The 71582-nt window shown below is 48.2% G+C and overlaps 2 protein-coding genes and 2 pseudogenes across 2 annotated transcripts; 3 read left to right on the forward strand and 1 right to left on the reverse strand.

Annotated features, from left to right (window-relative positions):
* Positions 16438-17323, forward strand: ORNANAV1R-PS4049 (vomeronasal 1 receptor ornAnaV1R-ps4049 pseudogene; annotated as a pseudogene).
* Positions 26951-27877, forward strand: ORNANAV1R3257 (vomeronasal 1 receptor ornAnaV1R3257). The gene has a single exon (NM_001253649.2). The coding sequence runs from the start codon at positions 26951-26953 to the stop codon at positions 27875-27877; it is 927 nt and encodes a 308-aa protein (NP_001240578.2).
* On the reverse strand, positions 40707-41653 carry ORNANAV1R-PS4047 (vomeronasal 1 receptor ornAnaV1R-ps4047 pseudogene; annotated as a pseudogene).
* LOC114808907 (vomeronasal type-2 receptor 26) lies at positions 48589-54596 on the forward strand. Its single transcript, XM_029057173.2, has 4 exons — positions 48589-48806; positions 51178-51347; positions 53517-53814; positions 54223-54596. The coding sequence occupies exons 1-4, from the start codon at positions 48771-48773 to the stop codon at positions 54532-54534; spliced, it is 816 nt and encodes a 271-aa protein (XP_028913006.1). The 5' UTR covers positions 48589-48770; the 3' UTR covers positions 54535-54596.
* Positions 54597-71582: the final 16986 nt, after the last annotated feature.

Below are 71582 nucleotides of genomic sequence, written 5' to 3' on the forward strand. Positions count from 1 at the left end.
GACCACTTTAAATGTGTCTCCATACACAATTTCCCTAACATAGTTTTCAATTCCTGGTTAGCCCGCTCAATTTTTCCTGAGCTCTGGGGATGGTAGGGAGTGTGCAGTCTCCTCTCGATACCTAAACAGCAATGGACGTTGGCCAAAATGGACTTGGTAAAATGGGAATCCTGATCTGAATCAATGATGGTAGGAGGCTCAAAACGCGGAATAACCTCCGGTAACAACACCTTAGCCCCAAATGCAGCAGTTGCGTGCCGGCCTGGGAAGGCCTCTAACCAACCTGTAAGGTGTTGGACGATGGTCAGAACATAACAATACCCTTTAGCCCTAAGAAGGGTAATGAAATCGATCTGGAGCCCCTCAAAGGGGGTGGTAGACCCAGGCTCGGCCACCCCGGGGAAAGGCCCGAGGTCGGTTGGCATTAAAGCTCTGGCAGATTGGACAGGGCATCGTTACTCACTTGGCTACTGGATGGATACCAGGAGCAAACCAGTGACGTAAAACTGTGGCAGCCAGGGCACTGGCTCCAAAGTGGGTAATCTGGTGAGTGTATAGACAAACGACTCTATCCAGAACCCAGAAAAACCCATTACACGCGAAGGCCTCGTGTTTAGTGGGCTATTCCTTTCGTTCTTTATCCGTAATCCGTGAGCTACTCGCTCACCATTCGCTACTGGCTTTCCTCCGGAGGTCAAGAAAACTAGGCGCTGCCACTAGGCAGCGCTCACATGACAAATGCCAAAGCCGTACTTGGAATCCTTGTAAATGTTAGCATGCATTCCCTTAGCCAGGTGAAAGGCCAGAATCAAAATCTCGGGCTCAGCTGCCTGAGCACTACACGAGGAAGGGAGAGATCCAGTCCATAAAATAGAATCGTGAGTGACCACCACAGCCCCAGGGTAACGTTTACACTGGTCCATAGAAGACGAGCCATCAGTGAACAAATCCAAATCTGACATCTCCCAAGGAGTATCCCGGAGATCAGATCGGCCCACCACCATGGTTTGAACAACCTCCTCGCAACTGTGTTCCTCCGCAACCCTAGCTGGGAGATGTGGGCCCATGAATGTGGCAGGTTCAAACCTCTGCACCTTTCCACTTGAGCCTAGGGATTTTCCATCAGGGCCAGCTCATACCGGGTTAAACGAGAAACTGACAGTGCCTGTGTGGTAGCACCCCGTAGCAAAAGGACTACATCATGAAGAGCTCGCAGAATAACCTTGTGCCCCAGAAGAATGTCCTGCGCTTTTTCTAAATGCAGGACCGCTGCAGCAATTCAGCATATACAGGGGATCTTTCTCAACATCACTGAGTCGAGTTGGACTGAATAATGTACAACTGGCCGCAGTGCAGTCACAGTGTTTGCCAGAGGACGTCGGAGGCCACCCACATTTTCTCATGCACATACTGTAAGAAGGGTCTTTCGTACTCCAGCAGTTTTATAGCAGGAGCTGAACATAAATTGACTTTAAGGTTGTGAAAGGCGGACTCCACCTCTGGGAACCAATCAAGAGGGTCAAGGGACTCCTTCTTCAGGAGCTGAAAGAGCGAATGACTTATCAGTCCGAATTCAAGGATCTAAACCCGGCAAACTCCTGCTGCGCCGAGGAAACCCTGAAGCTCACAATTGGTGGTGGGCCGGAGCAAGGCCTGGAAGAAGTTGGCACGACTAAGGCAATAGCTCTCTCCCCTGCCGAGAGAATGAGCCCCAGATATTTTACCTGCCTCTGACACCACTGCAATTTCTTATGGCTAATCTTAAGGCCAATAGCAAACAAATGCTAAGGAAGCATCAGAGAGTCCTGCCTGCACAATTCCTCAGATTCCCCAGTAATCAAAATGTCATCTACATATTGAAACATTCCCACTCCACTGGAAAACCAGACCGGTAAAAGAGCCTTGTAAAGAGCTCTGGAAAAGATTGTAGTGGAATGCACGAACCACTGGGACAATCGTGTCCAGGTCAGCTGACGGTTACCCCAAGTAAAGACAAAAAGGTACTGGCTTTCAGGAGATACTGGGATAGTGAAGACAAATCAGTAAAGGTAAATGCTCGAGCCCGTGAGCTAATTCCACTAATTACAGAGGTCAGGCAGGTACCACTGCATGAATAGGGGTGATATAAGCATTAACGGCTCGCAGGTCCTGTACGAAACGGTAAGTCGTGTGTGTGTGTGTGGGGGGGGGGGGGGGTGTTTCCCTGGCTTACGTACTGGCAACGCTGGAGTATTGCAGGGATGACTGCACTCAACGAGGATTTTCTTTTCCAAGACGTCAGAGATAATTGGATCCAACCCTGCATGCCTCTTAGAGGACATAGGATATTGCCGGACACATGGAGGAGATTTATGGAACAGGGTATTGATTTTAACAGCTTCAGTGTCCTGGAGGAAACCCACGTCTGTCGAGCCAGGGCTCCAAAGGCCTGGCGGCAAAGTAGGTAAAATGCAGTCATCAGTTTCCACGGGAACTTCAGCAACTACCATCAGGGAGCCTTGGCTTTTTGGGCTCAACCGCGGTCCGGTTTCCCAAGGAGACTCCCCATATTTACCGTGATTCCCCCTCCTCACATGTAAGCGTGGCCTGAAGTTTGCCCTAGAGCTAGAAGGGTGGCATCTGCCAGGAGGGTGGAAGGGGCACCGTAAACTGGCAGTAGCGGGGGAGGGTAGACTGGCAGAGGTGGATATAAAGGAAGGTCCGAGGACTGGGCAGTCCGGGGTTTTATCGGGACTGTCGAGGCTTACCAAAACTTAAGTTTATCAAAGCACACTCAGCACCTGCCTTCTCTGGCATGTTCGAATTAATTTTAGAAAGGGGATCTCTATCTTGGGTTTTCATGGGACATGGCAATAATAATAATGATAATGTTGGTATTTGTTAAGCACTTACTATGTGCAGAGGACTGTTCTAAGCTCTAGGGTAAATACAGGGTGATCAGGTTGTCCCACTTGAGGCTCACAGTTAATCCCCATTTTACAGATGAGGTAACTGAGGCACAGAGAAGTTAAGTGACTTGCCTACAGTCACACAGTTGCCAAATGGCAGAGCCGGGATTCGAACCCTTAACTCCCATTCTCTCCTGGACCCCCTCCAATCTGGCTTCCGTCCCCTTCACTCTACCGAGACTGCTTTCTCTAAGGTCACCCATGACCTCCTTCTTGCCAAATCCAATGACTCCTACTCCATTCTAATCCTCCTTGACCTCTCTGCTGCCTTTGACACTGTCGACCATCCCCTCCTCCTCCATACCTTATCTCACCTTGGCTTCACGGACTCTGTCCTCTCCTGGTTATCCTCTTACCTCTCTGGCCGGTCATTCTCGGTCTCCTTCGCTGGGGTCTCCTCCCCCTCCCATACTTTAACTGTTGGAGCTCCTCAAGGGTCAGTTCTTGACCCTCTTCTGTTCTCCATTTACACTCACTCCCTTGGTGAATTCATTCGCTCTCACGGCTTTGACTACCATCTCTACGCAGATGACACGCAGATCTACATCTCTGCCCCTGTTCTCTCCCCATCCCTTCAGGCTCGCATCTCCTCCTGCCTCCAGAATGTCTCCACCTGGATATCGGCCCGCCACTTAAAAGTCAACATGAGCAAGACTGAGCTCCTCATCTTCCCTCCCAAACCCGGTCCTCTCCCAGACTTCCCTATCACCGTGCATGGCACGACCATCCTTCCCGTCTCTCAGGCCCGCAATCTCGGTGTCATTCTTGACTCGTCTCTCTCGTTCACCCCACACATCCTATCCGCTACCAAGACCTGCCTGTTTCACCTTTACAATATCGCCAAGATCCGCCCTTTCCTCTCCATCCAAACGGCTACCTTACTGTTACGGGCTCTCGTTATATCCCGGCTAGACTACTGTGTCAGCCTTCTCTCTGACCTCCCTTCCTCCTCTCTCGCCCCGCTCCAGTCTATTCTTCACTCCGCTGCCCGGCTCATCTTCCTGCAGAAACGTTCTGGGCATGTCACTCCCCTTCTTAAGCACCTCCAGTGGTTGCCTATCAACCTCCGCTCCAAACAAAAACTCCTCACTCTAGGCTTCAAGGCTCTCCATCACCTTGCCCCTTCACACCTCTCCTCCCTTCTCTCTTTCCACTGCTCACCCCGCACACTCCGCTCCTCTGCCGCCCACCTCCTCACCGTCCCTCGGTCTCGCCTATCCCGCCGTCGACCCCTGGGCCACGTCCTCCCGCGGTCCTGGAACGCCCTCCCTCCTCAACTCGGCCAAACTAATTCTCTTACCCTCTTCAAAACCCTACTTAAAGCTCACCTCCTCCAAGAGACCTTCCCAGACTGAGCTCCCCTTTTCCCCCTGCTCCCTCTACCCCCCCCTTCACCTCTCCGCAGCTAAACCCTCTTCTCCCCCTTTCCCTCTCCTCCTCCCTCTCTCCCATCCCATTCCCTCAGCACTGTACTCGTCCGCTCAGCTGTATATATCTTCATCACCCTATTTATTTTGTTTAATGAGATGTACATCACCCTAATTCTATTTATTTGCTATTGTTTTAATGAGATGTTCTTCCCCTTGATTCCATTTATTGCCGTTGTTCTTGTCTGTCCGTCTCCCCCGATTAGACTGTAAGCCCGTCAAAGGGCAGGGACTGTCTCTATCTGTTGCCGACTTGTACATTCCAAGCGCTTAGTCCAGTGCTCTGCACATAGTAAGCGCTCAATAAATACTATTGAATACCCATGTCCTCTGACTCTCAAGCCCGGGCTCTTTCCACTGAGCCACGCTGGCAATCCCTCTGGCCATTTTGCCCAACATTTTGCCCTTTTTGCCTAACGTATCGCATCGGGTCTTAAATAGATCAGAATTTCACATAAAGTCTGCAGATCCTTAGAATCAAAAGTATCCCCTTCTGGCCCAAAATAGAGACCCTGCCAATCAGTTAAATTTGTCCAAGAGTCATAGAACCATCTCAATTGCTTTTTTTGTCATTCCCTTTTCCTTTTTCCTTTTTTTTAATGGAAGGTGACCTTGATCCCAGGATTGGAGAACTTTTGAAATACAGGAGCCGTCTCTACATTGACGAGAACCCATCCTTCCCTACACTGGGAAGTCCCTTTCCTTAAACCAGGAAAGACCCTCTAGAACGTCTCCCAGAGCGCCTTAGGACGTCTCCTAGGGTGATCCCCTTGTCCAAACCCGGAGAAGTCCCCTCTCTGCGGAAACCGTGCAGAGAGATCCCTCTCTGTGAAACACAGAGAGAATCCTACCCGCTTACCCCCCACCCCAACCTGCAGGTGCTCCAAATTAAACTCTAGAGGTCTCAAGGATGAGGTGTCCAGACCCTAAAAGTTGGCTTACGTACAATTTTCCTTTGAACTCGCTTGGGCACCTGGTTGCCGGATATTCTCGAGCTAGTCTGTCCAATCCTGAACACACGGGTCCCTTTGTGGTCTCCAAAAAACGGCTAGGGAATTTATCAGAGAAACTACTCTGATCTCGCAGTCACATGAGAGGGTTTCATGACCTTGGTGCAAAAATGAACAGACTCAAGAGAGTGAGCCGAGAAAGCAGGAAAGGGCGGTAAGTGGCCGCTTGCCCGTTCACCCTAGGCGGGTAGGAGTGACGAACAGCACCGAGCCGTCCCAACCTGGTTCCTGTATTTGAGAGCATTTCCCCGTTGTACTCGACCACAATTCTTCCAGCGCGCGCAAAAACCTACCCAATCCCCTTGCGTTGCCCGCAATCCAGTCTCCGACCAGAACCCAGTTATTAGGAGTGGTCCATATAAAGTAACGTAAATGACACGTCGCTGCCCAAACTTAAAATGATTCATCTCTCATAGGAAGGAGATAAAACGGACACAGCGTGTCTAGGACAATATTGGAAGGAGATAAAACGGAGACAGGATGGTCACTCGTCTAGTAAACTGTGCAGAGTGCTGAACTCTGAACTCCAGCTGGAGGCCAAAGGTGACGCCCGGAACGATGATCAAAAATTCTGCCAAACAGCGGCAGAGGACGAGCAGAGTGCAGACTCTGGAGTTCAAGATGGTCGTGTGGCTTAGGGTACTGCAGATGGTCGCGTAATGGTTGAAAGACATACAGGCCAGAAGGAATAACTCCGACGCCCCCAAGAGGATGTAGAAGATCTGGGTCATACAGCCACTGTAGTAGGTGGTTTTGTCCCCCGTGGAAATGTTCACCAGGAAGTTGGGAATGCAGACGGAAGTGAATGAGGCTTCCAGGAGAGAGAAATGACGCAGGAAGAAACACATAGGGGTGTGAAGGTGGGGGACCAGGAGGGTCAGGGCGATGATGGTCAGATTGCCAATGAAGCTCAGCAGGTAGGCAAGGAGTAAAAAGGAGACAAGGCAAACCTTCAAGGGGGGGGTCATCGGTTAGACCCAGGAGGATAAATTCTGTCGCAGTGGCTCGATTCCTCTTTGCCAACCTGACGCCATCTTGAACTGCTAGGGAAGACAATGGGGGCACCGCAAGTGAGGAAAAATTGGATCCAGTAGATGGGATCTAAAAGTTCGGGCAGAAGGACATCAAGAGCTCCCAAACCTCAGTCAGCCACTCCATCGTATTTATTGAGTGCTTACTGTGTGCAGAGCACCCTACTAAGAGCTTGGGAGAGTACAATACAACAATATAGCAGACACCTCTGTGCCCGTAACGAGCTTGGAGGGAGAGACAGACATTACTAGCAGTGTTCAAAGCGCTTGAGAGAGAGCAACACAACAGAGTTGGTAGAGAACAGTGCTTGGCACATAGTGAGAGCTTAACAAATACCATCATCGTCACACATTCCTAATACACCACGAGTTTTCAGTCTAAAGGAATCAAAGGGTCATGCCATTGACTGAACATCACAAAAAAAGCCTGAGATAATGCCAACGTGAGCTAGGGAGGTATAATAAAACACAGAGAGGTGTATAAGTCATCATTCTTTCAGAGACTGTTTTCAAGACTGTAGGAGGTGCTCAATAGGTCCACTATCTTTGGATTTGTGATAATTGGGAAAATCCCCTGATACCTGATGTGCCCTGTGATTTGGTCTTCCAACAATAATGAGACTATTAATTATGGTCTTAATTAAGCCAAGCACTGTGCGAAGCTCTAATCGACACTCATCAGTGGAGCATCCTCAACAGAAAACATCTCCCCTCCCTTCGAGAATGGGGTCAACAATAAGGAACAGCTACAATGAGCGGGTCCTCCCCCATCTTTCCTCTTCTTAATAGACTCGCTTGTGCTTAAGTGTGAGCCCCATGTGGGACAAGGACCGTGCTCAACCTCATACCTACCCCAGTCCTCAGTACAGTGCTTGGCACATAGTAAGCACTTAACAAACACCTTTTAAAAATACTGTAAGGTATTTTTCATCGAATCTGTGGAATCCCAACTGTTGGCTCACCGTGCTCTCCTGCACATTAGAGAGAAAGAAGAAAATTTTCTTTCGAGGGCAGCACATTCTTGGAGCTTTCTATCTCCCGAAGAGAGCAGAGGGGTTTCTTTATCGGTTTCACAGCCACGAGAATTTTGCGGGTGTCATCTCTTTTGTCTACTGCAGGTGTACGAGAAACTGGAGACAGCACAAATATGGGCTCCCCATAGAGAGAGTCAGAAGACACTCATGATCCAAAACCCAAAACCCCTTCGACAATTAGCCTTAAATTGGAAAGCAGAGAGATGGTGTCCGTACGGATCGTGAGGCGAAGGAAGCCACGTCACTTTTGATCCCAGTCTCGCTCTTGGTAAGCGTTAGAGTAAAAAAAATGATTAAGAGATGACTAGACAAAGATTAGCTTAGTATAGCTTGATCCACTCATAGGAACTCCCATTTCATGAATTCCTCCCCTTCTTCTATCCAGCAGGAAATATCAATTAGGGTTTAGGGCTTAGGATGTGTTAAAACTCTCTCTTCAGGCACCTAAGAGGGCTGATATGTAGATTAACTCTTCTACTTTATGGACCCAAAGATTTAAATTCCATCTTTAATCACTCCCCCAGGGTCTCGTTTGTAGCGTTTTGTAGGTCGTTTCTCATGAGAGAAGTCATTTCCTCTTTGGATTAAGTTGAAATGACACTTTAATGATTATCTGACTATGGTCGGGATATCTGATCTCATAGGAACTGCTTCAGCTTTGTGGCATTACTCAGAAGAAAGTCTGAAATCAGAAAGAAAAAAAACCCAAAAAGATCCCCTTTCCATTCAGTCTCTCTGAATTGTGCCAGCCATTTAGTTGAAAACGATTGGCTTAAATTCAGCGGTGCTGATCTTCCTTGTGGGATGGGTCACTGTGGAAACTGACGTTGTCTGGTCATTTCTCCATCGATTAATCTATAGTATTTATGGAGCGCTTACTGTGTGTCAAGCAACTGTACCAAGTCCCTGGGAAAGTGCAATATAACAGAGCCGGGAGCCACATTCCCTACCCACAATAAGCTACAGTGTAGACGGGGAGACTGACACTAATCAATCACTTGTATTTATTGAGCGCTTACCGTGTGTAAAACACTGTGCTAAGAACTTGGGAGAGTACAATACAACAGAGTTGGGAGACACATTCCCTGCCCACAATAAGCTAATAGTCTAAAGGGGAAAACAGACATTAATCAATCATTCAATGGTACTTATGGAGCACTTACTATGAGCAGTACACTGTACTATGCTCTAGGGACAGTACAGTACAACAGAATTAGCAGACATGTTCCTTGTCCATAACAGGCTTACAACCTAGGGGGGAGACAGACTTTAATCAATAAATCAATAATATTTGTTGGGTGCTTATTGTGTGCAGAACACTGTACTAAGCACTTGGGAGAGTGGAATGCAACAGAGATACTTTCCCTGTCCACATCGAACGTATAACCTAGAGGGAATGTACAAAATTGCTATGGGATGAGGATCAAACTGGAAGCAACATAGCCTAGACTAGATAGACTAGATTGTGAGCCTCACGTGGGGCCTGATTGCTTTAATATCCACCCCACTGCTTAGTACAGTGCTTGACACATAGTAAGCACTTAATGAATACCACAGTTATTATTAACAGAGCCTTGCAGTACATTTTTGGTAAGGTAGAGGAAGAGCCAATGAGAGGGAGGAGGAGAATTGAGTGGTTTTTTGATGGTAAATTACACACTTACTAGGACACTGGGTAGATATAAATCGATCAGGTTAGACCCCATTCAAGAATTCAATAAATGAAGGTTCCTATGGGTGGATCAAGCTATACTAAGCTAATCTTTGTCTAGTCATCTGTAAATCTTTTTTTTTCCTCTAATGCTTACCAATCCCTGTCCCATATTAAGCTCACAGTCTAAATCCCCATTTAACAGATGAGGGAATCAAGGCATAGAGAAGTGAGTGACTTGTCCAAGGTCATCCGGTAGAAAAGTGGTAGAGCCGGGATTAGCCAAGGAAGGTTGCTAACTTCCCTGAGCCTCTGGACACAGGGATTGCGTCCAACCTCACTCTGTTGTATCTACCCCAGCGTTTTAGTACAGTGCCTGGCATGTAGTAAGTGCTTAATAAAAACCATATTTTTTAAAAAAAGAAAAAGAAAATCGTTTCATAACCGGTCTCTAAAATGTTCAGTTTTAGGAAATCAATCTCCATCCAGAAAGTCATTCGGTTTCGTGCTTCCGATTTCCTCCTCGTAGGAATCCTGTCTCTAACTCTGTCATACACTCCTAAGAGCTTAGTATAGTGTTCTGTGCACAAGAAGTCCGCAAACAATACCAGTGACTGACTGAATGTTTGATGAATGGGGAAGAAAAGAGGGAAACGGACTTCTGTTATACTGTCTTTTCTCTGGAGACGGTCGTTAGGCCTGAAACCTCCACCAAAGCAGCAACCAGGGAGAGTCAGAGAATGTTGGTGGTGGACAAGGTTGGGAATTCGGGGTAGGGAAATTGTCTCCAAAAATCCAGTTTTCTCCTTGTGGTGGGCAAGGCTGAGAATTTGGAGTAGGGAAATTTTCTCCAAAATCCAATTTTCTCCCTCTCCACAGAGCACAACATCCATCTGAAACCCTACGAGTAATCAGTCAATCAATCAATCGATGGTATTTTATTTATTTATTACTTACTTTGTGCAGAGCACTGGACCAAGCACTTGGGAGAGTACAGTGCAATAGAGTAGCTGGACATGATTCCTGCACTAAGGAGTTTTCACTCTATAGGGTAGTGGTAGTCATTCTTCACCAGCAGTGTTAAGTCAGTCAGTCAACCAATCAATCGATGAAATTTTCTGAGCACCTACTGTGTGCAAAGCATTGAACGCAGGGCTTGGGAGAGTAGAATACAAGAGAGTTGGTATACACATTTCCGGCCCACAACGATCTTACAGTCTAGAGGGAGAAGAAGAATACGGAAAAGCAGCATAGCTTAATGGAAAGATCCCAGGTCTGGGAGTTAGAGGACCTGGTTTCTCATCCCGACTCCGCCACGTGCCTGCTGCGTGTACTTGGACAAGTCATTTCACTTGTCTGTACTTCAGTTACCTCATCAGCAAAATGGAATTCAGTACCTGTTCTCCCTCCTACTTAGACTGTAAATCTGGTGAGAAACCTGATTAACTTGTATGTACCCCAGGGCTTAGTGCAGTGCCTTTTTCGGTGGAATTGAAGTTCTTACTATGTAACGGGCAAGCAGCGTGGCTTAGTGGAAAGAGCCCAGGCATGGGAAGACGACGACGTGGGTTCTAATTCCCCCTCTGCCACTTGTCTGCTGTGTGTCCTTGGGCAATTCACTTCACTTCTCGGGGCTTCAGTTACCTCATCTGTAAACTGGGCATTAAGGCTGTGAGCTCCACATGGGACAACTTGATTATCCTGTATCTACCCCAGCGCTTAGAATAGTGTTTGGCACACAGTAAGCATTTAACAAAAACCATCATCATCGTTAATACAAAATAATCAGATTGGACACAGTCCCTATCCCACATGGGCTCACAGTCTCAATCCCCATTTTACAGATGAGGTAAGCGAGGCACTTCTTGAGAATACCATGAACAGCCTGAAAAACAAACAAATGGATTTTGGAGCAAATTAAGCCAAAGTGGTCTTTGGAAAGCCAAATGACTCGATTTAGATTAGCATCTTTTGGACACCTCATGAGGAGGATTAATTCTCTGGAGAAGACACTTATTCTAGGAAAAGTGAAGGGAAAACGTGGAAGAGGCAGACCGGCAGCTAGATGGATAGAAACCATAACAACGGTAATGGAAGAACTGTTAGCGAGGCTACAGATTAAGGCAGAAGACATGAAGTTCTGGAGAAATTACATCTGTGGAGTCGCTATGAATCGAAAATGACTCGATGACACTTAATAATAATAATAATAATTTTGAGGAAGCAGCATGGCGTAGTGGATGGAGCATGGGCCTGGAATTCAGAGCGTCATAGCTTCTAATCCCAACTTTACCACTTTGCTGCATGACCTTGGGCAAATAGCTTCACTTCTCTGGGCCTCAATTTCCTCATCTGTAAAATGGGGATCGAGATTGTGAGACCCTTGTGGGAAAGGGACTGTGTCCAACCCCATTTGCCTGCATGCACCCCAGCGTTTAGTGCAATGACTGGCACATAGGAAACACCTAACAAATAAATCAATTATTATTATAAATAAAGGCACACATAAATGAAGTACAAACAGACAGGGAGTGGGCTCCTAGAGACTTTGTTATTGGAGCAACTGTGACCCTGTCAGGTACCCTGTTAGTTACCTCATCTGTAAAACGGGGATTAAGACTGTGAGCCCCACGTGGGACAACCTGATTCCCCTGTGTCTACCCCAGCGCTTAGAACAGTGCTCGGCACATAGTAAGCGCTTAACAAATACCAACATACTTGCAATTGGAGTGACGCTTTCTTTCTCTTTCCATCTCTCTCTCTCTCTCTCTCACACACACACACACACACACACACACACACACACACTCATTTCTATCACGCAGGCTGGGGTCACGTCAGAGCCGGTGGGAGAAGGACCTGGGAGGCATCGTGGATCAGCCAGACACAGCACTGAGGCTGATCGGCCATCTCGGATGGTGATTTAGCAGTGGATCATCACGGGGAGAACTCAGGGCTCAACTTGTCCGATTTTCAGGACAACAGGGATGGGAAAACGGGCGTTTCCAGAGCCATCCCAGTTGGACCGTCAGAAGAAATCAAAGCTCGGTCACTCACACACACAACCACAAACAATCACACACTTGTAGATTAATCACCCTCTGGGGGAGGGGGGGAGATGAGAAAAAGGGCTGATAAGGGGTGGCCTCAGCCTTAGACTCGAACTGCCATGCAAGAGAAGGAGATGAGTGAGTAAGGACAGAGTCGCGTCTCGGGAAAATGGGGCTTTGGGGGGCAGTGTTTCTCCCGCCGTTTTAACTGGGACTCTTGGTTGCCTCACGGAAAGAGCACGGAGCTGGGAGTCAGAGGATCTGGGTTCTAATCCATGCTCCTCCACTAGCCTGTTTATATAATCCTGGGCAGGACACTCCCAGTTTCACCTCAGTTTCCTGAGGCACCCGGTGATGGAGATAAGTCCAACCCGGCCGAAGCCAGCTCCTCTCCAGCTTCTCACTCCCCCTCCTACTCCTCCTCAATAGCTGGCTTTTGTTGTTGTCGTTTTAATGTAAACTTTTACGATGTGTCAAGCAATATTCTAAGTGCTGTGGCAGATACAAGATAATCAGGTTGGGCACATTCCTTGTCCCACGTAGGGATCACAGTCTAGGTTGGAAAGAAGCGTGGTTCAGTGGAAAGAGCCCGGGCTTGGGAGTCAGAGGTCATGGGTTCGAATTCCGGCTCTGCCACTTGTCAGCCGTGTGACTGTGGGCAAGTCACTTAACTTGTCTGTGCCTCACTTACCTGATCTGTAAAATGGGGAAGAAGACTGTGAGCCTCGCGTGGGACACCCTGATTACCCTGTATCTACCTCAGCGTTTAGAACAGTGCTCTGCACATAGTAAGTGCTTAACAAATGCCAACATTATTATTATAATCATTATTATTATTAAGGAGGAAGATTTAATCCCCTTTATGCCACTTTGCTGCGTGACCGTGGTCAAATAGCTTCACTTCCTGGGCCTCAGTTTCCTCATCTGTAAAATGGGGATTGAGATTGTGAGCCCCGTGTGGGAAAGGGACTGTGTCCAACCCGATTTGCTTGCATGCACCCCAGCGTTTAGTGCAGTAACTGGCATATAGTAAACATCTAACAAATAAAATAATTATTATTATTAATAAAGTCACAGATAAATGAAATATAAAAGGACAGGGAGTGGGCTTATAGAGACTCTTTTATTGGAGCGTCTGTGACACTGCGTGACCCTTGCAATAGGAGTGACGATCTCTCTCTCTCTCTCTCTCTCACACACACACACACACACACTCACATCTGTCACACAGGCCGGAGTCACAGCAGAGCCAGTGGGAGAAGGACCTGGGAGGCATCGTGGATCGGCCATACACGGCACTGATGCTGATAGGCCGTCTCGGATGGTGATTTAGCAGTGGATCATCGGGGGAGAACTCAGGGCTCAACTTGTCCGATTATAAGAACAGGAATGGGAAAATAGGCCTTTCCAGAGCCATCCCACTTGGAGCGTCAGAAGAAATCAAAGCTCGGTCACTCACACACAACCACAAACAACCACACACTCGTACATTAATCCCCCTCTGGGGGGAGGGAGAGAGATGAGAAAAAGGGCTGATAAGGGATGGTCTCAGGCTTAGACTCGAACTGTAGTATGAGTGAAGGAGATGGGTGAGTAAGGATGGAGTCACGTCTCGGAAAGTGGGCCATTAGGGGGGCAGTGTTTCTCCCGCCGTTTTAACTGGGACTCTGAGGTGCCTCGAGGATAGAGCATGGAGCTGGAAGTCAGAAGATCTGGGTTCTAATCCATGCTCCGCCACTTGCTTGTTAAAATAATCCTGGGCAGGACACTTAATGTTATCTCAGTTTCCTGAGGCACACGGTGATGAAGATAAATCCAACCTGGCCGAAGCCAGCTCCTCTCCTGCCTCTCACTCCCACTCCTTCTCCTCCTCCTCAATAGCTGGCTTTTGTTGTTGTCGTTTTATTGTAACTGTTTACCATGTCAAGCATTATTCTAAACGCTGTGACAGATACAAGATAATCAGGTTGGGCAGTCCCTGTCCCACATAGGGCTCACAGTCTAAGTTGGAGAGAAGAAGATTGAATCCCCTTTTTATGGAAGAGGTACCTGAGGCACAGAGAAGTCCATAGACTTGCCCAGGGTCACGCAGCAGACTAGGGGCGGAACCAGGATTAGAACCCAGGTCTTCTAACTCTCAGCTTGTGGTCTTTCCACGAGCCTATTCTAGTTCCCTGTTCTTCCTATATGGGACCTGATGATTTTGTATCTACCCCAACACTGGATACAGTGCTTGGCACATAGTAGGCACTGAACAAGCACCATAATAATAATGATAGTAACAATTAAACTATAATTAATAATTAAATTATGTTTTAATTATTATCAGTCACGTTATATTAAGTTAATTTAACAGGTAAATTATTATTATTATCATTAAGGTAAATTATTATTATATCACAAGAATGGGGAGCTGGCCCCCTTACTTAAGTCTCAGATAATAATAATGATGGCGTGTGTTAAGCACTTACTATGTGTCAAGCACTCTCCTAAGCGCTGGGGTAGATCCAAGCTAATCAGGTTGGACACAGTCCCTGTGCCACAGTGGGCTCACAGCCTTAATCCCCTTTTCACATATGAGGTAAATGAGGCCAAGAGAAGTTCCATGACTTGCCCACGGTCCCACAGCAGACAAGTGGAAGAACCGGGATTAGAACCAAGGTCTTCCGGGCTCTCAGGCCCGTGCTCTTTCGGTTAGGCCATGCTGCGTATCCTTGATCCCCTAGGGTGATAAAGGCAAAGCTTTGGATCACTGGAGTTTGAGATGGGTGACAAAGGGATAAATAAAAAATGCATCTCTCTTCTTCCATGTGTCTGGAACGATTTTCATGGGTAGACTATATAGAGGGAAAACTTCGCAGACTCTGCGTTGTGATTCAGAGGGTCAGTTAGAGATAAATTTATTATCATAAGCGCTTCTTCTAAAACTGGTTGGAGGGTGGTGGTTGACGGGTAGAGAGTCCCCTGCTAGTCAAGGCCAGCTCGGCTCTGAGTAATACCGAGTTTCTTTTATGCAATACAGCATCTAATTTAATCCAAGAGTACAATACAGGGTAAATACATCAAGATAGGCAGCAGTAACTCCTTGGGATGGAGATTTCCATCCAGCCCCTCACCTTGTTCTCAAGGTGATTGAACTCCACCCAACCCCACTAAAGGAGTAGCTTCATCTTGTTTTCCGCTACTCCTTTCAGAAGACCCAAAGAACAAAGCTAAAATGTGTTGTGGAGTCCATTGCCTTGGCAACCACACCCGGAGACGATCAAGCAGGCCTAGAGCTGAAATGGTTCGGAGAGAATCTCTAGAGTCAGAGGACCTGGGTTCTAATCCTTCCCCATACCCTTGTCTGCCGAGTGACCATGGACAGATCTATGCACTTCTCTGTGTCTCAGGTACCTCATCAGTAAAAAGGGGATGAAATCTCCCTCTCTCCACAAATACTGGGCTGGATAGACTATTGGTCTGAGCTGGAGTGGAATTTCAGATGTCTTCATGTACCTCGGTCTTAGGTAGTGGACAGAGCAGAGGAGAGGGGGTCAGAGGATCTGGGTTCTAATCCTGGCTGCCAATAGCATGCAGGATGTGGATCGTTGGGCAAGTCACTTCACTTCTCTGTGCCTCAGTTACCTTGTCTGTCAAATGGGGATATAGACTGTGATCCCTATGTGGGACAGGGGCTGTGTCCACCAGATTAGTTTATATGTACCCCAGTGCTGAATACAATGCCTGGGAAATAGCAAGTGCTTAACAGTTACAATAATAATACAAATTATTATTATCATTAATACTATAGTGCGCACTATAGTAAGCAGCGTGGTTCAGTGGAAAGAGCACGGGCTTGGGAGTTAGAGATAGTGAGTACTAATGCCGGCTCCATCACTTGTCAGCTGTGTGATTTTGGGCAAGTCACTTCACTTCTCCGTGCCTCAGCTCCTCATCTGTGAAATGGGGACTAAGACTTTGAGTCCCACGTGGGACAACCCGATTAACTTGTATCTCCCCCAGGGTTTAGAACAGTGTTCGGCACATATAGTAAGCACTTAACAAATGCCATCATCATTACTATTATTATTTCTTAACAAATACCATAAAGAGTGGTTTAGAGATTTGTTAGTGAAAAGTAAAAAATGATCTCTCTGTTCCTATCCCTGTTGCTTTCTGGTCTCTCTATCTCTGCCTCTTGTCTGTCTCTCACTTCTCCCCTCCCAGGTAGTTTGGCAAGTGCCCTTCTCTTCTTCCAGTTGGAAATGTCTGACAATGGACGCCACTGAACTTTCTTTGGTTTCCTGCTGCTATTCCAGATCTGCGTGGGAGTCTCAGGAAATATTTTCCTCCTCCTGTTCTATACCCACAGAGTCTCTGCCAGCCTGAAGCTCAGCTCCTCCGACTTGATCCTCTCCCACCTAGCCCTGTCCAACGCCATAGTACTTCTTACCAGGGGATTGTCCGAGATCTTGTCGGCCTGGGGACTGAGGAATTTTCTGAACAATGTTGGCTGTAAAATCCTCATGTACATGTACCGCGTGGCCCGGGGCCTGGCCATCTGTAGCACTTGTCTCCTGAGCGTCTTCCAGTCCGTTACCATCAGCCCCAGGAACCCCCGCGTGGTCCCGGATCCAGCCCAGGTTACCCCAATATATCATCCCCTCCTGTCTCCTGTCCTGGGTCCTCAATCTGCTGATAGACACGAGTTCAGCAATCTACTTGACAGACCCTCAGAACATCAGTGTGCAAAGTCCTTTGGATCTCAAGTATTGCTCCATTATCAATCCCGTTGCGGACGTCACGCTAATAGTTGGGGTGATTTTTTTCGCTACGAGACCTCGTCTTCTTGGGGCTCATGAGCGTGGCCAGCAGCTACATGGTGTTTGTCCTGTATAGGCACTATCGGCAGGTCCAGCACCTCCACGGGCCTGGCACTCGCCTGAGGTCATGGCGGCCAATAGAGTGGTCGCCCTGGTCACCTTCTACGTCTTCCTCTAGGGGCAACATTCGATCATGCTGAGTGTCTTACTGAACATGAGAGAGAAGTCCTCTCTGCTAGTGAATATCAACATGGTGTTGGCATTCACCTTCTTAGCGATCAGTCCCTTCCTGATTATTCACACCGATCGCAGGATGAAGACCTTCTGGAAAAGGGAATCTCCTACTTCTGATGGAAATCTCTCCTAGGGTCAATAGATCGGTGGTACTTGTTGAGCTCTTAGGGTCCGCACGGCTCTGTACTGAGTGCTTGGGAGAGTATGGTTCCACAGAGTTGGTGTTAATTAATCAATCAGTGGTATTTGTAGAGTGCTTACGGTGTGCAAAGCACTGTACCGAACGTTTGGGAGAGTAGAGGTCAACAGAGTAGGTCTCCAACGATCAATCGCTAGTATTTGCTGAGCTCTCACTGTGTAGAGCATTGTACTGAGTATCTGAGTGCGTAGAAGGCACCGGAGTTGGTAGATTCATTCATTCATTCAATAGCATTTATTGAGCACTTACTATGTGCAGACAGTGCACTAAGTGCTTGGAATGTACAATTCGGCAACAGAGACAATCCCTGCCCAATAACGGGCTCACAATCTAAACGGGGGAGACAGGCGGCAAAGAAAAACAAAACTAAACAAAACAGCATCATAAAGATAAATAGAATCATAGAGACATACACGTCATTAACAAAATAAATAGGTAGGTACATTTCCTGCCCACAGCGAGCTTACGGTTTCAAGGGGGCAATCCCAGAAAGAAGTCCAGTGTACTGATAACAATAATAATAATAATAAATGACATTTGTTAAGCTCTTACTTTGTGCCGAGCACTGTTCTAAGTGCTTGGGTAGATACAAGGTTATTAGGTTGCCCACGTGGGACTCACAGTCTTCATCCCCATTTTACAGATGAGGTAACCGAGGCACGGAGAAGTGAAGTGACTTGTCCAAAGTCACACAGCTGACAAGTGGTGGAGCTGGGATTAGAATCCACAGCCTCTGACTCCCAAACCCGGGGTTTTTCCACTCATTCATTCATTCAATCCTATTTGTTGCGCGCTTAGTGTATGTAGAGAACTGTACTAAGCGCTTGGAAAGTACAATTCGGCAAGAAATAATCTATTAAGCCATGCTACTTCTCTGATGTGGTGCGTTGTGTTGTACAATTTGACAAGCCAAAGATAGGCCCATCTGAGGATGACAGAGTGACAGAGTACAAACTCATTGTGGGTAGGAAACATGTCTACCAATTCTGTTATATTGTCTTGTCCCAAGCGCTTAGTACAGTGCTCTGCACAGTAAGCGCTCAATAAGTATAAATGATGGATTGATTGATTGATTGTCTGATTGATTAATGCCTATCTCCCTCTCTAGACTGTAAGATCACTGTGGACAGTGAACGCCTCTACCAACCCTATTGTACTGTACTCTCCCAAGTATTTAGCAAAGTGCTCTTCACATAGTTAGTGCTCAATAAATATCACTGATTGATTGATTCATGTCTATCTCTTCTAGACAGCAAGCTCATTGTGGACAGGGAACATGGCTACCAGTTCTGTTGTACCGTTCTCTCCCAAACGCTTAGTACAGTGCTCTGCACACAGTAAGCACTCAGTAAATATGAGCGATTGATTGATTGATGCCTGTCTCCCTGTTTTGATGTGTATAGATCTATAATTCTACTGATTTCTACTGAAGCCTTTATTTGTTTTGATGTCTGTCTCCACCCTTCTAGACTGTAAACCTGGTGTGGGCAGGGATTGTCTCTATTGCTGAATTGTACTCTCCCAAGCGCTTAGGACAGTGTTCTGCACAAAGTGAGCGCTCAGTAAATACGACTGAAAGAATAAATGAATGAAGATCACTTTGGGCAGGGGAACGTTTCTACTAACTCTATTCGGTATCCCCTTCCATGTACATAGGAAAGTGCTCTGCACACAGTTTGTGCTCAGTAAATATTACTGATTGACTGATTAATGTCTGTCTCCCCCACTAGACTGTAAGCTTCATGTGGGCAGGGAACACAACAATAATAATAATAATAGTGGTATTTGTTAAGCTCTTATTATGTGCCAAGCATTGCTCTAAGCGCTGAGGTAGATACAGGGTAATCAGGTTGTCCCACGAGGGGCTCACACTTTTCATCCCCATGTAACAGATGAGGTAACTGAGGCACCGAGAAGTGAAGTGACTGCCCAAGGTCACACAGCTGACAAGCGGCAGAGCCGGGTTTAGAACCTCTGATTCCCAAGCCCGAGGTCTTTCCGCTAAGCCACGCTGCTTCTCTGAGCCCTTACTGTGTGCAGAGCACTGTACTAAGCGCTTGGGAGAGGACAATATAACACAGCCGATAGACACGTTCCTTGCCTACAAGGAGCTTGCATTCTAGAAGGGGAGGCAGACATTAATAGAAATCAAATCCGGGTACGGAAATAAGTGCCGTGGGGCTGAGGGAGGGGGGAATAAAGGGGACACATCTAAGGGCAAGGGCGACACAGAAGGGAGCGAGAGAAGAGGAGAAGAGGAACAGGTACTCAAACATCGACTCATTCATTCAATTCCTATTTATTGAGCGCTTACTGTGGGCAGAGCACTGAACTAGGCTCATCTCCAGACTCTAAGCTTAATGTGCCTAGTATCGTACTCTCCCACGCGCTGGTACAGTGCTCTGGACACAGTAAGAGCTCAAGAAAAACCATCGATAATGATAATGGATAGTGCACGGGCTGGGGAGTCAGGGGGTCCTGGGTTCTAATCTCGGATCTACCACTTGCGTGGTCTGTGGACTTGGGCAAATCATTTTACTTCTGTGCCTCAGTTACCTCACCTGTAGCATAACTCAGTGGAAAGAGTCCGGGGTTGGGAGTCAGAGGTCATGGGTACCAGTCCCGGCCCCTCCACTTGTCAGCTGTGTGACTTTGGGCAAGTCACTTCACTTCTCTGGGCCTGAGTTACCTCATCTGTAAAATGGAGATTGACTGTGAGTCCCATGTGGGACAACCTGATTACCTTGTATCCGCCCCCCAGAACTTAGAACAGTGCTTGGCACATATTAAGTGCTTAACAAATGCCATCATTATTATTAATTGCACCCTATGTGAGATATGAATTGCCTCCAACCTGCTTCGCTCTGCGTATGGATTGTCTCTATCTGTTCCCGAATTGTACTTTCCAAGCGCTTAGTATAGTGCTCTGCACATAGTAAGCGCTCAATAAATACCATTGAATGAATGAATGAATCTACCCCTATCGTTTAGGACCGTCCCTGGCACCTAGAAGGATATTAACAAATACCATTTAGCGCTTAGAACAGTGCTTCAGCACTTTGAACAGTGCTTGACACATAGTAAGAGCTTACCAAATGCCACGATGATTATTATTATTATAAAAAGAAAATAAAAAGATGATGATGATGATTTCCAATGTCATCTGTAGCCTCGGGAAAATCCTTGGGTGGCCAGAAGGTAGAGGTATCAATTAAAGAATTGGTTCCCATCGGGTTCTCTGCTTCACCAGCCTCAGGTACAGTGTGGAGATTTCTCCACTCAATCAATCAGTGGTATTTATTGACCGTTTACTTTGCGCAGAGCACTGTACTAAGCTCTTGGGAGAGAACAATTTAACCGAGTTGGTAGACATGTTCCCTGCTCCACCACTTGTCTGCTGTGTGAGCTTGGGCAAGCCACTCCACTTCTCTGGACCTCAGGTACCTATCTGTAGAATGGGGATTTAGACGGTGAGCCCCACGTGGGACAACCGGCTTACCTTGTTGCTTAGAACAGTGCTTAGCACAAAGTAAGTGTTTAACAAATAGCATCATTATTAACAAGCTTATAGACTAGAGAGGGACATTAATATATATTATGGATATGGGCATAAGGCATAAATTGGGCAAATATGAAAGGCTTAAAAGGGTCCAGATCCACGTTCACAGGTGATGCAGAAGGGAGAGAGAGTAACTGGGGACTAATCCCAGCTCTACCACTTGACCGCTGGGTGACCTTGGGCAAGTCACTTTGTTCATTCAATCGTATTTATTGAGCGCTTACTGGGTGCAAAGCACTGTGTGCCAAGCGCTTGGAAAATACAATTTGGCAGCAGATAGAGACAATCCCTGCCCAAGCACGGGCTCACAGTCTAGAAGGGGAAAGAGAGACAACAGAACAAAACAAGTAGAAGGACATCGATAAGCATCAAAACAGGATACAGTGCTCAAAACAGGATACAGTGCTAAGCGCTTAATACACAATAAGCTTTTAATAAATGTGTTCGGATAAACGACTAGGATAATATAAGTGATTGGATGAGCGTGGCAGCAGTTAGGATGGAGAGCTGACCTCCCTGTCCCCTGTCCAGTCCCTGTTTCCCTCAGCTGCCTGGATCATTTTTCTCCAAAAAAATTCAGTCCGCGTGTCCCCACTCCTCGAGGACCTCCAGTTGGTTGCCCATTTAGCTCTGCATCTAACAGAAACTTCTTAACATCGGCTTTAATGTCCTCAATCACTTCGTCCCCCTCGTCCCTCCACCTTACATTCCGGCTCTGCCACTTGTCTTCTGCATGACCTTGGGCAAGTCATTTCACTTGTCTGTGCCTCAGGTACCTCATCCGTACCTTGATTGAAACTGTGAGCCCCACAGCTTCACAGTGGTACAGGGGTCAGTGGGAAAGTGGGATAGGGTCTATGTCCACCTGATGAGCTTGACTCTACTCCAGCCCTTAGTACAGTGCCTGGCACAGAGAAAGCGCTTAACAAATACCAAAACTATCATTATTATTATTACTATCACAATTACCCCAACTAATTCTTGAACCTTAACTCTATGACACCAGCGAGTTTAGGATGGCAGGTCCCATCTGTCAGGGGTCGTGGGTTGTAATCCCAGCTCTGTCACTTATTAGCTTTGTGACTTTGGGCAAGTCACTTAACCTCTCTGTGCCTCAGTTACCTCATCTGTAAAGTGGTAATTAAGTCTATGAGCCCCACGTGGAACGCCTGATTACACTGTATCTACACCAGCGTCTAGAGCAGTGCTTTGCACATAGTAAGCACCTAACAAATATCGTCATCATTATCATTATCTGTCCCTCCATGAGGAGCGGACTCTGACAGGGGCAATCAATGATTGCTTGTTTTGATGTGTCTCCCCTCCTCTAGATTGTAAACCTGTTTGGGCAGGGATTTTCTCTATTTATTGCTAAACTGTAATAATAATAATAATAATGGTATTTGTTAAGCGCTTATTTTGTGCCAGGCACTGTAACAAGCTTTCCCAATGCTCAAGAATAATGATATAATGATAATAATAATGATAGGCACCATACAATATCACAGCACCGTACTAAGTGCTGGGATAGATATAAGCTAATCAGGTTGGATACAGTCCATGTCCAACGTGGATCTCACAGTCTTAATTCTCATTTTACAGATGAGGTAACGAGGGCCCTGAGAAGTTCCTTGACTTGCCCAGGGTCACACAGCAAACATAGCAGCAGTGTCTCTTACATTTTAAAGGTCCAGCTGCAGTGCCTTTGACTCCTTCCCTTTGCATCTTATAAAAACACTTGCATCGACTCTTCTGCTCTCCCTGACCCTCATCTTCAACTCTTTTAGATTCCTCATCTGTCAAATTGGTTCTAAATCGATCAATCAACCAGTGGTATTTATTGAGTGCTTACTGTCGTGCAGAGAACTGTACTAGGCATTTGAGATTATACACTTGCTTTCCCTCCTATTTAGACTATAAGGCCTCCGTGAGTCAAGTACTACGTTTGATCTGATCGTATTGTAACGAACTAACCACTTAACGTAGTGTTTGGCACATTGTAAACACTTAAGAAATGTCCCACCCTCTAACCTGAGTGGAGACCACTGCACCTCTAGACTGTAAACTCCCTGTGAACAGGGAACTTATCTACCAACTCTTTTATATTGTACTCTCCCGACCATCTAGTACAGTGCTCTGCACACAGCAAGTGTTTGATAAATGCCATTGATAGATAAACCGTTCTCTAATAATAATAATAATAATAGTATTTGTTAAGCGCTTACTGTGTGCCAAGCAATGTTCTAAGTGTTCGGTAGACATAAGGAAATCAGGCGGTCCCACGTTAGGCTCACTGTCTTCATCCCTATTTTACAGATGAGGAAACTGAGGCCCAAAGAAGTGAAGTGACTTGCCCAAAGTCACACAGCTGATAAGTGGCAGATCTGGGATTAGAACCCAAGCCCTCTGACTCGCAAACCCGTGCTCCCTCCGCTAAGCCACGCTGCTTCTCTAGAGTCTTTTAGATTGTAAATTCCTCTCTAGACGGTAAACTTCTTGTGAGTAGTGAACATTTCTACCGACTCCGTTATACTCTCCCAAGCACTTAGTATAGTGCTCTGCACACCGTAAACTCTCTACCCCTTTCTAGACTGTGTACATTTGCTGTGGGTAGGGAACATATCTACCAACTCTGTTATATTGTACTCTCCCAAGTGATTAGTAAAGTGCTCTCCCCTCAGTAAGTGCTCGATAAAGCCCATTGATTAATTGATTGAAAGAATTTCTTCCTGTCTGGAAGACTCGTGTGACTCACTGCTACAGTCTTTGTGGTCCAGGTTTTCTTGTGTCTTTCACATGCAACCAAAGAACTTCCACACAACACTAAAAAAGTTCTACGGACCTAAATATGCTAAGAACTGTGATATTTACTAAGTACCTATTATGTGCCAAACATTGTACTAAGCGCTGTGGTAGATAAAAATAATCAATTTGGACACAGTCTCTCTCTCACATGGGGATCCTATTTTAAGAAGGAGGGAGGACATGTTACAGTTGAGGAAATGAGGCGATGAAGAAAGGAAATAACTTGCCCCAGTTCACACAGTGAGCAAGTGGCGGAGCTGGGATTAGAAAGCAGTTCCTCCGACTTCCAGGTTCGGGCTCTTTCCCCTAAACCAGGCTGCTCCTCTGATGGATCAATTACCGGCAGATAATTCTAGGGAGATCTGTGGACTCATCTTGTCCCAGGTTTGAAGGCATGGGAGAGGCGGTTGCAGAGATTTCCCGGTCGGACTGTCAGAACGGATTAAAGGTCAGAAGACACTTTCATACACCCGCTAATTCGCTACTCCTGAGGGAGGGAGAGGGGGAAGAGACAATAAAAGCAGAGGAGAGAAATCCTGCCTTGGCCTTGTTCTACCAGAAGTTGACCTGTGACTCCTCAGTCACCATGAAGGATGGAGGCGGGTGAGTAAGATAAAGCCACCTCTCTGTCCTCAGGGCTTTCAATCGATCGATTCTATTTATTGAGCTCTCACTGTGTGCAGAACACTGCACTCAATGCTTGGGAAAGTACAATATAACAGAGTTGGTTATAATGACCTTTTCGTGTTCACAGTCAGTTTACAGTCTAGAGGAACCGAGGTAAACATGGATATAAACTATGGGTATGTTCACCAGGCTGTGGGCTGAGGGAGGGGTGGATGAAATGTGTAAATCCAAGGGTTATAAGGATGCAGAAGGGAATGGGAGAAGGGGATATGAAGGTTTAGCTGGAGAAGCAGCGTGGCTTAGTGGAAAGCATACGGGTTTGGGAGTCCGAGGACATGGGCTCTAATCCTGACAATGCCACTGGTCTGCTGTGGGGTCTCGGGTGAGTCATTTAACTTCTCTGTGCCTCAGTTACCTCATCTGGAAATGGGGATTAAAAGTGTGAGCCCCAAGACAATGATCACCACTGAGCTCACTTTTGGGATCGTGTTTCATAGTAAATACTTAACAAATACCATGATAATGATAATAATAATAATCATAAATAATAAACATAAAAGTCCTCTTGGAGGAGATGGGATTTTGAGAAGGCTTTCAAGGTGAGGAGAGTGATGGTCTGTCAGATATAAAGAGATATAATGTTCCAGGACAGAGGCAGGACGTGGGCCAGGGGTCGAAGGAGAGATTGGCGAGATAGAGGTATGGTGAGATAGCTTGGCATTAGAGAAGTGAAGTGCGTGGGCTGGGTTGTGGTAGTAGAGGAGTGAGGTTTGAGGGGACAAGGTGATTGAGTGCTTTAAAGCAGATGGTGAGGCTTTTCTGTTTGGCACGGAGGTGGGTGAGCTATTGTGGCTTTTTAGTATAAGATATTTTTTATGATACCTGTTAAGTGCTTACTATGTCCCAAAGAACTGTGCCCTACCTGATTTGTTTGGGAAACAGCGTGCCTTAGTGGATAGAGCGCGGTCCTAGGAGTCAGACGGGTGTAGGTTCTAATCCCGGTTTCTCCCCTTGTCGGCAGTGTGACCTTGGAAAAGTCGTTTAATTTCTCTGTGCCTCAGTTACCTCATCTCTAGAAGGAGGATTAAGAGCTTGAGCCTCCTGTGGGACAGGGACTGTGTCCAACCTGATTAACTCATATCTGCCCCAGCGCTTAGAACAGTGCTTGAAACATAGTAAGCCCTTAATAAGAAACCATTATTATTATTATGGGCAGGGAATGTGCCTGTTATATTGTTCTACTGGACTCTCCCAAGCGCTTAGTACAGTGCTCTGCATAGAGTAAGCACTTAATGAATAAGAATGACTGTATCCCTCCAATTAAACAGATCCTGAGGGGTTGGGGATAATGAGGTGTACATCCCCTTGGTTTTATTTATGGTGATTAAGTTGTCTTGTTTTTGTCCGTATGCCTCCCCCGATTAGACTGTAAGCCCGTCAATGGGTAGGGATTGTCTCTATCTGTTGCCGAATTGTACATTCCAAGCGCTACAGCTTAGTACAGTGCTCTGCATATAGTAAGTGGTCAATAAATACTATTGAAAGAATGAATGAATATCTGACTTGGTTTCTTGGGAATTTTGTGTGCTCCTTGATGTTAGGGACTGTGACTATGTTTTGATGTGCATATATCTATAATTCTATTCATTTATATGGATGCTTGTTTACTTGTTTTGTTGTCCGTCTCTGCTTTTCTAGACTGTAACCCCGGTGTGGACAAGGATTGCCTCGCTCTATTGCTGAATTGTTCTATCCAAGCGCTTAGTACAGTGCTCTGCACACAATAAGCGCTCTATACATACAATTGAATGAATGAATTATCATTATTATATCTACCCCAGCACCTATTGCGGTGCCTAGCACATAGTAAGTGCTTAACAGATGCCAAAATTATTACTATTATTAGTTGGCAGCTATGTTCCCTGACCACGAGAAACTATACGCCTAAAGTCTTCTCTTCCCCTTTTCTGCAGCCGTGTCTCCTGGGGTCATGGGTCTACCATGAAAATGGCCTGGAAAAAAACGGCGTCTCCTCACTTTCAGTCCTCCTTAGCAGCACTACGGCCACAGCAATGACCCACCTTCCTGTGGCAGTCGGGATCCCCGAGGCAGGACGTTCTGGAGGAAATATATCCATAATGTGGCTATGAACAGAAAGGACTCAAAGACACTTGATTATAATAATAATTTGGTGTATGCAATAGTTCCAAGAACTCTCTTTCTCTCGCCCCTTCTACAGAGTTCTGCAGGAGGCTGCAGACTGTAAGTTCCTTGGGGGCAGGGAACATGTTTGCCATCTATCTTGTATTGTTTCCTCCCAAGTGCTTCGGTCAGTGTTCTGCCCACAGAAGGGCTCGATAAATACCAATGATTGATTCACTGATTGATTGATTAATGTCTGTCTCCCCGCTCTAGACTGTAAGAGCACTATGGGCAGGGAACATGTCTACCAACTCGGCTCTATTGTATTCTCCCAAGCGATTAGTACAGTGCTCTGTTCGCAGAAAGTGCTCAATGAATAGCATTGATTGATTGAGACCTACTTTGAAATTCGAGGACAATTCAAGACAATGAACACCACTGAGCTCACTTTTGGGATCGTGTTTCTGCTCCAAATGGGAATCGGCCTCTTAGGGAACATTGTCCTTCTCCTGTTCTATATCTGCATGGCCCCTTCAAGCCCCAAGCTGAGCCCGTCAGACTTGGGCTTGGCCCACCTGGTCTTGGCTAATACCATCATCCTCCTCGCCTTTGGAATCCCAGAGACCATGTCTGCTTGGGGATGGAGAAATTTCCTGGACAGTGTTGGATGCAAAATCCTCATTTATCTGTTTCGAATGGCCCGCAGCCTCGCCATCTGCAGCACATGCCTCCTGAGCATCTTCCAGGCCGTTACCATCAGCCCCGAGACCTCCCGGTGGGCCCGGATCAAAGCCAGGCTGCCCAGGTGCGTTTTCCCCTCCTGCCTCCTGTCCTGGGGCCTCAGTCTGCTCGTGGATTTTGATGTGCTGGTGAACATGACAGGCCCCCAGAACAGCAGCGTTCAACTCATGTTGGATCTCAAATATTGCTCCAAAGTCAGTATCAGTGCGGAAACCACCCTACTCATTGTAGTTGTGCTTTCCTTGCGCGACCTCGTCTTCGTGGGGCTCATGAGCTTGGCCAGTGGCTACATGGTGTTCGTCCTGCACAGGCACCACCAGCGGGTCCGGCACATCCACGCCCACGGGCGGTCCCCCGGGGCGACGCCTGAGGTCAGGGCGGCCAAGAGGGTCGTAGCCCTGGCAACGCTCTATGTCCTTCTCCATGGGCGACATTCGATCATGCTGAGCGTCATACTGAACATGAAAGAGAAGCCCTTTCTGTTGGTGACCAGCCACATGGTATTAGGGTTCACGTTCTCCACCGTGAGTCCGCTCTTGGTGATTCACAGTGACAGGAGAATCAGGAAATTCTGGAAAAGGGAATCTCTTGATGCCAATGCGAGCCATTCATAGCTTTCATTGAAGTCACCTAGGCCCTGTCTCCGGTTCCACTAGGATCAGGTGGCCAGACATTCATCATTTGGGTTGCCCAGTAATACCCAACAGCCTAGCGGAAATAGCCCGGGCCTGAGAGTGAGACGAACTGGGATCTTATCCTGACTCTGCCACTTCCTGTTGTGGAACCTTGGCTGCATCACTTAACCTCTCTGCGCCTCAGTTACCTCATCTGTAAAATGGGGTTAAAGACCAGAAGCCCCATGTGGGACATGGACTGGGTCCAACCTGATTACCTTGGTAGGGTTTTCATTATGAGAAAATGAAATTTAAAAAATAAATAGAGAAAAGAAATGGTATTTGTTACCCGTGCTTCAAAATGTACAGAACTGTTGGCGAGCTTCATACCTAAGGGATTGTCATTATCATACATCAGAGGAATGGGTTTTTTTTTTATTTTTCTGGAAAATTCACGTTTAGACTGTGAGCCCCATGTGGGACAGGGGATTGGGTCCAAACCCAATTAACTTGTATCTACCCCAGTGCTTAGAGCAGTACCTGACACATAGTAGGTGTTTAACAAATAAAATAATCATGATGCTAATAATGAGCTCACACATATTCTTGTCTGCTTTCTGGTTTACATAGTTTGGTTTAGAGATCTGATTGTTCAGGTCTACACATTTGCATGTTCACCTAATGTTCAAGCAAAAAAAATGACGACTCCCCCACTCCTGTCATTCTTTTCCCCTCTGGCAGCAAGAAAAAAAGAGTTCAATTTATTCTATCTAAATTTGAGTTTGATGAAAGACGAAACTGAGTTGCGGCCCACTCTACGTGCCATTACATGGCATGAGCAGCGTGGCGCAGTGGAAAGAGCATGGGCTTTGGAGTCAGGGCTCATGAGTTCGAATCCCAGCTCTGCCACTTGTCAGCTGTGTGACTGTGGGCAAGTCACTTAACTTCTCTGTGCCTCAGTTCCCTCATCTGTAAAAGGGGGATGAAGACTGTGAGCCCCACGTGGGACAACCTGATTCCCCTGTGTTTACCCCAGCGCTTAGAACAGTGCTCTGCACATAGTAAGCGCTTAACAAATACCAACATTATTATGAGCAGACCCGTGAAAGATGAAATAGTAATAAAGCTGATAATAAAGAAGACTAAGAAATAAAAATCAAGTTGATAAGAAATGAAATGAAGTTAATACATTGCACAAGAGGCAGAGGACCGCGCCCACCCTCGCTCCGTTGGCCCGTTCCCTGTCAGGACAGGAAGACGCCCAGGCGCGCGCCCGCCTCACGTCTCACAGCATCGCGTGGCGGCGGTGGCCAGAAGCGCGACCCCGCCACCCCAGCGCGGCACTTCCGGCGACGCTCTAGGAAGCCGGAGACTCCTGCGTCTCGGTGATCCCCACCACCACTGCGCCGCTCTGCTGCTCCGGTTCGGTCCTCCTTCCTCTTCCAGGCGGCCTAGAGCGTCCCCGAAAGTGCCGCCCTGGAGGGACGAAGACGCGCTCCCGGCATCGCCGCGTAGGTGGCAGGACGGGAGCGCGGTGCGGGTGGGAGCGGGGGTTGTGAGGCCGGTCTCACCTTTACAATATCGCCAAGATCCGCTCTTTCCTCTCCACCCAAACGGCTACCTTACTGCTACAGGCTCTTGTTATATCCCGGCTAGTCTACTCTGTCAGCCTTCTCTCTGATCTCCCTTCTTCCTCTCTCGCCCCACTCCAGTCTATTCTTCACTCCGCTGCCCGGCTCATCTTCCTGCAGAAACGATCTGGGCATGTCACTCTCCTTCTTAAACACTTCCAGTGGTTGCCTATCAACTTCCGCTCAAAACAAAAGCTCCTCACTCTAGGCTTCAAGGCTCTCCATCACCTTGCCCCTTCTTATCTCTCCTCCCTTCTCTCTTTCTACTGCCCACCCTGCACGCTCCGCTCCTCTGCCGCCCACCTCCTCACCGTCCCTCGGTCTCGCCCAACCCGCCGTCGACCCCTGGGCCACGTCCTCCCACGGTCCTGGAATGCCCTCCCTCCTCACCTCAATCTAATTCTCTTCCCCTCTTCAAATCCCTACTTAAACCTCACCTCCTCCAAGAGTCCTTCCCAGACTGAGCTCCCCTCTTTTTCCCTCTGCTCCCTCTACCCCCCCCTTCACCTCTCCGCAGCTAAACCCTCTTCTCCCCCCTTGCCCTCTCCTCCTCCCCCTCTCCCGTCGCACCACCCTCAGCACTGTAGTCGTCCGCTCGACTGTATATATATTTATCACCCTATTTATTTTGTTTAATGAGATGTACATCATCCTGATTCTATTTAGTTGCCATTGTTTTTATGAGATGTTCTTTCCCTTGACTCTATTTATTGCCATTGTTCTTGTCTGCCTGTCTCCCCCGATTACCGTCAAAGGGCAGTGACTGTCACTATTTCTTGCCGACTTGTACATTCCAAGCGCTTAGTTCAGTGCTCTGCAAATAGTGAGCGCTCAATAAATACTATTGAATGAATGAATGGGACCTGCGGGGCCTAAGCCATCGAGCGCAGGGATTGAGCTCTTATTCTAGGCTGTGGGCTTTGTGGTGTGCAGTGTAGGAATGTGTTTATGGAAGGAACTTCATTCATTTATTCGACCGTATTGATTGAGCGCTTACTATGTGCAGAGCACTGGACTAAGCGCTTGGAATGTACAGTTGGGCAACAGATAGACAATCCCTGCTCAACAACGGGCTCATGGTCCAAACAGGGGAGTCAGGCAACAAAACCAAACAAGTGGTCAGGTGTCAATACCCTCAAGATGAATAGAATCATAGATATAGACACATGATTAACAAAATGAATAGAGCAATAAATACTGTAACGATAATGTTGGTGTTTGTAAAGCGCTTGCTATGTGCCAAGCACTGTTCTAAACGCTGGGATAGATACAAGGTAATCAGGGTGTCCCACGTGCGGCTGATAGTCTTCATCTCCATTTTACAGATGAGGTAACTGAGGCACAGAGAAGTTAAGTGACTTGCCCAAGGTTTCACAGCGGACAGGGGGCAGGGATTAGAACCCATGACCTCTGAATCCCAAGCCCTTGCTTCTTTCCACTGAGCCACGCTGCTTCTCACTATATACAAATAGTATATATACAATATATACAAATACGCACAAGTGCTGTGGGGAGGAGTTAGGGAGAAGAGCCAAAGGAGGGACTGGGGGACTGGAGAGGGGAGGAAAAGCAGAGAAAAAGGGAGGGCTTAGTCTGGGAAGGCCTCCTGGAAGAGGTGAATTCTCAGGAGGGCTTTGAAGAGGAGAAGAGAGTTAGTTTGACAGATGTGATGAAGGAGGGCATTCCGGGTCAGCAGTAGGACGTGGGCCAGGGGTCGACCGGGGGCAGGCACGAATGAAGGACCTTGAGGAAGTTAGCGGCAGCAGAGGAGTGGAGTGGATGGGGTGGGCTGGAGAAGGAGAGAAGGGAGGTGAGGAAGGAGGGGGGTAGTTGATGGAGAGCTTTGAAGCCAAGAGTGATAAGTTTCTGTTTCATGCGAAGGCTGGTCGGCAACCACTGGAGGTTTTTGAGGAGGGAAGTGGCATGCCCAGAGCGTTTCTGTAAAAAGATGATCCTAGCAGAGGAATGAAGAATGAACTGGAGCTGGGAGAGACAGGAGGATGGGAGATCAGAGAGGAGGCTGATGCAATAGTCCAGTCGGGATATTATGAGAGCAAGGTAGCAGTTTGGGTGGAGAGGAAAGGGTGGATCTTGGCGATGTTGTGAAGGTCATTGTACTCGAAAAGAGAATGGAACTAAACAAAGCAGTGAGGATTCGAATCCAAGGTGGTGAGGCAAGCAAGAAAAAGTCACACCCGGAGACAGTGCCAGATAGATCAGAAAAGGGAGGAATATGACCGAGTGCCCGTTCACCTCCAGAGAGGTAAGAATGACACAATGGTGTCCCTCTCCAGTTTGGTTGTGCCTTTATTTACAGCATATAGCGAGAATTAGCCATATCACAAAAGAACTTGGGCGAGTGTGTTTTCTTCAATAACAAGAGAGGCTCTTCAGGCAGGCTTTATTTGTTATGGGTAAGAAGCAATCTCCATCCCCCGGAATTTGCGGACATGGTATACATCCCGCCTGAAATGGGGTCCAGGACGTCCTCGGTTTGAGTCGTTTAGATGAAGCGCTGGAATGCTTGGAATGCTGCTCCAAAACAATCCCTCCTTTTGATCCCAACAGGGCCCAGACCTCTGCGGGGATCACAGGTCCCTCCTCGAGGTACAGAGGTCTTCCGTGAGAAACGGCGCCTATGGGGAGCTGTAGGTCTTGTCCAAGCGCTGAGTGATCTCGAGAAGGTCTTCCCGTGAGAGGGCTACCCCTGACGGGTGCAACTGCATGATCGATCAGACCTCCTTTTGGAAACCCAGCTAAGGAGATGAAAGACACAGCAAACCAAGAAAAGGGCACGTGTAATAGGGAGGACAAAGGCAATTAGTCCACCGGTCAAATTTCCCAGCCAAGCAGGCATGTTTGAGAGCTCCAACCCTGCAACCCTGCAATCCCACCAGGACCCAGAAGCGTAGCCGCACTGGGAAGGCAGGCGTTCCATTAGGGATGTGATTTCCTGTACGTTAGTCTCGACATGACTCAATTCGTCCCGGTAGAAACAACAGGACTGATTTAGGAACCCGCAGACTCTCCTCCCTTCCTAACGCCCCCGCCCCCCACATTTGGAGAGGAGTAGGTCTAAGGCCACTCGGTTCTGAAGTGCGACACGAGACAGGGAACTCACCTCTGACTGAAGGGCAGTAATGGCATCTCCCGTATAGTTGGCCAACAGACGGAGCTCAGCGGAGAAATTGAAAACGAAATGAGAGGGACCGTTCATGTCCATGACTAACCTTCAGTCCCACTGTTTCCAAATGTCGAAGAACCTCACGGGATCCTTTCCGACAAAAGATTTGTCAGAAATCCCCTCACTTTTCTCCACAACTAGAAGATCATTTGCATACTGGAAGAGACTCACGCTCCCGATGGAAGTTCAAGGGGAGACAACATTTTGGTTAATTCCAGGGAGAAAATGTTTGGTGAATGTACAATCCCCTGAGACAGACGAGTACACATCAGCTGTCTACCCTCCCAGGTGAAGGCAAAGGGGGGTTGGCTTTCAGGAGCCAATGAAATGGTAAAGAAAGCACCCTTTAGATCGATACAAGTAAAACAACAGGGCTTCGGGCTGACGTATGCCACTACTGCTGAAGGGTTTGATACGCCCGCATGCAGAGGCTTTACATATGCACCGATGGCGCTTAAATCTTGGAGGACCCGGTACGTGGGAGGGTCACTCGGCTTTCGGATCGGTAGTATGGGGGTGTTACAAGGGGACTGACATTCAACTAAGATACCTTGGCTCAAAAACTCTGTCACAATGGGCTCCAGTCCACGTCTCTCCGCCGCAGACAAAGAGAATTACCTTACATTTGGTAGGGGCCCTTCCTTAGTAGGGCACGTGACAGGAGTAATTCCCCACAGCAAACCAACACTTGAGGGTCTTGTGCTCCTTAGAGAATCGGGCAATTCCCCAAGTTCAGAGGAGTCCCCGGGATCCTCAATGCAAAAAGAGACTGGCAAGAGTGGGACAACTAGACAAGCAGGTTCCCTATGCTCCAGAGCAATCGTAAGGCTTGGAAAGACGAGGCCAAATGGAGTGGGTTGACCTATTACCCCCCCTTAGGTGCAGAGAGATATCCTGATATTCATCACAGCGATAATGATGTTCAGGCGGCACAGTAAGTCCCTTCCCATCAAAGGGGAAGGAGTGGAGGGGATTACCATAAAGGGGTGGTGTATGCAAATACCTGCCGTCCCGCACTGGAGGGGTAGAATGCGGGAAACAGACTGCATCTTTCCCCTGACCCTCACGATCTTGATGGGATCCTATTCTCGGCCCCCTGGAGGAAATGAAGGAAGGACCGAGTAGGTAGCTCCCGTATCAACAAGCATTCGGTATTTTCTCGTGTTTATGGTAACAGAACAAAATATTTCGGAGGTTTGGATAACGAGCCTATCATCTGTCACCACCGGGACCAGGGTATCAGGCTTCACTGGTCGGGGGATGGGGAGTCATGCCCGGGGATCCAGTCAGGCAGATCCCACCTACGGTTACAGTCCAGCGACATGTGACAAATATTTGGGTAGACGTACCCTGGGGCAGGGACAGAAAAAGGGGTGCGGAGTCATTGGGGAGGATCCCTTGGCCCGATAGGGAAATCGAGACCTGAATTAAGGTATGATCTTCCTTCCCATTTAGGTTCTGGGGAGTTCCCTCGGCCTCCCAAAGGACCTCTGCTACCTGGTTCCCGAGCCCCTGCTCCTAATCTCTGACGTAGCTTCAAGAGGAGGCAGTCAAGCTTGAAGTGGCCCTCCTTTTGGCAATAAAAATACGTCCTCAGGGAGATTCTGGGTGTCTGGGCTACCAGGACCTTAGCTGCATTGTCCTGTTTCATAGTCTCTACATGATGAGCAAGCCCTCTGAGTTCGGGAAGGGGCTTAGAACTCCTTCCGGGAATACATTTATCAAAATAATTAGAAAATTTCCCTTGTTTAACAAAGTCGGTAGCCAGAGCCCTGGCGTCCCGATGATTATCCAAATTCAACTGTACTAAAGTCTCAGCCGCGTCACTTAATCGATCAAATAATTCACCTGAGGTCTCTATGTCCTTCTGCCTCAGGCCATTAAAGGAATCGCAATCAGGAGATTTTCTACCTATCTCCTGAATAATAATGTTGGTATTCGTTAGGCGCTTACTGTGTGCAGAGCACTGTTCTAAGCGCTGGGGCAGATACAGGGTAATCAGGTTGTCCTACGTGAGGCTCACAGTCTTAATCCTCATTTTGCAGACGAGGTAACTGAGGCACAGAGAAGTTAAGTGACTTGCCCACAGTCACACAGCTGACAAGTGGCAGAGCCGGGATTCGAACCCATGACCTCTGACTCCCAAACCCAGGCTCTTTCCCCTGAGCCACGCTATTTCTATAAATGGTGGGTAATAGAGTCTGATGAACCTGTGCGAGCCTTTACCAGTCGCCTTCCACATTCAAGTTCCAATCAGGATCCACAACTGGCCAAGCCTCATGAGGTTGGCTTTCACATTCTAATTTTACAGTCTGGGCGTTTATACGCTGCCTCTCATCTCTAGTAAAGAAAAGTTTCAACAGCTCCTCTACATCTGCCCAGGTTGGAGAATGCGTCCGAAAGATGCCCCAAACTCGTCTATGGACCTCCGTAGGGTTCTGGGCGAAAGGAAGAGAATTCTGCTGCCACAACAGTTTCTGGGGCTGGAACAGAATATGGGAGCGAGGGAAAGTAATGGTTAACTGTCCACCCACACCAGGGATCTGTTTATGAGATACCTGTACCAGGGTCATGACTCCCTCTACCCCCCACCCCCCACACCTCTCCACAGCTAAACCCTCTTCTCCTCCTTTTCCCTCTCCTCCCCCTCTCCCGTCCCATCCCCTCAGCACTGTACTCGTCCGCTCAACTGAATATATCTTCATCACCCTATTTATTTTGTTTAATGAGATGTACATCACGCTGATTCTATTTATTTGCCATTGTTTTAGTGAGATGTTCTTCCCCTTGACTCTATTTATTGCCATTGTTCTTGTCTGCCTGTCTACCCCGATTAGACTGTAAGCCCGTCAAAGGGCAGGGACTGTCTCTATCTGTTGCCGATTTGTACATTACAAGCGCTTAGTACAGTGCTCTGCAGATAGTAAGCGCTCAATAAATACTATTGAATGAATGAATGAATGAATGACTGAGAGAGGAGGCGGCACCGGTGGGAGGTAGGCCGGTGGGGAAAGGCTAAATGAGGGGGCAACGGGCAACTGAGGATATAGTCCAGTTGGCTGAGGAGGAGGACTGTAACTAAGAATAGAGGTTTTAGGGGTGCTTAGTCCTCTGGGAACACTGGCAGGATTTTCTCGCGTTCCCTCCTCAGCCCATAAATACCAAGAACACATTTCCCCATCACGGGAGACACATAGGATCTCCCGGAGTTTTCTGAGACTTTGAGGATCAAAGGAACCTGAAGCCAGATATAATGGACGGTTTAATCTTTGAACCTCAGTCCACACTTTATGACACTACAAGAATTTTTTTTTTGTCATTCCTTTTTGTGCCCGAAAGACACAGCTGTCGCACAACTCCTGCAATTTCGTTTAACATTCGTATCCTGGTCATCTCTCAGACTCTACCTTAGGATGTCTCCCAGACCCTACCCTGCAACGTCTCCCAGACCCTAGTGAAACATCTCTCACGAGAAACAACCTTCCAATGCTATACCGGGAGGAGAACTCTTTCCCTGTTTCCGGGGAAAGAAACGTCGCTTACCTGCTTTCAGATGGGCGCTCCTAATTTAAGTAGAATTAGGTCAAAGGAGGGAGTGAGGATCCGGGCGCTAAAAGCTGATCCCTTAGACTTAAGACTGTGCACTGGGCAGATTCACCGTCCCCTATCCGATCCATTTGGTGATATATTGATCACAGCAGAGAGTTCCCTTCGTCGTCCCCAAGAAACTGTAATCGAAAAGAGAATGGAATTTAAAATAGCAGTGAGGATTCAAAATCAAGGTGGTGAGGCAGGTGAGAAAAAGTAACATTCAGAGACAGTGCTGGATAGATCGGAAAAGGGAGGAATACGACTGAGTGACTGTTCACCTCTGGAGAGATACGAGTGACACAATGGAGCCCCTCTCCAGTTTGGTCGTGCCTTTATTTACAGCATATAGCAAGAATTAGCCAATCACAAAAGAACTTGCACAGTACAATTCGCCAATAGCTAGAGACAATCCCTACCCAACAACGGGTTCACAATATAAAAGAGGGGGAGACAGGCAACAAAACAAAACAAGTAGACAAGCATCAATATCATCAAAATAAATTAATTGAATTATAGATATATACACATCATTAATAAAATAAACGCCCAGGATCCTGCTGCTCAGCCCAGCCTACTGACCGACCTGGCCCCAATAATAATAATTACACGTAAAACCCACACCTTATCAAATATCAGCAAACTCATACCCAAGGGAGGCTGTGCAAATGAAATGACTCTGGACAGACTTCCAGGGGAGTCTCAACCTCTCTTTACCTCAATTTATCCCACTGGGCTTTCAGTGCCTCTTCTCCCTCCTCCTATTGTATCTTCTCCAGTGCTTCAGGCAGAGCTTGGCACCTAGTAAGTGCTTAGCGAATGTCACCATTCTCTTTATTATTATTGCTGTGTGTAGAGCACTGTCCTAAGTGCTTGTATATGTACGATATAGCAGTATCTAGGTCAAAGTCAATGCAGCCTCCTGCATCTCCTTCTGGCTTCACTTGCGGCCAGGAAATGGGAAAAACTCCTGGGTCCTCCCAACCCCTTCTCTCTGGAAGAAGCGTCTTAGAGACCCCTGGGTGGAGAGGAAGCCCCCCTGATTCCAAACCCGTTCTCCCCCTGCCACCCTCCAGGTTTGGGAATAGAGCTGCAGCTTCCAGTAAATCATGAAGCTCCCCTAGGTTCCCTTAAAGCTATTTCTCCTTAGGCAGTGAGCCAAATTCTGCTAATCCCACCCATACACAAATTCTAAACCCTGCTCAAGAACTGTTTGCAGACTTTACAGACACAGATGAGTTTCTATGGGTTCCTCGAATGGGGACCATGTCCACTGTCAATCTGATATTTATTGAGTGCTTGCTGTGTTGAGGGTGCTCTACCAAACACCTGAGAGAGTACAGTGGAGTTAGTAGATATGATCTCCGTACTCAAGAAGCTTACTTCTCTACTCTCTGTTCCAGTTTATTGTCAGGGTTTGAACAAAGACTAATCATTCCACCACTGAATGGTCCTCTCAGCATGATCATATATTTAATTTTCAGGTTTTTTCAAGAAGTATTCCCTGTCCCTCTATCATACTGAAAGCCTGTCGCCAGCCCATATCAATCAGCCAATCAATCAAAGATATGTACTGATTGCTTACTATGTTCAAGCACTGTACTGAACATGTGAGAGAGTACAGTGCAAAAGTTTTGGGGTTTCTTTGAAATAGCATTTTTTAAATGTTTACTACCTGTCAGGCACCGTTCTAAGCGCTGGGGTAGATACGAGGTACTCAGGTTGGATATTGTCTATGTCCCACAAGGGGCTCACAGTTTTAAGCCCCATTTTACAGATGAGGTAAAGGAGGACCGGAGAAGTGAAGTGACTTGCCCAAGGTCACTCAACAGACAAGTGGAGCTAGGATAATCAGGTCCTTCCAAGTCCCAGGCCCGTGGCCTATCGGCTAGGCCCCGCTCCTTCTTATGGAGTAGGTTCTAGTCCCAACTCTGTAACTTGTCTGCTACGTCATTTTGGGGAAGTCACTTCATTTCTCTGTAAAATAGGGATTAAGTCCTCCTCCCTCCCATTTTGACTGTGAGCCCCGTGGGGGCTGAGACTGTGTCCAACCTTAGAAAATTGTATTTGCCCCAGTGCTTGACACGCCATAAATGTTTTACAAATACCAGAAAAAAGTCCTTAAAGAATAAGGTGATAATAACGATAATAAAGAGGGATATTATGGAAAGAAGGGATCAAGTGTTATATCAGCTAATTTTGCCATTTCCTCACATGTACAAATGTCAAACTCTGATCAGTGTGTGCTTCTTTGGAATTCTTGTGGAGGGGAAACAATTGGGAACTTTTCACATCCAGGACAAAACTCAGAGTGCCGGGAGCCACATTAAGCAAGATTCAGTGGATTTGTGGAACAGCAAGACACTGTTTCCTGCAGCAGGGCAGGCTGGGTAGTTTTCAGAAGCTCTGGGCAACGTGCTTAGAAATGAGTGGTCCTCTCCTCTTCCCCTTTTCCCCAGCTTCTGCTCCACCTCGCCCCTCCCACCAAGGAGAGAAGCAGGCATGGTGGGTCGAGCAGGTAATAATTAGGATGGAATTTGTTAAGCGCTAACTATGTGCCAGACAGTGTACTAAGCACCAGAGTGGATACAAACAAATCAAATTGGGCACAGTCGCTGTTCCATGTGGGGCTCACAGTCTCAATCCCTATTTTACAGCTGCAGCAACTGAGGCCCAGAGAAGTGACGTGACTTGCCCAAGATCACATGGCAGACAAATGACGGGACCGGGATTAGAACCCATGACCTTCTGACTCCCAGAACCAAGCTCTATGCACTCCACCATGCTGCTTCTGATAATTTGCTCACCAATCGTTCCCAACCAGGTACAGCCAATCAGAAAAGGGGCATTACAGATGTCAGTGATGAATCAGAAGAGGGAATTTGGCAGGCCTTCAACAAATAGATTTGTCCTCCAGTCATATCCAGAGTAAGCCAAATAGAGGAGTTGGTGGAAAGGCTCGTTTGCAACCAGTGCTTTGTTTTGAAGGAATTCAAATAACAAAAATGGACCTCTCCTTTCATGGGAGAGGGGGAGTCATAAAATTACAAACCGTCCAGTTGTCATGTAAGTTGTACCATTTATTAAATGGTTTCATCAATACTTTATCTTTCCTGAGTCTGCTTTTAGACGAATTTTCATTGCATGTAAAGAAGGCAACAGCTGAGACATTTTCCAACTCAAATTTAGATACAATTAATTGTCTCATTCTTCTTTCCAAGTGCCTATTTTTTTATTAGCTTTTTTGCTCTTTCCAGAGCAAAAAGCAAAAGGGAAAGAAAAGGAGGAGAGTTATAGGGGTGGTCAATAATTTTCAGCTTGAGGATTAAATGAACATTCAAATATAGAAACCAGAAAGCAGACTAAGAATGTGTGTCCATCAATGAGGTATCACAGTTAAATGGAAAAGGTACCAATTATTAAATATCCACTAGAGAGCATGGCTGTTATAACCCACTCCTTGAAGTACAGGTAACAGTGCCACTTCTTGATTCATTTTTTAGAGTTTCATTTTCTTGTAATGAAAATCCTACTACTGGAGATAGTTTAAGGCTTTCTGTTTACTGCTTCAGGGTTCCTAATTGTGCTGGTGAGAGACACCTAAATCTCAGGAGTTCTAGGTGATTGATCCCGGAAGTGCAGTCTACCAAGCTACTTCTCACTCTGGTCAGTGAGTGGGTGGACTTCGAGTTCCCCAGTAGTCAAGAAGGCATTTTGAGAGGGAGGTGACAGGCTTCCCTTCTGAAGGATGAAATCTTTAGGCTCCAAGGAAGGAATCTCAGCTTGGTTCCCATCGACAGGAATGGGTAGAAAAAAATATGGATCAATAAATCGGGGGTATTTATTGAACACCGATTGGGTGAAGAACAATATACTAAGCACTTGCAGTCCAATCCAACAGAATTGGGAGACACCTTCCTTGCCCACAAAGTACCGACAGTGTCGAGCTGACTGCAGGGGAGGTTAGTAGCTCTTCCCCGTGTGGCCCTATCAATCAGTCTATATTGAGAGCTTACCGTGTGCAGAGCACCGTACTAAGCATTGGAGGGCACAGTACAATAGAGGTGGTAGACATGACCTTTGCTCACAACGAGCGTACAGCATAGAGGAGGAGACAGACATTTATGTGAATGAATAGATTATGGATATGTACATAAGTAATGGGCTGAGAGAGAGGAGCCAACCCGAGTGCAAAGGCAACACAGAAGAGAGCGAGAGAAGAGGAAATATGACCTAATTGGGGAAGTTCTCTTGGAGGAGATGCACCGTCGATAAGGCTTTGAATGGGGGGAAGAGTGATCGTCAGTCAGACATGAAGAGGAAGGGCGTTCCAGGCCAGACTGAACGTTTGGAAGAAAAATGATCCAGGCTGCAGAGTGAAATGTCGATTAGAGCAGAGACTTATCCCAGAGAACTCAGTAGGCGGATTGGTCCGCTTCATAGGATCCCTGTTACGGATCCATCCTGCAAACAGGAAAGTTTTTTTCCAGAATGTCCTCATTCTCCTGTCACTGGAAATAATGAGGAATGGACCGCTGAGAAGGTGAATCCCAACGCTGTGTGGCTGCTCAGCAGAAGAGGAGAATTCTCCCTTGTGTTCATTATAATGCTGAGTAGGATGGTCTGCCGTCTGTAGAGGAGGTTATAGAGTGCGACCAGGGCGACCACTCTTTTGGCCGCTCTGACCTCGGGAATCTCCCCGATGGACCGTCCGGGTGCATGGAGGCGTCGGACCCGCCGGTGGTGCCTATGCAGGATGAACACCTTGTAGCCACTGGCCACACTCATGAGCCCCACAAAAATGAGGTCGTGGAGGGAGAAAACTACGGCCATGAGCAGGGTGGTTTCCTCATTGTCACTAACTTTAGTGCAATATTTGAGGTCCAATATAATGTGAACCTTATTGCTGTTCTGAGGGAATGTTATTTTCATCAGAGTATCAAACTCGATGAGCATATTGAGGCCTCAGGACAAGAGGCAGGAGAGGACAATGCACCTGGGTAACCTGCCTTTGATCCGAGCCCACCAGGAGGTCCCGGGGCTGATGGTGACGGCCTGGAAGACTCTCAGGAGACAGGTGCTGCAGATCGACAGGTCCCGGGCCACCCGGTACAAGTACAAGAGGATTTTGCATCTGGCGTCATCCAGGAATTTTTTCAGGCCCTAAGCAGACAGGGTTTCCGTGTTCCCAAAGGTGAGGAGGATGATGGTGTTGGCTAAGATTCAATTCAATTCAATAGTATTTATTGAACGCTTACTATGTGCAGAGCACTGGACTAAGCGCTTGGAATGTACAAGTCGGCAACAGATAGAGACAGTCCCTGCCCTTTGACGGGCTTACAGTCTAATCGGGGGAGATGGACAGACAAGAACAATGGCAATAAATAGAATCAAGGGGAAGAACATCTCATTAAAACAATAGCAAATAAATAGAATTAGGGTGATGTACATCTCATTAAACAAAATAAATAGGGTGATGAAGATATATACAGCTGAGCGGACGAGTACAGTGCTGAGGGGATGGGACGGGAGAGAGGGAGGAGGAGAGGGAAAGGGGGGAGAAGAGGGTTTAGCTGCGGAGAGGTGAAGGGGAGGGGGTAGAGGGAGCAGGGGGAAAAGGGGAGCTCAGTCTGGGAAGGTCTCTTGGAGGAGGTGAGCTTTAAGTAGGGTTTTGAAGAGGGGAAGAGAATTAGTTTGGCGGAGGTGAGGAGGGAGGGCATTCCAGGACCGCGGGAGGACGTGGCCCAGGGGTCGACGGCGGGATAGGCGAGACCGAGGGACGGTGAGGAGGTGGGCGGCAGAGGAGCGGAGTGTGCGGGGTGGGCAGTAGAAAGAGAGAAGGGAGGAGAGGTAGGAAGGGGCAAGGTGATGAAGAGCCTTGAAACCTAAAGTGAGAAGGTTTTGTTTTGTGCGGAGGTTGATAGGCAACCACTAGAGGATTTTTAAGAAGGGGCGTGACATGCCCAGATCGTTTCTGCAGGAAGATGAGCTGGGCAGTGGAATGAAAAATAGACTGGAGCGGGGCGAGAGAGGAGGAAGGGAGATCAGAGAGAAGGCTGACACAGTAGTGTAGCCGGGATATTATGAGAACCTTTAGCAGTAAGATAGCCGTTTGGGTGGAGAGGAAAGGGCGGATCTTGGCGATATTGTAAAGTTGAGACCGGCAGGTCTTGGTAACGGATTGGATGTGTGGGGTGAACGAGAGAGCCGATTCAAAGGTGACACCGAGGTTGTGGGCCTGAGAGACGGGAAGGATGGTCGTACCATCCACGGTGATAGGGAAGTCAGGGAGAGGACCGGGCTTGGGAGGGAAGATGAGGAGCTCAGTCTTGCTCATGTTGAGTTTTAGGTGGTGGGCAGACATCCAGGTAGAGACGTCCTGGAGGCAGGAAGAGATACGAGCCTGACGGGAGGGGGAGGGGACAGGGACAGAGATGTAGATCTGTGTGTCATCTGCATAGAGATGGTAGTTGAAGCTGTGAGAGAGGATGAGTTCACCATGGGAGTGAGTGTAAATGGAGGACAGAAGAGGGCCAAGAAATGACCCTTGAGGAACTCCAACAGTTAGAGGATGGGAGGGGGAAGAGGCGTCTGCGAAGGAGACCCAGAATGACCGGCCAGAGATATATGAGGAGAACCAGGAGAGGACGGAGTCCGTGAAGCCAAGGTGAGATAAGGTGTGGAGGAGATGGGGCTGGGCGACAGTTTCAAAAGCACCTGAGAGGTCAAGGAGGTTTGGAATGGAGTAGGAAGACCAGCTGGGAGAATACTAAATCTCACGGGCTCAGTTTGTGAGTGGCAGAGACCTCGTGAGCATAAAATAGGAGGAGAAATATATTTACAAAGACCCCGACTCTGATCTGTAACAGAATCATGATCCCCAAAGAGAGCTAGGTAGTATTCACTTCTTAAAATGGGAGCTAGAATAAGAGAAGATTTCCATCTAAGAAGCATCTTGGGAAGGAGGAAGTAGAGAGAGAGAGAAAGAGAGAGAGAGAGAGATGGAAAGAGAGAGAGAGAGAGAGGAAAGGAGAGAGAAGTAGGAGAGAGCACACTTTGCAATTTACAATAATTAAACTTATGCCTTGCATCACTTCCCTCAAACCTTTTCTTAACATTGTGTTTGTTAAGCGCTTACTGTGTGTCAGTGAATTTGCCACGAAGGTTCATGAAGAAAATGATTTTGCTAACACGACAGGGTCCAGAGACTAGTGGATCCATCAATCAATCAATGGTATTGATTTATTTCAGTGGGATCTGTTAAGCACTTACTAGGTGTCAAACACTCTTATTAATAATAATAATAATATCTGTGGTATATGCTAAGCACTTACTGTGGCCCAAGTATAATTCTAAGCGCTGGGAAGGATATCAGATTGGATAGAGTCCCTGTCCCACATGGGGCTCACAGTCTCAATCTCCATTTTACAGGCAAGGTAACTGAGGCATAGAGAAGTTGAAGTCATTTGCCCAAGGTCACACAGACAAGTGGTAAAGTCAGGATTAGAACCCATGGCCTTCTGACTCCTAGGCCTATGCACTACCCACTAGGCCATGCTACTGCTTCTCTGTTCTAAGCTCTGGGGTAGAATCAATTCAATCAGATCAGATAAAGCCCCTGTCCCACATGGGGTTCACACTCTAAGGCAGAGGGAGAACTTGAAGCAGTGTGACCTTGTGAAAAGAGCTAGGGCCTGGGAGTCAGGGTATCTGGGTTCTAATTCTGGCTCCACCATTTGCCTGCTATGTGACCTTGGGAAAGTCATTTCACTTCTCAGAGAAGTGAAATGGAGCTTCAGTTACCTCATCGCTAAAATGGGGATTAATGATAATAATAATGATAATAATAACAATAATCATAATGATAAATGGTATTTGTCATGATCTTACTATGTCCCAAGCACTGTCTTAAGCAATGGGGCGGGAGGGGGGGGGATACCAGCTAAACAGGTCGGACACAGTCCCTGTCCCACGTGAGGCTCACAATCTCAATCCCCATTTTATAGATGAGGTAACTGAGGTACAGAGAAGTGAGGTGTCTTGCCCAAGGTCGCACAGCAGAACAGTGGCGGCGCTGGGATTAGAACCCAACACCTACTGACTCCCAGGACCGTGCTCTGTCCACCTCATCGATGATGCTTCCCAATAAACACCATGTGGGACAGAGACTACGTCCAATATGATTAACGTGCATACAGAAGCAGCATGGCTCAGAGGAAAGAGCCCGGGCTTGGGAGTCAGAGGTCATGGGCTGTAATCCCAGCTCTGGCACTTATTAGCTGTGTGACCTTGGGCAAGTCACTTTACTTCTCTGTGCCTCAGTTACCTCATCTGGAAAATGGTGATCAAAACTGTGAGCCCCAGTTGGGACAACCTGATTACCTTGTATCTATCCTGTATTTAGAATCGTGCTTGGCACATAGTAAGCACTTAACAAATCGAAATTATTATTATATTATCTACCCCAGCTCTTAGAACAGGGTCTGGCATATAGTAAGCATTTAACAAATTCCATAATTATTATTATTACTATTGTTATTCCAGGGTCTCTCAATTCCCAGGGGCATGTTCTTTCACCCAGGCCCTTGGCAGGGTTTAACTGAAACCGCTCTCAGCACTGAACAAAAACTCTTTTTTTTTTTAAAAAAAAAAGAGGTTTCAAGTCCTTTGTGGGTGTAGAACACTGTGTTAGGCATTTAGGAGAATGCAGTAGACTACAAGACAATAGCAGGTAAGTGCCATAGATTATAAAATCCTTGTGGGCAGAGAACCTGCTTGCCAGTTCCGTTGTATTGTACTCTAGGTGTCATTTTCGACTCGTCTCTCTTGTTCACCCCACACATCCGATCCGTTGCCAAGACCTGACGGTCTCATCTTTACAATATCGCCAAGATCCGCCCTTTCCTCTCCATCCAAACGGCTACCTTACTGCTACAGGTTGTTGTTATATCCCAGCTAGACTACTGTGTCAGCCTTCTCTCTGATCTCCCTTCCTCCTCTCTCGCCCCGCTCCAGTATATTCTTCACTCCGCTGCCCGGCTCATCTTCCTGCAGAAATGATCTGGGCATGTCACGCCCCTTTTTAAACACCTCCAGTGGTTGCCTATCAACTTCCGCTCCAAACAAAAACTCCTCACTCTAGGCTTCAAGGCTCTCCATCACCTTGCCCCTTCCTACCTCTCCTCCCTTCTCTCTTTCCACTGCTCACCCCGCACACTCCGCTCCTCTGCCGCCCACCTCCTTACCGTGCCTCGGTCTCGCCCAACCCGCCGTCGACCCCTGGGCCACGTCCTCCCGCGGTCCTGGAATGCCCTCCCTCCTCACCTCCGCTAAACTAATTCTCTTCCCCTCTTCAAAACCCTACTTAAAACTCACCTCTTTCAAGAGGCCTTCCCAGACTGAGCTCTCCCCTTTTTCCCTCTGCTCCCTCTACCCCCCCTCCACCTCTCCGTAGCCAAACCCTCTTCTCCCCCCTTTCCCTCTTCTCCTCCCCCTCTCCCATCCCACCCCCCTCAGCACTGTACTTGTCGGCTCGACTGTATATATCTTTATCACCCTATTTATTTTGTTTATTTTGTTTAATGAGGTGTAGATCACCCTGATTCTATTTAGTTGCCACTGTTTTTATGAGATGTTCTTCCCCTTGACTCTATTTATTGCCATTGTTCTTGTCTGCCTGTCTCCCCCGTTTAGACTGTAAGCCCGTCAAAGGGCAGGGACTGTCTCTATCTGTTGCCGACTTGTACATTCCAAGCGCTCTGCACATAGTAAGCGCTCAATAAATGCTATTGAATGAATGAATGAATACTCTCCCAGCCGATTAGTTTGCTGCTCTGCAGACAGTAAGACCTTAATAAATACCATCGATAGATTAATGGATTTACAGTTTAGAAACCTCAGATGGAAGGTGTTGGAGGGCTGCTCTGAAGGCCTGAGGAATAGGGAGATGGAAGAGCCAGGGGGCATTGTTCTGAGTCCCAATTAAAATCAGAAATTCCCTCTGAGCAGAGTAACTTCGAACCCTGGAATCCAATCGACAGAGAGATGGCTCGATCCTACTCACCCATCTCTGATTTTCCAGACAGTGAATGGCAGCTTGCCTGTGGTCACTCTCACGGAGAACGAGGCTGAGGCAGCCTTTATCAGTGGCCTCGTCTCTTTCTCCCCTCCCTCAGGGATTGATTAGAATGTGTGCAACTGAGTGGATCACTTAGCATTTATTCGCTCGGACACTTTACTTGGGAAATCTCTGGCTCCTTTTCCTGATCTCCAAGTTGCAGGACCAGAATGAGCCTAGAAGTCTCCCCTTCATGATCTCGTTCTAATTGACCCCTTCGAGTTACCCCTGGAGAGATCTACCCATATCAGTGCTGAGTACTGCAGGTTTTAGGGGACTCCAACTCCGTTTCAAGGCCCAGCTCCATCAGGAGGGCGGCCTATGCCTTTAGTGCACGTTGGTCACACTCCTTTTCTCTCTCTTTTTTATGGTTCTTGTTAAGCGCTTTCTAGGTGCCCAACACTATATTAAGTGCTGGGGTGCATACAACCTAATACTATTGGACACAGTCTCTGTCCCACATGGGGCTCACAATCATAATTCCCACTTTACAGATGAAGGAGCTGAGGCACAGAGAAGTTAAGTGACTTGCCCAAAGTCACCCAGCAGAAAGAGGCGGAGTCATCATGAGAACCCCGGTCCTTCTGACTCTTAGGCCCGTGCTCTAAGCACTAGGCCATGCTACGCTTTAGACAATGGTCATCCCTCTTGTAGTTTGTAGGTTAAGCCACACTCCAAGCCCTGTCAAAGTCACCTCTTGAGGGTGGAGCTATGGATAAGTCTTCCCTTTAATGGTTTGCATGTTGGGGCATGTTACATGTTCAGTTGAGGTCACTTCTTGAGAGTGGAGCTATGGGCTACAGTCCTTGCTTATAAGGTTTGTATTTTGGGTCATGTGGTGTGTCTAGTCAAAGTCACTTCTTGATGGTGGAACTTTGAGAGACCTTTGTCCTATTTGCTCGACTGGAATTTGCTCTTACTCATAACAAAAACATTCCTTAGTATGTTTTTGTTAGCTATTTGTTTTTTTCTTAGCCTCTCTCCACTCTTCCACATATAACTTTTACAGCTTCGCATCCTAGCCTAGCTTCCCTTCCTTGTTTTATTGTCCACCACTCACTCAATGAATTGTATTTATTGAGTGCTTACTGTGTGCTGAGCACTGTGAAAATGAGACAGGAAGAGACAAAGAGGGCAGGTGTCACTTAGCAGAGTCTGGGGTCCCAATCGATTCGGGTACGGTACTCCTTGAAGCTGAGAACTCAGCAACCGTGCTGTCCATCTTTCTCTGTGGGAGAATCGATCGTCACCAGTGACTCCCATTCGTCCGATCCCTAGGGACAGGGACCCAGCGTTCCCTGGGCTTGAAGGGCCCGTGACATCATGGAGAAGGAGGTCCTACCGCCATTTTAGGGGCATTTTCCCGCTATCATTCTCCTCAGGAAAGCCTTGATGTTTCTTCAGGCTGTAATAATAATGATGATGGTATTTCTTAAGCACATAATATGCGCTAAACACTGTTCTAAGCACTGGGATAGATACAAGGTAATTAGGTTGTCCCACGTTAGGCTCAGTCTTCATCCCCATTTTGCAGATGAGGGAACTGAGGCACAGAAAAATGAAGTGACTTGCCCAAAGTCACACATCTGACAAGTGGTGGAGCTGGGATTAGAATGCACGACCTCTGACTCCCAAGCCGGGCTCTTTCCACTGAGGCATGCTGAGGGGAGTTAGGGTAGGGGGCACCAAGGAGTAGAACACTGACACCAGCAGGTCCAGGGAGTCAGAAATAGGCTGGAGGTAGGCTAGTGCCGTTAGCAACGAATGAAGCCATGACAGTGAGGTGGGGCAGACAGGTGGAGAAGGCTTTGGCCCTGTCCTCGCTGGATCACATCCTCAGCAGGACCAAGAAGATGTGGACATAAGACAGAAGGATGGAACGAAGCAGCCCGGAGCCAAAGTGATCCACGCTACCAGAGTACAGACTTCGGGCCGGGCCCCTCCCGGGAACATGAGTTTGAGCAACTGGGGAACATCACAGAGGAACTGTTGGATGACACGAGGACAGCAGAAGTGGGAGGAGAAGGTGGCAGCCATTTCCATCAGGGTGTAGAGGCCACTGGTGAGCCAGGAGGTGCTCACCTTCTTCTCACAGGCCCCTCGGTTCATGATGATGTCATAAAGCTGGGGGCGGCAGGTGGCCACATAGTAGTCATAGAACATCACCGTGAGGAAGGCCCTGTTCGCAGCACCAAGTATCACGAAGGACAACACTTGGGAAATGCAGCCCAGGAAGGAGACGATCGCTCAGGGCATTGAGGATGGATTTGGGGAGGGTGACGGAGATGAGGCAGAGGTTGAGGATGGACAGGTGCTTGAGGAAGAAGTGCATGAAGGTGTGAAGGTGCCGGGAAGAGGGCAGTGACGGCGCCGATGAGGTCGTCCAAGACCCCTTTGAAGGAGTCAAAGGTAACGATCCCACGATATTTCTCCAAGCTTTTAAAAAATCACACAGACCGACCAGATATGCTTCCTGGCACCATGGACACGACAGTCTCCAATTTGTTGATGGGGCAAAGAGTATAACAGTTGTCCTTCAGTTAATAAATCCTACTCAAGATCTAAAAGGGGACAGGAGGAAGGGCAGGTAGAGAATCGCCTGTTTGAATGACTGAATCAGAAGGAAGAATGATCAGAGTAGAGATAGTAATAGTAATGGTGCCATTACACTACTAAAGGAAGTGTAAGCTCATTCTCTATACAGTAAGATCATTGCAGGCAGGGAATGTGTGTGCTGCGTGCTGTGTGCTGAGCACTGTGAAAATAAGACAGAGGACAGATGTCACTTAGCAGAGGCTGGCATCCCAATCAATTCGGGCACGGTGGTCCTTGAAGCTGAGGACTCAGCAACCGTGCTGTCTATCTTTCTCTGTGGGAGAATCGATCGTCACCAGTGACTCCCATGCAACCGATCTCAAGGCCCAGGGACTCAGCATTCCCTGGGCTTGAAGGGCCCGTGACTTCATTGAGAAGGAGGTTCTATCAAGAACCTCTCAAGAGCTTAGTACAGTGCTCTGCACACGGAAAGTGCTTAGGAAATGCCACAATTGTCATTACTATTATTATTAGTAGTAATAACAATGGTATTTGTTAGGTGCTTACTATGTGCAAAGCACCATTCTGAGCACTGGGGTAGATAAAAGGTAATCGGGTTAGACACAGTCCCTGTCCCACACAGGGCCCACGGGCTTAATCCCCATATTACAGAGAAGGCAACCGGGTTACAGGGAAGTGGAGTGAGTTGTGCATGGTCATACAGCAGCTGAGTGGTGAAGGCGGATTAGTACCCTGGTCCTCTGACTCCCAAGCCCACGCTCTCACCACTAGGCCACGCTGCTTCCAGTAGTACTAGATATTAAGTGAATCTGGTGCAGAAAACTGTGCTAACACTGGGTACACGGGGCAGTGGCAGCGGGGGTGGGGGGAGATAGACAGTATGAAAGTAAAATAAAGTTAGCAAGTCTCCTGCTTGTACTCTTCATTCCTCCCAAGCTCACCCTTTAACTGCACCCCCTTCTCAAAGCTCCTCTTTCCCGTTTCTCCTTGCTCGAACTCCTTCACCACACAAATCTGCTCAGCGTCTTCCTTAAATCCCCCTTTTATAATGATATTGGTGAAGCGCTTACTATATCTCAAGCACGGTCCTAAACGCTGGGGTAGTGACTAGTTGATTATTACTATTAGGTTCTCTGATGAACAGGCTCGTGTTCTTTCCACTAGGCCACACTTCTGTCCCCGACACTGGAGGTTCTCCAGAGAACACGAGGGCTTGTTGGCAAAGGGACACACAGCCTGAGGACATTATGGGGTTTTGTGTTTGAAGAAATGTCTGGCCCCTTTTAGAGAAAGGGGTCCGATGAAGTCGCAGTGTCCTAGACTCCTTCTCGATGTTCTAAACATCATTCAATCAATGGTACTTACTGAGAGCTTATTGTGTGGAGAGCAGTTTAGTGAGGACATGGGAGAGTCCAGTACTGTTGACTTGGTAGACACATTCCCTGCCCACGATCAATCCAGGGTATTTGTTTAACGCTTACTGTGTGCACAGCACTGCACGAAAGCATCTGGGAGAATCCAACCTAAAAGAGTTGATAGGCATGTTCCCTGCCCAGTATGAACCAGCGGTATTCATTGAGTGCTTGGTATGTGCTGAACATTGTATTAAGCACCTGGGAGGTAAATATACAAGAGTTGGTAGACATTTTCCCTGCCCTAAAGGGGCTTATGGTCAATCAGTGGTAGTTATTGAATGTTCTTTCTGTGAAGAGCTCTGTACCTAAGGCTGAGGGAGTACAGTACAATAGAGGTTTGGATTCATATTGCCAAGAGTTGTTCGTCCAGCGATTGTGAGTACGAAGGTGCAGCAAACAAGACTGTTATTTCCAAGTGATTGTGATCAAACCCTCTCTGGGAATGGGGTAGGGACCAGGATAGTGTGGAAGAAGAGGACTGTCAGGTCACTTACGCCACCGAAGACAAAGATCATCAGGTGGAACCAATAGCTCTTACCTCGGATCAAAGCATCCCTATAAATATGACCCCTTGTCTGCTCTTTCAACCGTCCTGGTGCGAGGACCGTCTCCATCCGAGGGCTGCACCGCTGTGTGGAACGAATCCTCGAGGGCACCCGAAAAGCTGAGCAGCTCTCTTATCTGAACCTGTCTGCCTCTGGATAAGCCCGTCTGTCTAATAAGTAGTTTCCGCTTTGTGTTTGAGGGTAGTGGCCATGAGGCTTAATCTTCTGTGGACTATCCTGTTCTCCCACCTCTGTGGGGTCTAGTGCGTGATCGTCTACCGTTCCCGCACCTTGGAGAGAAACTATTCCAGCGGCTACTACCAGGATCGAGATGTGGTGATCGGAGGACTCCTCTGTCTTGATTTGATTCCGGGTCATTTCACTATCTTTGAGAACTTCACGGAACCGCCATCAATCAGTGCCATACCCACAGAGTAAGTGTCTGTGCTACCTGGGAGGTAGCGCTGGTGGGAGCAGATGGGGAGGTGGCATCATTGGTTGCGTGAGAAAAGAAGGGCAGCGAGCACGAGTGCTGGGACACGGATGGCATTGATGCCTATAGGCAGGGACCAAGGGGCAGAGCCCCAATGGTAACAGTTCAGGAAAACTCAATCAGTCTTCAATGGTACTTACTGATCACTAACCGGGTGGCAGAGGAGTGTACTAAGCGCTAGGCAAAGCACAATGCAAGTGAGGTGGTGGGCATCAGCTGGTAGGCCCTTTTCCTGCCCATAAGCATTTTCATTCATTCATTAGTATTTTTGAGCGCTTATTATGTGCAGAGCACTGTACTAAGCGCTTGGAATATACAATTCAGCAACAGATAGAGACAATCCCTGCCCAATGACGGGCTTACAGTCTAATTGGGGGAGACAGACAAAAACAAGACAACATAATCACGATAAATAGAATCAAGGGGATGTACACCTCATTAACAAAATAAATAAGGTAATAAAAATATATACAAATGAGCACAGTGTTGAGGGGAGGGTAAGGGAGAGGGAGAGAAGCAGAGGGAAAGGGGGCTTAGCTGAGGGGAGGTGAAGGAGGGAAGGAAGGAGCAGAGGGCGGAGGGGGAGCAGAGGGAAAAGGGGAAGCTCAGTCTGGGAAGGCCTCTTGGAGGAGGTGAGCTCTCAGTAGGGCTTTGAAGAGTGGAAGACACTCTTTGAAGAGTGGAAGACACTCAGTAGGGCTTTGAAGAGTGGAAGACACTCCCCACACATCCGATCCGTTACCAAGACCTGCCGGTCTCACCTTTACAGTATCGCCAAGATCTTCCCTTTCCTCTAGAGTGGAAGACACTCAGTAGGGCTTTGAAGAGTGGAAGACACTCCCCACACATCCGATCCGTTACCAAGACCTGCCGGTCTCACCTTTACAGTATCGCCAAGATCTTCCCTTTCCTCTCCATCCAAACGGCTACCTTACTGCTACAGGCTCTTGTTATATCCCGGCTACACTACTGTGTCAGCCTTCTCTCTGATCTCCCTTCCTCCTCTCTCGCCCCGCTCCAGTCTATTCTTTACTCCGCTGCCCGGCTCATCTTCCTGCAGAAACGTTCTGGGCATGTCACTCCCTTCTTAAGCACCTCCAGTGGTTGCCTATCAACCTCCGCTCCAAACAAAAACTCCTCACTCTAGGCTTCAAGGCTCTCCATCACCTTGCCCCTTCACACCTCTCCTCCCTTCTCTCTTTCTACTGCCCAGCCAGCACACTCCGCCCCTCTGCCGCCTCCTCCTCACCGTCCCTCGATCTCGCCTATTCCCGCCGTCGACCCCTGGGCCACGTCCTCCCGCGGTCCTGGAATGCCCTCCCTTCTCACCTCCGATAATCTAATTCTCTTCCCCTCTTCAAATCCCTACTTAAAGCTCACCTCTTCCAAGAGGTCTTCCCAGATTGAGCTCCCCTTTTTTCCCTCTGCTCCCTCTACCCCCCTTCACCTCTCCGTAGCTGAACCCTCTTCCCCCCCTTTCCCTCTCCTCCTCCCCCTCTCCCGTCCCATCTCCTCAGCACTGTACTCGCCCGCTCAACTGTATACATATTCATCACCCTATTTATTTTGTTTAATGAGATGTTCATCACCCTGATTCTATTTATTTGCCATTGTTTTTATGAGATATTCTTCCCCTTGACTCTATTCACTGCCATTGTTCTTGTCTCCCTGTCTCCCCCGACTAGACTGTAAGCCCGTCAAAGGGCAGGGACTGTCTCTATCTGTTGCCGACTTGTACATTCCAAGCGCCTAGTTCATTGCTCTGCACATAGTAAGCGCTCAGCAAATACTATTGAATGAATGAATGAATGATGAATCAAGACACTTTTTTTTCCATTGGTACTTGTGAAGCGCTTCCTAGGTGCCAGGCACTGTACTAAGCACTGAAGTAGAGTCAGAGTAATCAGATTGGACACAGTCCATGTCCCACATGAGGCTCACAGTCTTAATCCAGATTTCACAGTTGAGGCAACTGGGGCACGGAGAAGTGCAATAATTTATCTGTGGTCACCCAGCAGGCAAGTGGTGGGACAGTCCTTCTGACTCCCAGATCTGAGCTCTTTCCACTACACCCCGATGTGTCTGCTGTCTACTGTCCTTCCCATTACAGATACTTCACCAAACACTACCAGCATCTCCTGGCCCTGGTGTTTGCCGTGGAGGAGATCTACAAGGACACCAGCCTGTTACCGAATATCTCCCTGTGTTTCTACCTCTTCGACGTCCATTTCCTGGAGATGTTCAGTGCCGAGAGCTCCATGGCTTTGTTCTCGGGGAGAGCCGGGAAGGTCCCCAGCTACAGCTGTGAGCTGGAGCGGCGGGACAAATTGCTGGCTGTCATAGGAGGGATGACCTCCGGAGTGACCACGACTGGTTCCTGGCTGCTGGGACTCTATGACCTCCCCCAGGTAAGGAGTCCCACTAGCAAGGGACAGACCAGGATTCGTTTGATGTGGTTGTCGTCATTGCCGTTTCACGGTATTAGTTTAGTATTTACTAAGTGCCAGCCACTGCACTAAGCATTCCGAGCCCAGGAAATTCCCTAAGGAGCCAAAGTCCTTGAAATGCCCTGGTGCATTTCCCAGAATGGAAATAGGCCGACCCCCTATAGACTGTAAGCTCTCTGTAGGAAGGGAGCTTGTCTCTCAGCTCTCTTGTACTCCCCCAAGTGCATAGTTCAAGGCTCTACCCCTGGCAAGTGCTTAGCAAATACTGTAGATTGATTGATTGATGTTGGGATCACGGAGTGATGATGTCTGCCTATCCATCTGTCCACTCCAGAGTACCCTCTTCCCCTTGATCTGTCTCCCTTGTAGATCTGCTACGGCCCAGAAGAACCTACTCTCAGAGATAAGGCTCATTTTCCATCTCTCTATCAGATCTCTGTGAGGTCCTCAGAACTGTGCTCGAGTATGATCCATCTCATGAGACATTTTCACTGGGTCTGGATCGGCTTCCTGGTCACCGATGACTTTAGAGGGCAGATGTTCACTACGATCCTAAAGGAGATGACCAAGGATGGCATATGTGTGACTTATGTTGAAAAAAAATCCATGAATACTTTACTGAAAACATGTACAGGCTTGTCTCTTACTATAAACAAATTATTGCATCATCGGCGAAAGTGATCACTGCCTATGGGGATACATACGCTTTACTGGCGTTATATATCAAAATTTGTTTTTTATTTTAATGCCTGTCTCCCCCTCTAGACTGTAAGCTCATTTTGTGCAGGGAACGTGTCTACCAACTCTGTTGCAAGGTACTCTCTCAAGCACTTAATACGGTGCTTTGCACATAGTAAGTGCTCAATAAATTTCATTGATGATCGATTGATTGACTGATTGTTCTTTAAGTGCTCAGTGCAGGTCTCTGTACATGGTAAACACTCAAATGTCCCACGAATGATGAAGACTGTCCAAAGCTCCGAATAAACTGACTTTCTTCCTCCCCTTTGTAGGAACTGACTTTCTCCCTCCCCTTTGTAGGAAGCAGAATGATGTCCTGGGATTTCTACATCATTTCCTGTCTTCCGACCCCCCCCCCCCCCGGTCATGTTCCTACATAGCAGGGCAGAAAGTCTCCATACACTGCCTCTCTCCCTCTTCCCCTCCTCTCACAAACCCCCTTCCCCCCGCTCCATGTGTACCAAGAGCTGCCAGCCGGGTTCAGGAACACAGCACGGGTAGGGAAAGCCATTTGCTGCTATGACTGCACACTGTGTGCTGAGGGAGAGATCAGCAATCAAACCGGTAGGTTTTCACCAAGAATCGTGCTTCCCCGTCTAAAGGCAGTGGGCTGGGAAGGACAGTCCAGGAGAGCATACTGAGAGTGAGAAATAATCATGTTATAACAACAATGATTGTGCTATTTGTTAAGTGTTTACCAGGTGTCTAGAGAAACAGCAGGGCCTAGATGATCGTGCCCAGGCCTGCACGTCAGAAGGACCTGGGTTCTAATCTCAGCCCCGCCACTTTTCCACTACTTCTCTGGGCCTCAGTTCCTTCTTCTGCCAAACTGGAGGATTCAATCCCTGTTCTCCCTCTTGCTTAGGCTGCAAGCCCTATTTGGGACCTAATTATCTTGTATCTACCCCAGGTCTTAGTAAAGTGCTTGATACTTTTTAAGTGCTTAACAAATACCACAGTTACTATTATCTGAGCCTCAGTCTCTGACAGAGGCACCAAGATGCCTGGAGATTTTTTTTTCATGGTTTTTGCTGAAGGCTCAGTGTGTGCCAGGCACTGCTCTAAGCAGCAGGGTAGATTCAAGCTAATGAGGTTGGCCACAGTTCATGTTGTAATAATAATAGTGAAAGTTATATTTGTTAATCAGTTACTACGTGTCATGCACTATACTAAGTGCTGGGGTGGAAAAATCAGGTGGACACAGACTCTGTCCCATGTGGGGTTCCCAGTCACAGTCCCCATTTTACTGACTAACTGAAGTAACTGAGACACAGAGAAGTGACTTGACTTGCCCAAGGTTGCACTGCAGACATGGGGCAGAGCTGAAACTAAAACCCATGATCTTCTGACTCCCAGGCCAATGATCTATCAACTAGGCCATGCTGCCCCAAATGGGGCTCTCAATCTTCATCCCCATTTTACAGATGAGGTAAATGAGGCCAAGATAAATAAAGTGACTAGCCCAATACACCCAACAGAAAAGTGGAGGAGCCGGGATTAGAACCCAAGTCCTTCTGACTCCCCTTCCCCAGCTCTGTCCACTAGGCCAGGCGGGAGGTGGGAGCCATGGGACAGTTGGGCCCCCCAGCCTCCTCCTTGCCCTACTCTCTCTTTGAGGTTGGATTCTGTGCCTGGTCCACAGCCTTAGCAATTTGGCAGGCTTCCCTCATTCCCCTGTCATCAATCAATCAATCAGTGGAATTAATTGAACACCTTCCATGTGTGAAGCACTGTTCTAAGCACTTGAGAGAGTACAATGCAGCAGAGTTGGTAGACGCGTTCCCAGCCCAAAGTTGATCAATCAGTGGTAATTAATTGAGCGCTTACTATGTGCAAGGCACTACCGAGTGCTTGGAAGAGTATGATATAATAGTTCCTAAGTACTATTCCTGCCCTCAAGGAACTCGTCATTCCAATCAGAGGTATTTACTGAGTGCTGATTATGTGCAGAACCCTGGACTAAGCCTTTGGGAGAGTACCATACAGCAGAGTCTGTAGACACGTTCCAGCTGGCCAAAGTGGCAGTTGTGAGGTGGCCGGGGAGGATGTGGACAGGCTGTTTAGGGGGTGGGACGAGGCCTAGTGCCAAAAGCCCGGGCCTGGGAGTCCCAAAGACCTGGGTTCTAATCCCCCTCTGCCACTTTTCTGCTGCATGACTGTGGGCAAGTTACTTTTCTCCTCTGTGCCTCAATTACCTCATCTGTAAAATGAGGACTAAGACTGTGAGGCCCATGTAGGACAAGAACTCTGTCCAACCTGATTTCCTTTTATCTACTCTGGCACTTAGAACAGCACCGCTCACATAGTAAGCACTTCAAAAGTACCACTTAAAAAAAAGTCCTCTGAAAGCAGCTTCTCCAACTGAGTCTCTCTGCATTCCTTTGAATCTGTTTCAAGAACGTGCCTTGCCCTCGGACCCGGAACTTCATGCCTCATCCCAGGCAAGGTGGGAAATCCTATTTATTCCTTTCAGATATGAATCAGTGCATCAGGTGCCCTGAAGATGAGTTTCCAAATCCTCAAGGAGATCAGTGTGTCCCAAGAGCCGTGGTCTTCCTTTCCTATGAGGAGCCTCTGGGATTGGTTCTGGTGTCCTCAGCCTTCTGTCTCTCTCTCCTCACTGCCCCGGTTTCAGGGGTTTCAACCGCCATCGGGATACCCCCATAGTGAAAGCTAATAAACGCGGTCTCAGTTATGCCCTCCTCACTGCCCTCGTGCTCCGTTTCCTTTCCTCCTTGACCTTCGTCGGCCGCCCGGCCTGGCCACCTGCCTCCTGAGACAGATGACCTTTAGAGTCCCCCTCTCCGTGGCCGTTTCAACCATGTTGGGCAAGACGGTCACCGTGGCCCTGGCCTTCAGGGCCACCGGGTTGGGGAGCATGGTGAGTACATGGCCGGTGCCCAGGGCGCCTTCCTCCATCATCTGTGTCAGCTCCCTGGTCCAAGTGGGCATCTGCACGGTCTGGCTGTAGGGCCCCGACCCCGTTCCCTGACATGTCTGAGGCCTTGGTCACTGTCGTCCAATGCAACGAGGGCTCCGCTGTCGCCTTCTATTGTGTCCTGGGCTACATGGGGCTCCTGATCCTGGTCAGCATCATGATGGTCTTCCTGGCGTGGAAGCTGCCGGACAGCTTCAACGAGGCCATGTTCATCACGGTCAGCATGCTGGTGTTCTGCAGCTCTTGGGTCTCCTTCCTGCCCACCTATCTGAGCAAAAGGGGCAAGGCCATGGTAGCCGTGGAGGTCTTCTCCATCCTGGCCTCTAGCGCCGGGTTCCTTGGCTGCATCTTTGGGTCCAAGGTTTATGTGATCCTGCTAAGGCCGGACTGGAACACCAAAGACCGGCTCCTGGGCCAGCAGGGGAATCGTTTAACAGGGTACCTTCGGGTGAAAACCCCAGGCCCGGTCTAGCAGAGTTGGATACTCGAAGATGAGGTTCAAATGTTGCCCCTCCCCCCAACACATGACACCACGGGTGTTCCCCAGAGGGCACTGTTTCTCCCGGGATGATTTCCCACATGGGCTCCCAAATCGGTCACATCCCTTCTTTCTCTTCGGCTCCCCAACTCCCTTCCATTGGCGGTCCCTAGGGGCTGAGCTTGGTCGATCAGAGAGCCAGTCTCTATCCCCAGGGGAGACCGAAGGCAGCGTCTGCTGCATGCAGAGGGAGAAAGAGGCCGATCCCTTCACGTCCACCCTGGGTCTCCAGTAGAGCCCTAGTAGAGTGGGATGGGGCACATCAGTCCTAAATCAGTCCCCACTCTGGGCCTCTGATCCCGTCCCTTTCAGCTCTGCTCTCTTCCAACCCCCCTCATCACAACCGTTAGCCATCAGTAGTATTTACTGAGCACTCATGGAAGGCAGAGCGCTATATTAAGCGCCTGAAAGAGTACAATAGAACAATGTAACAGACACATTCCCTGTCTGCAATGAGTTTTCAGTCTAGAGGGGGACACAGACATCAATTTAAACCAATAAATTATGGCCGTGAAATTCCACTCCCACTCTCTCTCCCTGGTTCATTTGGCCTTCAATTAGCCACGTGTTGTAAATATCTCTTCTACGATTTCATGTCTCATCTTTGTCTCTTTCGCCAAAGGAGTGTGCCAAATTAAATTATGAAAAGAATCACTCACTGGTATTTATTAAACAACTCTTTATCACTCACTGCCCACAGTGAGCTCACTGTCTAGAGGGGGAGGCAGACATTACTACAAATAACACACACACACACACACACACACACACACATATATATATATATATATATATACATTTATGTACTGTGGGGAAGGGAGGGAGGATGAATGAAGGAGCAAGTATGAGCGGTGCAGAAGGGAGTAAGGGAAGAGGAGGGGAAGGTTCAGGCAGGGAAGGCTTAGAATAGTACCCAAATGCTTACTACAGTCCTCGGCATATGGTAAACACTTAACAAATGCCATTAAATAAAGAAACCGAGGTTCCCGGATGTTGTGACTGGGGGTTAGCAGGATCCTGGAGGAATCAGCGGGCCATTTGGTGGAAAAGTCCAGAACCCAGGTAGTAGCGGCTAAGACCACGTGACCTGAATATTTATTAAGCACTTCTTATTAAGCCAAGCAGTGTGCTAAACGTTGGGAAAGAATAGCAGTTTGGCCTAGTGGGAAGAGCATGGACCTGAGAGTCAGACGATCTGGGTTCTATTTCTGGCTCCACCTTTTGTCTGCTCTGTGACCTTGGGCAAATCACTTCACTTCTCTGGGCCTCAGTTACTTCATCTGTGACATGGAGATTGTGTCCAGCCTGATTAGAGCGTGTCTATCCTAGCACTTAGTACAGTGCCTGGCACCTAGTAATTATTTAAGAAATACTATTTTTAAAAAATGAGAGGGGATGGAGGGTTGAGAAAGGTTGAGGGAGGAAGGGCCTTAAGAAAGCTCTGACCTGTAGACCAGTAAAACTAGAGTCCTCCAATAGTATAGTTATAATGGCATTAGCTAAGACCTTACTATGTGCCAAGCTCTTTACTAAGCACTGGGGTATATTCAAGATCATCAGATTGGCCACAGTTCTTGTCCCACATGGGGATCACAATCTAAGTAGGAAAGAGGACAGATATTGAATCCCCATTTTGCAGATGAGGGAACGGAGGCACAGAGAAGTGATGAGTCGCCCAGGGTCACACAGCAGACGAGTAGCGGAAGCAGATTTAAAACTCAGGTCCTCTGCCTCCCGGCTCAGGCTCTTCTCCGGGCCACGCTGCTTCTCTCAAGTGGATCCCTCCATACTCCTATTACCCCAGCAAGAGAGAGGGTCAATTTGTCCCAGAAATGAAGTTGCCAGAGAAGATCTTCCACAGAGTGGCTTTCATGTGGGGTAGAGACAGAACGAGGCACAGACAGAGGGAGACAGAGACAGAGGAACTGGGGAGATGGGGGAATCAGAACGACTGAGAGACAGGGGAAGGAGGAGAAGGCGGGGGAGACAAGCCAGAGGCAGAGAGACGGGAAATCAAAGAGATGAGGAAACAGAAATTGGAGAGATAGACGATGGGCTCTCTGTGGGCAGGGAACGACTTTACCGACTCTGTTAAACCTTATTAACCCAAATGCTTAGTACAGGACTCTACACACAGTAAGCACTCCATAAATGCGACTGAATGAATAAATACCACTGATGATCCTTTCCTCCAACCTGAGCAAAATCACAAGAGCAGGATAGATGGTAAAAAGAATAAAGCCGAATGCACTTAGATCTGAAATCTTTAGCCTCTTGATATTCACCCCACCTCTAGGTCTACAGCACGTATATACACTGATCAATCAATCACTCAGTCAGTCATTCAATTGTATTTATTGAATGCTTACTGTGTACAGAGCATTATACTAAGTGCTGGAGTAGATGCAAGTTAATGGGGTTGGGCACATTCCATGTCCCACAAGGGGCTCATGTCTTAATCTCCATTTTACAGATGAAGCAACTGAGGACCGGAGAACTTCAGTGACATACCTAAGGTCACACAGCAGACATATGACAGAGCCAGGATCAGAACCCAGGTCCTCTGACTCCCAGCCCCGTGATCTACCCATTAGACCGCACCACCTTTGCTTCTGACACTCAGTTTACCTGTCCCCGTATCTCGCTGATTTCCTACTACAAACCCTACTACAAACTACATGCAATTTACTCCGCTAACACCAATCTCCTCACGGTACCTTGATCTCGTCTATCTCACCGCTGACCTCTCACCCACATCCTGCCTTTGGCCGGGAACTCCCTCCCCGCTTCATAGCCAACAGAAGACACTATATCCCCTCTTAAAAAGCCTTTTAAACTCACATCTCCTCCAAGAGTCCTTTCCTGATAAAGTCCTCATTTCCTCTCCTCCCACTCCCTCCTGCATCACCCTGGTACTTGGATTTGCACCCTTTATTCACCCCACCGCACAGCACTTGTGTTCGCATCTATAAATTATTTATTGACATTAATAAATGTTTCCTCCTCCAGATCTTAAGCTCATTTTGGGCAGAAAACATGTCTGCCAAGTCTAATATACTGTACTCTTCCAGGCACTTACACACAGTGCTCAGAACAGAACAAGTATTCAATAAATGTAAATGGTTAATTATTTTTCAGCCATAAAGAAAAGTCAGATACTACCATGGACCTGTGGATTCTGGATTTTGTCTGAAGGTTGATATCAGGTTAACATGGCACTCTGAGACTCAGAGAGATACACTAAACAGCCTGATTTGATTCCTGTTTTTCCTTTTGAATGACATTTGTTAAGCGCTGACTAAATGCCAGTCACTGTATTGAGGTAGATGCAAGGTTGTGAGATTGGGCACAGTCCCTGTTCCGCACAGGGCTCACGGTCTTAATCCCCACTTTACAGATGAGGGAACTAAGGCACCGAGAAGTGAAGTGACTTGCCCCAGGTCACGCAGCAGATAAGTGGAGAAGCCAGGCTTCAGGTCTGGGATCTAGAAAAATAATAAAGGTATTTGTTAAGCACTTACTATATGCTAAGCACTATTTTCGGGGCCAAGCTGCTTCTCAGTCAGATTCCTTGCTGGATTATCTATCCTCTGCAGTAAGTCCTCAATAAATATGACAGATAGATTGACTGATTGATAAATTTGTCTTCTAGGGTTCACCTGGGATGGTCTGAGACTTTCTTTTTCCGTGTCCATAAAACTTTACCTCTACCCTTCCTAATTTAAATTTTGCAATTTGAGGAGCTGTTTGGGTACCTCCTGTTATGTCCATTCTCCCACTGATTTTGTCTCTCCCTTGTTTTCCCTAGACTGGAGAACCTAACAGCGAAATCTGTTGATTCAGGTGGACCAGGAGTTTGACTGCCACCCTCCAACCCCTGACCGCTTCACTCGGCCCAGTGACTAACTCTCCACGTTCTCCCCCATTACTGAAAAGAAGCATGGCATAGCGGAGAAGGCACGGGCCTGGAAGTCAGAAGGATGTGGCTTCTAATTCTAGCTTGGCTATGTGACTTTGGGTGAGTCACTTCACTTCTCTGAGCCTCAGTTCCCTCCTCCTCCTTAATGGGGATTAAAACTGTGAGCCCCATGTGGGACATGGACTGTGTCCGATCCAATTAGCTTGTATCTATCCAGGTACTGAGTACAGTGCATAGCATATAATCAGCCCTTAACAAAACCATTTAAAAAGTTGGTTGAATATTAACCCGAATCCTTGTTGACTGGATTCCATTTTTAAAGGTCTAAGGGGCCTCCCTCCCCGATTTAGGTTGAGAGACTCGGGTCCTTCCTGAGCTTGGTAGAAACTAGATTAGAAAACATAAGACCTGGAATGTGTTGACCTCTTGTTCTCAGTTCCCCGACCCCTGCTTCCCTCAGCTGTTTCCTGAGCTATAAAGGATCAGCCGCAGGAGGGGTTGAGAGTTAGATGTCCAGGAAGAAACAGAGCTGGGAAAAGAGCTATCTAGAGACAGGGACATCCACTGGGTCCCCCGAGTCACGACTATTCCTCATTAGAGTGAACCCCGAGAAAGTAAAGAACAGTGCAGCTGTCTTTCGAAGCACTCAACTTTCCAGTGGTAGTTGTTAAGCACTTACTCTGTGTACTAATTGCTGGGGCTGGATACAAAGTAATCAGGTTAGACCCAGTCCATGTCCCATATAGGGCTTCCAGTCTTCATCCCCGTTTTACCGGTGAGGGAACTAAAGGCCAGAGAAGTGAAGTGAAAAACCCGAGATCACACAAGAGACAAGTGGTGGAGCCGGGATTGGAATACCGATTCCTCTGACTCCCAGGCCCGAGCTCTAGCCACCAGGCCATACTGCTCATTCTGTCTGGGATGGGGCAATTTACCACCACAGTGCCTTACTGGTCTTCCCCAAGCTTTGGAACTCCCAACGCGAGGAAGAAAAAAAGGAAAAAAAAAAGTCCCTACTGGAAAGTAAAAGTTCCCCTCTGTGCACAGTAAGTACTCAATAAATAGTATTGGTTGATCGATTGCTTAATAGATTGCTCTGCACACAGTAAACATTCAGAAGCAGTGTGGGTTAGTAGATGAGAAGCAGCATGACCAGCGGATAGAACACCTGCCTGGGAGTCAGAAAGACCTAGGTTCTAACCCTGGCTCCTCCACTTGTCTCCACTTGACCTTGGGCAAATCATTTCTCTTCTCTGTGCTTCAGTAACCTCAAATGTAAAATGAAGATTAAGAGCCTGAGCCCCATGTGGGACGTGGACTGTGTCCAAACTAAATAACCTGCATCTACCCCAACGCTTAGTACAGTGTCCTGCACACAGCAAATAATAAATACCATAAAAACGTTGTTAATTAATTAACTGATTAATGTCTATTTCCTCCACTGGACTGTGAGCGTCTTGCTCAGGTTGGAGGAAAGGATCACAAGGTCTACCAACTCTGCTTTATGCCATTCTCCCCATCGCTCAGCAGAGTGCTCTGCACACAGTAAGTGCTCAATAAATACCATGACTTGAGTGACTGATACACTCTCCACTTCCGGCAGCCCGTCCTATTCCAAAAGGGTCGCTCCCCGGGCCCCGGCTCCTCATCCCGCCTGCGTCGCGATTCCAACCCTGTGCTTCGGGATGAATAAGATCACCGTATTCGTCCAGCCCGGCTTCTGGGAGCTCAGCAAAGAGTTCACCCACGACAACCCGGATCTGCGCGACGTGTATTTCGTCAAGTTCATCTCCCCCCTGAAGGTGGTTGGCAACCCCTGGGGCAGCATCCTGGCTTTTGAAGAGGGGGAGTACAGCAGCGTCATCGGCCTGGACTACCAAATCCTCTCCCTCCAGCTGTTGAGGGAAGACTTGGAGGACTTCCAGATCTCACTCTACAGAGACATCGCACTCCTCGCCCCTCTGCCGCCCATGAAGAAGGAAGTCAAGGACTTCAGGAAGGTGTTCGGTCACTCCATCCAGAGAGGCATCTGGTTCCTGTGCTTCAGGGAAGAGAGGGGAGCGGGCTACTACATTTTCCGGGCGGGAGACAGGTGTCCGGCACCCCTTCCAGCGTGGGAGAAGTTCCCCGACTATGCCTTGATGGTGTTTTGGAAGCCATGGCTCCAGTGTATGAGGCCCCTGAGGTCTGGCCGGCCTGTGATCACCGCCAAGATCCTTTGGGAGAAGAGGAAGGTGGAGAGGGAAAGGAGTCAGGTCGTGGATAGCTGGTGGGAGCCAACTCCACCGACGTGGCACAGACACACACCAGCACCTTCAGCAAAGAGCTGGAGGTCTGCAGCACGCACGCCTTCAACTCTTGAGGACTCCGGAGATCTCACGGTAGGCACCAGGTTCACGCTCAAAGTGGAGACCTCGCTGAATGTGACCATGGGTGTCGGGAGGACCCAAAGCATCACGACCAGGAACGAGTTGCAGGTGGCCCTCCCGGTCACCATGCCTCCCCGCGAGGAGCTGATCGTCCAGATGTTCAAGAAGGAGGTCACTTTCCGGGCCCCAGTGAAGCTGACCGTCAACCGGAATGGGAAGCTGAGCACCACGTTCAGGGTGTACCTACGGACGTCTGGGCACTGCATCAACGACATGTTCAAGGGGAAAGAGCTGGACCCCGCTAGGTCTGAGGCCCCCAGATCCATTCCCCTGTGCTGGAAGCTCCTGTCCTGCCTCTGGACATGGCAGAGGAGAGGCCGTCGAGGAGACACCGGCCCCGATGCCGGCCTAGACGCAGATCGGCCATCCCCTCCTCCCTGCCTTAGTCGCCCTCTGGGGAGAAAGGGCTATCCAGGCTCCTGATTCCCAAGTTTCAGAATCCATCTCCTTAGCCTGGGAGAAGACCCACATCCCTGCAGGACTTCCTAAGGATGCATGGGCCTCGCTCGTCAATAAAGCTTCTGATACATAACCTTCACTCTCTGGGAATTATCTTCCTACGGAACTCATCCTTCTCTCCAGTTTGCCTCATCCTTGAGGGGGTGGGCATTACTCTGGCACAGCATCTGCCTGTTCTAAATAATATTAATAATGATTGGGGCATCTGTTGATCACTTACTAGGTGACAAGCACTGTATTAAATACTGGGGTAGACACGGGATAATTGGGTTGGACGCAGTCTGTGTCCCACATGGGGCTCCTAGTCTTAATCCCCATTTTACAGATGAGGGAACCGAGGCCCGGAGAAGTGAAATGACTTGCCCAAGATCACGACTAGACAAGTGGCGGAACCTAGATGAGAACCCAGTTTCTTCTGACTACCAGACCTGTGATTTAACCACTAGACCATGCTGCTTCTCACACAACGGATATTGCTTGCTGTGAGAAACTTTTCTTGTCTGAACCAGAACCAAAGACCACTAGCATTGGTGCGAAGTAGAGGAATCGACCAGTCAATCAATCAGCAATATTTATTGATCACTTCCTGTGTACAGAGAGCTATACGAAGCTCTTGAAAGAGTACAACAGAGTTGGTAGGCATCATCCCTGCCCACATCAAGCTTACAGTCTGGAGGATCTTGATTTTATCTTTACTTGAAAGGAACCTCCACTTCCCCACATTCCCACGACAACCACTCCCCGATTTCCCCGCCAAAAGAGAAGATTATTCTCAATCGATAGGACTTCTTTTCTTCCTTTCTTTTCACTCTGAAGAGCCATGGTCCGATCTTTTTCTTGCCTTCCTCATTTTGTTCCTTCCTACTTCCCCATACCTGGGTGAGGGGGCCTGGAGAAGAGTCTCCTCAGCCGGGGAAGGCAGTCGGGTGATGGACCGGGGGTTTTAGAGACAAACGGTGAGGGAACTAAGGCACTACAAAACGGGGCTCCCCACATGCAGCACAGAAACAGAGGAATAGGCAGCCGGGGATGGGGGAGGCGGAGATGCAGTTTTCCCGCGGTGGCAGGGGCTGGGAGAAGCTGGGAGACTGAGGCTGGTGGGCACCTATGGGGCAGAGAGAACTATGCATTTCGCTGCCCTGATTCCTTTTTATTTTGTCATGGAATCTGTTAGGAACTTGCTATATGTCAGGCACTGTTTGAAGCACTGGGTTTGACCCAAAATCATCAGGTGGGAACCAGTCTCTGTCCCACATAGTCTTAATCCCCATTTTACCGGTGAGAAAACTGAGATCCAGGGAAGGAAAGTGACTTTCCCAAGTTCACTCCACAGGCAAATGGCAGAGCTGGAATTAGAACCCAGGTCCTCTAACTGCCAGGCCCATGCTATTTGCACTAGACCACACTGCTTCTGATTAACCCACACCACTTCTCACTATTTGGACTCCCACACTGGGGAGTGAGGGGGGACCCAGGACCCCAACGTCTGGCCCAGAGAACTAAGTCCAGAGTCCACTGCCCCAGTCAACTGAACTGTGCCCATGGGCCTTTGAGCCCTGGCCGGGAGGTGTCAGAAAGGGAAGACCAGGGCAGGAAGCTTGCTGTGGGCAAGAAGTGTGTCTGCTAACTCTGCTACAGTGTATTCTCCCAGGTGCTTAGTACAGTGCTCTCTACAAAGTAAGCACTCAATAAATACTATGGATCATTTGACTTATCAGGACAGGGCCTGAAGGAAGTCAGGAAACCAGGTAAGAAGGGAGAGGAGTGAGCCGCTGGGGGCAGTAGTTGGTGTGAGGGGGCAAAGGAGAGGGGTGAGGATGGTGGGAAAAAGGGAGAGATGGGAGAGAGAAGATCAGAGGCCCAAAGTGGGAACTGACTCAGGAGTGATGTGCCCCATCCCACTCAACTAGGAATCTCGTGGAGACCCAAGGCAGACCTGAAGGGATCAGCCTCTTTCTTTCTCCTTTCTTCTGCTGGAGGCGCTGGCCTCGACCTCCTCCAGGGGACAGAGATTGGCGATCTGCTCTTCCGAGCTCAGTCCTCAGCACCGACCACCGGCCACAGGTCGGGGGCCAAAGGGAAGGATGGAAAGTACAGGTTTTGGGAGTCAAAGCGGGAAATCACCTCAGGTGAAACGGTACCCCCAAGGAGACACCCATGGAGTCGCGCGTGGGTGGGGAGAGGCTTCATCTGAAACCTCGCCTTTGAGGGTCCACTCCCGGAGCCCGGGCCCGGGGGTCTCGCCCGAAGGTGCCCGGGTTAAGGATTTAACCGCCGGCCCAGTAGCCGCCCTCGGGTATTCCTGTCCGGTCTCAGCAGAATCACGTAGACTTTGGGCCCGAAGATGCAGCCGAGGAGTCCTGCACCGGAGGCCAGGATGGAGAAGACCTCCACGGCCACCATGGCCTTGACCCTGGTGCTCAGGTAGGTGAACAGGAAGGAGACCCAGACGCTGCAGAACACCAGCATGTTGAACGTGATGAACTTGACTTCGTTGAAGCTGTCTGGTAGCTTCCGGGCCCAGAAGGCCACCGTGAAGCTGACCAGGACCAGGAGTCCCGTGTAGCCCAGGATGCAGTGGAAGGAGATAGCAGAGCCCTCGTTGCACTGAACAACGACGACCCTGGCCTCGGGCGCCACATCCGCATCAGGGAACCGGGGGGAGGTCCCCAGCCAGACCGTGCAGATGCCACTTGGATCAGGGAGCAGATGCTGATGATGGAGGGAGGAGCTCTGGGCACCAGCCACATCCTCACCCTGCTCCCCGGCCCGGTGACCCTGAAGGCCAGAACCACGGTGACCGTCTTGGCCAACACGACCGAAATGGCCACAGAGAAGGAGACTCCAAAGGCCATCTGTCTGAAGAGGAAGGTGGCCGGGCCGGGGTTGCCGACAAAGGTCAAAGAGGGCAAGAAACAGAGCAGGACGGCGGTCAGGAGGAGGTAACTGAGACTGCGGTTGTTAGCTTTCACTATAGGGGTGTCCCATTGGAGGATGAAGACCCCCAAAACCAGAGCGGTGAGAAGAGAGAGACAGAGGGCTAAGGACGCCAGAGCCATTCCCAGGGGCTCCCAGTAGGAAAGGAAGACCATGGCTTTTGGGACACACTGCACACTGATCCCTTTGAGGAAATCGAAATTCATCTCAGGGGTATTTGATGCATTGATCTGCATCTGAAAGGCATAAATGGAATTTTACACCTCTTTGATCTTTTATCTACTCCCGCACTTCGGACACTCCTCGGCCCCCCTTCTTAGGGCGAGGTGTGAAAATCCAGTACCCGAGAGAAGGAAGTGGAAGATACAGGTGCAAAGGAAATGCAGAGAAGAGCAGCTAGAAAAATCAGATGGATGGAGGAGCTTCTTCTGAAAGACTGCAACGTGTTGAGTGACTCCATTACATGGTAGTCTCCCAAGTGCTTGGTACAGTGTTCTGCACGCAGTAAGTGCTCAAGGAATAACATCCATCGATGGGACCTATGGGTTTGGTCCAGTCTGCCCAGCTGCCCTTCTATTTGGATTTATCCCATGTGCTGACCTCCACCCCGCTCAACCCAACAGCCCTCCTGCCCATATTTTTGATTCATTTTAATGCCCGTGTCCACCTCTCGACGGTAAGCTCCTCGCGGGCAGGTTACGTGCCTGCCAACTGTTATATCGTACTCTCCTAAACGCTCAGTATGGTGCTCTGCTACCTGGGAGCGCTGCATTCATACCGTGGATTGACTGGGGGCGGGGAGCGTGCCTACTAACTCCGCTGTACTATACTCTCCCAACGCCTAGTAGAGTGCTCAGGACACGGTGGGTGCTCAATCAACAGCACTGATAGATCGATTGACGGGGACATCAAGGAAGCCTCCCAAATTGCAAAGGCTGTGGATCAGGCAGAGCCCAATATGGCCAATTATTGCCGTGTTGTACTCTCCAAAGCACTTAAAGCAGTGCTCTGCACACGGTCAGTGTTCAGTAAATACGACAGAATGAACGATTGCATGAATGGACCCCAGTGAGACAATAGGGCGAGGAGGCGACTGGGGGTTCCAAATGTTCCATGCAGTTCCAAGTGTCCCATGCACCCCACTTCCCGCCTGGCCTAGTGGACAGATCCCGGGCCTGGGAGTCAGAAGACCTGAGTTCTGATCTTGGCTCCGCCACTTCTCTCCGGGTGAATTCGGGACAAATCACTTCTCTTTGCCTCGTTTACCTAATCTGTAAAAAGGGGATTAAGATTGAGAGCCCCATTTCTGACAGGTATTCTGTCCAACCGGCTTAGCTGATATCCACCCTAGGAGAGAGTACAGTGCCTGGCACATGGTAGACACTTAACAGAAACAAGAGTAATAATAAAAGGAAACTAATAATAAGCCTCCAAGTATCTTGGTGCTTCAGTCTGAGACAGGCTGAGATCAGAATTATTGTGGCATTTGTTAATATTAAGCGCTTACTATGTGCCAAGAAATGTACTAAGTGCTGGAGTAGACACAAGATCATTAGATCCCAAATGGGGCTCACAGCCTAAGTAGGAGGAAGAACAAGGATTGAATTCCCATTTGGCAGATGAAGGAACTGGGCCACTTAGGAAGTGAAATGACTTGCCCGAGGTAAAAGAGCAGACAGGTGGCGGTGTCTAGATTTGAACCGGGGGCCTCTGACTCCCAGGCCCGGTTCTCCTTCCACTAGGCAGAAGGAGAAGCAACATGGCATAGTGAATAGAGCACGGGACTGGGAGTCAAAAGGCCATGGGTTCTAATCGCGGCTCCTCCACTTACCTGCTGTGTGACCTTGGGCAAATCACTTTACTTCTCTGTGCTTCAGTTACCTCATCTGTCAAAGGAGGATCGCGACTGTGAGCCCCACGTGCTACAGGAACTATGTCCAAACCGGTTTGCTTGTGTCTGTCCCAGCGCTTAGTGCAGACCTTGTATGTAGTAAGCGCTAACAAATATTATTATTGTTCTTATTATTATCATTATTATTATTAGGCCTCAATGGCTACTACAGTTTTATTACCTTCGTGTGTAGAGGAAGAATGGCACTCTGCAAATCAGAAGATCTGGGTTCAAGTCCCTCTTCTGTCACTCGCCTGGCTTTATAATCTGGGGATGGTCAATTCAATTCTCTGATCGTTAGTTTCCTCAACTGTAAATTGCGTATTTGATTCCTGTTCTCTCTCCCACTTAGAATGTGAGCCAAGCACTGTCCTAAGCGCTGATATATATCGTAGATCGTATCACATCTCGAAACCGGATTGACCCTCCTGATCCACCGCCGTTAAATGGGGAAGCATAGTTCTCGGCAGACACCTGCTGATCTCCCCCTCGGGACAGGGCACACAGTCGTAGCAGCAGGCGGCTTTCCTTTCCCGAGCTGTTTTCCTGAATCCCGGCCGGCAGCTTTCGCTACACATGGAGCGGGGGACATGTGTGAGGAGGGGAAGAGGGAAACCGCAGTGGTCTCTAAACCCATCCCCGCTTCCATCCCTGTGGCTGTCACGTCCACATCTACACTTCATTTCTTTATATTAATGCCTGTGTCCCCTCTACGCTGTTTGTCGTGTCTACTCAACTGTTAATACTGTACTTTCCCCAGTACTTAGTACACTTCTCTGCACATCGTATGTGCTCAAAAGGTATGATTTACTGACCGACCTGAGTTCTGGCATTTATCGATCCTGTCCTCCCCCGAACTTTCCCGTCACTGTAGACGGCACAACAATCCTTCCTGGCTCACAAGTCCGTAAACTTGGTGTCATCCTTGACTCCTATCTCTCATTCATCTCACATATCCTCTCCATCACCAAACCTGAAATCACCAAATCACTCTGCTGCCTGGATTATCTTTCTACAGAAACGCTCTGGGAACTTCACCCCCTCCCCTTTCCAAAATCTCCAGGGGTTATCTGTTAACCTCTGCATCAAACAGTAACGTCTCACTTTTGGCTTCAAAGCTCCCCATCCCCTTGCCCCTCTTTACCTCATCGCCCTTCTCTCCTTCACCCCAGCCCGCACACTCCACTCCTCTGATGCCACTCACCTTCTCACTGGGCCTCCATCTCGCCTTTCTCACCATAATAATAATAATAACAATGTTGGCATTTGTTAAGCGCTTACTATGTGCAGAGCACTGTTCTAAGCGCTGGGGTAGACACAGGGAAATCAGGTTGTTCCACGTGGGCTCACAGTCTTAATCCCCATTTTACAGATGAGGTAACTGAGGCACAGAAAAGTTAAGTGACTTGCCCACAATCACACAGCTGACAAGTAGCAGAGCCGGGATTCGAACCCATGACCCCTGACTCCAAAACCCATGCTCTTTCCACTGAGCCACGCTGCTTCTCTATAGACCCCTTGCCCACATCCCGCCTCTGGCCTGGAACGCCGTTCCTTCTCAAATCCGCCAAACATTCACTCTTCCCCCCACTTCAAAGCCCTACTGAAGGCACACCTCCTCCAAGAGGCCTTCTCAGACTAAGCCCCCTTTTCCTCAGGCCCCCCTCCCTTCCAAATCACCTCGACTTGCTCTCTTTTCTCTTCTCCCCCTCTCCTCCACCACAGAAATTGGTTATTTGTGGATATATCTAGAAATCTCTTCATTTCTTTTGATGCCTGTTCACTTGTTTGGATGTCTTTCTCCCCCTCTCTAGACTGTAAACTCGTTGTGGGCAGGGATGGTCTCTCTTTATTTCTGTATCATACTTTCCAAGCGC

The sequence above is a fragment of the Ornithorhynchus anatinus genome, unplaced genomic scaffold (assembly GCF_004115215.2).
Source record: "Ornithorhynchus anatinus isolate Pmale09 unplaced genomic scaffold, mOrnAna1.pri.v4 scaffold_462_arrow_ctg1, whole genome shotgun sequence".
In the NCBI taxonomy this organism is placed as follows: Eukaryota; Metazoa; Chordata; class Mammalia; order Monotremata; family Ornithorhynchidae; genus Ornithorhynchus; species Ornithorhynchus anatinus.

Excerpts from the sequence above, each read along its gene's own strand:
- ORNANAV1R3257 (NM_001253649.2), top strand. The coding sequence starts at position 26,951 with ATGAACACCACTGAGCTCACTTTTGGGATCGTGTTTCTGCTCCAAATG.
- LOC114808907 (XM_029057173.2), top strand. The coding sequence starts at position 48,771 with ATGAGGTCGTCCAAGACCCCTTTGAAGGAGTCAAAG. Across the intron at positions 48,807-51,177 it reads CCCCTTTGAAGGAGTCAAAG|TGCGTGATCGTCTACCGTTC; the intron begins GTAACGATCCCA and ends TGTGGGGTCTAG. Across the intron at positions 51,348-53,516 it reads ATCAGTGCCATACCCACAGA|ATACTTCACCAAACACTACC; the intron begins GTAAGTGTCTGT and ends TTCCCATTACAG.